Here is a 67,482-nt window from a genome sequence, read left to right on the forward strand (position 1 = left end):
CATTTTTCCTGTCACGGAGGCACCAGGCGGTTCCGGCAGAGTCACCCAGGGGCGGGGAGGGACTGTGCAGACCCCAGACGCTCATGGCCCAACACCCGGCAGCCCCGCGCCTCCACAACAACCCCAGGCACAGGGCCTCCAGGACATGGATGCGCTGCTGCCGGTCCGTCCCCTCAGATCAGCATCCTTAGTCATTCCCACGGGTGTCGACCAGGCCCAGCCCCGCTGAGGGGTGACAGGCGGTGGCACCAGAGCCCAGGGGCCACTGAGGCCAGCGGGGCCCCAGGGGGGACACCAGCCTCTGGGGGAGGTGCATGGAGGCGGGGCAGACAGCACAGGAGGTAGGGGGCCCTCAGGGAGGACCCCGGGCCTCTGGGTCCTCCAGCCTCCCTCCCTCTGCCCCTTCCCTGCGCCCCCAGGCTCCCCGCCTGGCCCACCGGTTTCTACCTGCTCAGCCTGTAGAGGCTGCAAAGTCAGGGACCGTCCCCAAGGCCCTGGCTTCTGACACCACTGCAAGCCCAGATGTCCCCGAGGCCACTCTGAGGCTCAGTGACCCTCCAGGACACAGATCCATGATGCTCCCAGGTTTTTTCTGGGGATGGGGCACTGGTGGGCACGGGCAGGGGCCAGGCCACAGACTCTGGGGAGCCAGCACACCTTGCCCTCCAGCCCAGACTGTGCCAGAACCCAGGGGGTGCCAGCCGGGGGAGCCTCTGAGCCTGAGTCCAGGGCTTTTCCTTTTCCTGGGGGTGCTGAGACTTGGGGGGGGCCCTGCAGGTGGGCCCATGGGAGCCTCTCTAAGCCCAGAGCAGCTGAGCCTGGAGCGCAGCCCCCACTGCTCCCTGATCACTTGGGGCCTCAGTTTCCCAGGCGTAAATGCGCATGTCGGGAGGTAGGCAGGCAGCCCCACGGAAGGGCTGTGTCTGTGTCCACACCAGCCGGGCCTCCATGGGGCTCTGAACGGCTCTCCAGAAATGATGGGTGGGCGGCAGAGAAGCGGGGGAGCAGAGAGCCCTTGACCGCTGCACGTGGCTCCCAGCCACTGAGCTCCAGGGCCAGGTGGGGGCTGGCCGGGCACCCTCTGCCCACCCACCCAGCCACCCTCAGTGGCCTCGTCACGTCAGCGTGTTCCGGGCCCTGCTCGGGCAGATGCAAAATCTCTCCTAAATCCTGTATTTAATTTTGTTCTCTGGGAAATTGTAGGAGGTTTTGGAGATAAAGCTGAGCTGATAAGCCAGGGATTTGGCCGTTCCTGCAGAAAAGTCTTGGACTGGGAGGCGGGAGGCAGGCCCAGGATGCCTGCGGCGCCGGGCCGGATTTGGAGCCCCCCTTGGAGCACCCACAGGGCCTCCAGCAGGACTGAAGAGAGTCCATGGCTGGGTCAGAAAGCTCCCCGTGTGACTGGCATGAAGGCACGGGGTGGGCATGACACACATGGGGGTCAGATTCCACGGAACGGCCCCTGGGCGCTGGGAGAAAGAGGTCCGAGTATAGCAAGAGCAGGAGAGGCTGAATTACCTTGCGGAGCGGGGGGGGGGGGGGGTTTTGCTTTGCCTTCCCTTGAACCCCCTTGTCAAAGTTGTGCCGCAGAGACCTATCCCCCGGGGGGTGTAGGGTCAGTCCCCAGCTTTGCGGCTGCTCTGCCCTAACATGGCCCCCTTAGCCCACCCCTCCCCACAGAACCGTCCTTCCATCTCCCACACGTGTCTCCCACAGCGTGGAGTGACATAGAATGATAACCTTCTTCATTTGGCAAGGCATACCTCTCTTAATGTAACCTCAGATCGCACTTGGTTTGTCAGCCTTAAAACTTAGTGGCTGAGGTCCGCCGGAGGAAGGCAGTTTTTGTTTGATTTGCTCATTATTGTTGGGTTTGTCTTTGTAACGGGAGTGGTGTTGAGCCAGAGGGTGGGCAGCAGCTCAAATCGGAGAGCGTGCCCTGTGTTGGGCATCTGACTGTGAGCTGCCCACCCAGGCCCTTTGTTCTCCCTTCGCCTCTGGAGCCCCTCCCTCACCTTTCCCGTGCATACACCTCAAACGGGTCCTCTCGCATTTCCTTAGCTGGGTCTGAGTTCCTTTCATTCGCCCAAAGGTCTGTGAATGCTGGGAGGTGCCCGTCTCTGGGCTACAGAAGGCAGAGGCAGGAGGGGGGCCTTGAGCCTGTTCAGACTGCAGGATGCAATCAGGGCAGACTTCCTGGAGGAGGGATGAGTTAGCAGGAAGGGGGTGGAGGGCACTCCGGGATGGGTGTGGATGTGGGGAGGGCGGGTGTGCCGAAGCCTGGGATGACACAGGTCCTGGCTGGGCCAGGTTCTGCTGCAGTAACAGAGGTCTTGGTGGCTTCCTACACCAAAGGTGTTTCAGGCCCCTGGTGGGATGCCCAGGGTCTGCCTCATGCCGTCCTCACTCAGGGACATGTCACAAGGTACCCAGTGCGGCAGATGGAGACCTGTGCCTGCCCACGAGTGGCTCGGGCCACTTCTGCTCCATGTCACCGACCAGAGTGGGGTGCACGGCTTCCCTTGGCTTTGGGGACCCCGGCGGGTCACAGCCTATTTCTGAACAGAGGACACAGCACCACTTGGGGTCTGGCCCCTGCTGTCCCTGTCCCTGTGTGGGGCTGGGGGCTGGGACCCGGGCAGAGGGAACAGGTGCCCTCCATCAGACCCTGGGCCCACCCCTGACCTCAGAGCCTGCAGGTGCCCCCACTGGGAAGTGATGCCAGGTGGGGGCCTGCTCTGGGGGGAGAGACACCTTGCTGGGAACCTGGCCTTTGGCCCCGGGGTCAGAGAGCATGAGAAATCTAGCAGCCCCAGGAAGGAAGCTTTCTAGAAAGAGACAGGATTTAAAATCTGCCTTGAAATTCCTGCCAGAAATGTTCTAACATTGCCCTTGAAGACAGAGGTCAAGCGACGTGCAGCAGCCGAGCCTGGACAGTGGCGGGTCCACTGCCCTCAGGGAGGGTCCGGCTCCAGCGGCCATCCTGGGAGAAGGTTCTGGAGCCTTCCGGTCCTCGGCGTACGTCCCTGCTGTATGGACCTGACTGAGTGACTGCTCCTTTCTGGGCTTTGGTCTCATCTGTAAATGGGGACCCAGTGACACGCAGGGTGAATGGCCAGCAGATGCTGGGGCGGGGCCGCTGGGGGCCTGGAATGGGGGCAGGCAGGCACAGGCAGGCACAGGCTTCTGGAAAATTCCACTGGCCAACATGCTCAAGGGACATTTGTCAGAGCCCAAGGGTGGGCATCCCGGATGTTGGCTGGCAGTGCGCCCTCCAGAGGACATAGCGGAGCAGATGGGACAGAGCCCAGGGACTGGGGACAACGGCTGCCCAGAGTCCCCTGGAGAGACACAGAGCTGGACACTCCCTCCTGCCCCAAGGCCTCCCTAAACGGAGCGAGTGCTGCGTCTGAGGCTGGTCCCCTTCCCCCAAGGAGCAAGGCTCACGTGCGCAGGATGGGCCGCAAGCTGCCTGTGTGTGAGTGGCGGGAGCATTGGCGAGGAGCCACCTGGCAGGGACAGCGCCTGCTTCGTGAGCCGCTTGGTGTCCCCCAGCCCTCCTGATCCTTCTGCCTTCCGCGGGCAGGCAGACAGCGTCCAGGCCCACTGGACCGTGGCTGCAGGCCCCCAGGACTCGTCTCTGCTGTAGCCAGGGCCTCTCCTCCCAACCCAGCCCCGTCTGGCTCCCTTGCCTGCTCTGTGCCTGCGTCCTTACACTGGGGAGGGTGAGCCCCCCCAGCGTCACGGACAACTATTCCGGTTTCAGGCTCTCCACCGCATCCTGACACATGACCGCTTGCACTCCTCCACGGATAGGGAGCTCACTCCCCGCGGGAAGCACAGCCTTGCAGCCCCTGCTGTAACTAGAGCCCCATGCGTCTCAGCCCTCGGTCTCATGGACGTGTCTCGGGCTTCGCTCATCTGTGTCCATGTCCCAGACCCCCGTGTCCTCAGAACTGAATCTTCCCCACAGCGCCACCGGCCTGACTGCTGGACACACTGCCTCCTTCCATTTTGCGCAATGACACATCTCACTGCTGTGCAGCCTGGTCCAAGCGACGCCTTTTACAAGCTTCCCTCATTTGCAATCCTTCCTGCATCCTAGGGCTAGACCCCAAGGGCTGGACCTGCCGAGCCAGGTGCGGGGACAGCTCGCCACGACACCTGCCAAACTGCTTCCAGAAAAGTGGAGCCATCGGGCCAGTTGCGGGTTCCCCGCATCCTCGCCCCCACTGGGTTTCTGACTTCTGCTATTTCCTCCGGCTTGATGGGGGAGGTTATGATTTTCAAGGGGTGTCCAGATCATCCAAACAATAACATACCCCAAAGGGCTGCAAACAGTGTTTTAGTAAAAGCCTGACGCCCATGTTCGCAGCAGCTATTCACAAGGCTCCAAGGTGGGAACAAGCCAAACATCTCCCAGCCCGGCCATGAAAAGGGGCGAGGCCAGGACGCAGGCGACAAGCTGGAGGAAGCCTGACAAGGGCTTTGTGCAGCGGAAGGGCCTGCAGCCAAAGGACAAGCATCGCAGGAGGATGCCACTTAGCCTGAAGCGTCCAGAACAGGCAAATCCAGAGAAAGAACGCAGGTGGGGGTTGCCAGGGGAGGCAGCGGGGAGGGAGCGCTGAAGGGGTGGGCCTCCTTTTGGGGTGACATAAAAGTTCTGGAACCCGACGATGGTGGGGCCTGCGCGACCTCGTGAAAGGAGAAATGCTGCCCATCTGAACGCCTTAAAAGCATCAGATGGAGAATCGCCTGCGTCGTGCCCAATCAAAAAGGAGCGACAACAGCAAGAAACGCGTCGGCAGCATCCTTACCCCTCTGGGTGTCTGGTGATTGCGATTTCCAGGTGGGGACAGGGCCAGGGGTGGCTCTCCCAGGGCTCTGGGGAAGGAGCCGAGGCCCCCTGCTGTGTGGGCAGGAGCCCCCCCCCACACACACACACAGCTCAGTCCTGGGTCTCTTTGTGAAGCTGCTTTAATAAACAACGGCCATGGAGCTCCCTTCATGGCTCAGTCAGTGGTGAACCAACCCGGCGGGCATCCATGAGGACGAGGGCTCGATCCCTGGCCTCGCTCCGTGGGTTAAGGACCCGGCGTCTCGGTGAGCTGAGGTGTAGGTCACAGACGCAGCTCGGAGGCCGGCAGCTGCAGCTCCAATTCGACCCCTAGCTTGGGAACCTCCATATGCCACGGGTGCGGCCCTAAAAATACAAGAGAGAAATAGGTAAGAGCCGGCCTGTGCCCGCTGACTCCACATCCACGTGCCTCACGCAGGTGGGTCTCCACGCTGTCTCGTCCATTCTGGAATTTCTTCTAAAACTCGTTTAGAACAGCAGGCCAGGTGGAGGAGCAGGAGCGAAACCCAGCAGGACCCTGGGGACTCCCGGGGAACAAAGCCGGTCTGTATCCCCCATTTCCTGTTTGTAGGGAATGGGCTTCAGCCTCCAGGACCAACCCCGGCTCCAAAGGGCAGGTTTAAACAGCTGCTCTGTGGGGAAGGGAGGGAACGCAGAGACCAGGGAGGAGCCGGCAGGAAACAAGGGTGCAGCCTGGGGCAAGGTCCTGGTTCCTCCTCCAAGGATCCGCGGGACCCAACTCTGAGCTTTGCAGCGGCAGCACCAAGGCCCGCGCCCAGGTGCAGGCGCTTTCAGACAGAGCACGGGGTTCCGGGAGCCCCGCCCCGCGACCTCTCCACCAACCAATCAGAAGGAAGGCACGCAGCCTGCAGCCCTCACCCCAAATTCTGCCGATAAATCCGTATCCCCCCAAACCATCGGGAAGATTGGGCCTTTTGAGCACGAGCTCCCCGGGTTTCGTTGCCTGGCCCTGCAATAAACCTCTTTGTGCTCTGAAAGCCAGTGTTTCAGCTTGTGTGGCCTCACTGTGTGCGGGGCGCCCCGACTTCTGCTCCACAACGGTAGGGCTTGAGCTCCCCTCATCTCACCAGCGGAACAAATTCACAACTAACGACTGAACAACCATAGATAAAAAAGACCGAAACCTACCCAAAAAATATTCTACATCCAAAGGCCAAGAGGAAACCACGACGAGACGGTGGGGGGCGGCGGGGGGGCGGCGCACGGGCCCTATAGTCAGATCCCATGCCCCGGGCAGGTGACCCACAACCTGGAGAACAGTTGCCGCAGGAGCCAGAGCTCTGAGCCCCACCGGCTACCCTCCCCTCCAAACCGGGGGTCTGGCGGCAGGAGGAGGAGCCCCAGGAGCGTGGGCGTGAGTGAGGGCCAGCGGGGTTCGAGCGCAGGACTGCGGGAACAGAGGCGCCGCTCTTGAAGGCACACACACAAGGTTTTACGTGTCCTGGAACCAGGGCAAAGCCTGGGCCAGACCTACCTGCGGGTCTTGGAGGGTCTCCTGGAGGGGCGGGAGCGGCGGTGGGTCGCTGCGCCTCAGGAAAACTGGTGGTGGGCGCAGGGGTAGCGACGTCTTGCCTGGGTCATTAGCACCCACACCTGCCAGAGCTGGGCGAGCCCCGCCCACCGGCAGACACGCCCCCAGCAGGACCCAGCCCCCCCCCCCACCAGGGGGGCACCAGAAGCAGGAAGCCCTCCGCCCAGCAGCCCGCGGAACCCAGGCCAGGAACCCAGGTCAGAACAGCCTGGGACCAACAGGACCACACCGAGGGCCACGTCTCCAAGGTGGAGCAACATGACCTTCCACATACATAAAAATAAAACCCATTTCCGAGTTCCTGTGTGGCGCAGTGGAAACGAATCCGACCAGGAACCATGAGGTTGTGGGTTCGATCCCTGGCCTCGCTCAGTGGTTTAAGGTTCCAGCGATGCCGTGAGCTGTGACGAAGGGCAGTGGTTATAGCTCCAATGAGATCTCTAGCCTGGGAACCTGCATATGCTGCAGGTGAGGCCTTGAAAAGACAAAAAGACCAAAAAAGAAAAAAAAAACCCTGTTTAGCTTGGACATATGTGCAGTAGTTCCACAGGGCGGGGCAGGAGTTCCCTCTGTGGTGCAGTGGGATCCGTGGCGTCTCTGTAGCGCTAGGACAGGGTTCGATCCTCGGCCTGGCACAGTGGGTTAAAAGATCCAGTGTTGCTACAGCAGCAGCTCAGATCTGATCCCTGGCCCAGGAACACCTTGTGTCTGGATCCCAGCCCCCTGCCACTCAGACAACCATCAGCCCCTCGTGGGTGGGCACCCAGGATCACCTGCTGCTGGCCCTCCCAGCCTCCTCTCCACACCCAGCCACAGACCCTGCCGGGAAGGATGTGTGTTGAGGACAGAGCGTGGGGACAAGGCTGGGGGTCAGGCCACTCAGAGGAGAGGCCCACCGAGCCACCTCCTCCCACCCTCAAACACCAGAGAGACAGACTGATGCTCCCTCAATACACAGTCGGGGAAACCAAGGCCCAGCCGCATGATGGCTCCCAGCCGTGCAGCCTCCCCAGTGACTGGGCCGGGTGCCTGCCGCTGCGGGGGGCGGGGAAGTGGGGGGTGGGCGCAGATGCCACATGCAGACACGCCTCCCGGAGGATGAGCTGGGTCCTACGTGTGCTGCCCTCCCTGGTGAGGTGTGGCCAAGGCGGCGCCCGCGGTCCTCAGTGCCCAGCCCCTTGCCGAGCCAGGCCGGGGAGTTGGGATTGAGTGCTCAGCCTGCCAGCCTCCCTCCAGCTGCCCGGCAGCCTGGCTCAGGGACATGGCACAGCGCCCGCCTCAGGTGGGGGCCAGGCCTCTGGCTGCAGGCTCCCGCACAGCCTGCCTGCCCACACTCACGTCCAGCGCCACCTCGTCCGATCCTGCAGCGCCAGAGCCTCTGCCGGGCCACATCCCTCCCTGGGCAAGACCTTGCCGGTCAGACCACCGTCATGCCCCTCAGTCTTGGAGGTGCCCGCCCCCATGTGGACTAGGGTGGCAGAGGAGACTTCCTCCAGGAAGCCCTCCTGAGCCCTCCCTGCCCTCAGCCTCCTCTCCTGCCCCCTGGCTTCCTGGCATCTGCTGTGGCCGTGGCCAAGGTTCAGGGCTGTCTGAGCCATGTCAAACCTTCCCGTTATGAAAATGTTTCTCTGGCCCCGGGACAGATGGGCGAGGTGGAATTCCAGGTGGGAGGGTGGTGAGGGTGCAGCGGGGGTCCAAGGAGGCCAAATGGCTGAGTCTCTGCCCTGGCATCTGAGTGACCTTGGGCCTGTCACAGCTACCTGGCCTCTTGGGGTGTGCTGCAGGCTGGGAAGCTAAGCAGAAGTGACAGGCTCCCGTCTCCTGCTCTGGCCACTTCTGGGCTGGGGACAGAGCAAGCAGGGGCCTTGGATCAGAGGCCGGCCCGGCCGGGCACACAGGAGGGCCCCTCTCACAAGGCTCACCCATTATTGGGCCCACAGGGGACCCACGGTCCACTGACCCGGGTACACTGACATGGCATGGGTCACAGCCATTCCAGAGTAACCCCACTCTCTATAAGCCCTGCGTGCGGGTGGAGCCAGGTCCCTGAGCCCTGTGGGTCAGGCTGGGGTCAGGCCCTTCATAAGCAGATGGGGGAGGGGCTGTCCAGTGTCCTGGGCATCTTCCTGCAGAGCCGAGGTTGGCCCCCGGGATGGCCTGAGCCAGGTGCGGCAGGACACCCGCGGGAAGCTTGTCCTCTTAATCGTCCTTGTCACAGGGACACTCCTGATGGAGCTGTACCTCGTTCCCCATGCCCCGCCAGAAGCGCCAGCTGTGGCAGGGGCGACCTTGGCCCTGCCTTCCCCGGGTTTGGGTCCCGTCCCTGGGGGTTCAGTCGAGGCAGAGCCCTCCATGGCCCCCAGCTGCTAGGCGCCCAGCCGACCCATTAGACTCTGAGTCCAGAAAAGGGGACACTGGGGTCAGAAGGTCCAGCCCTGGGGCACAGAGGGGTTGTGCCCTCCGTGGGGACCCTGTGCTTGTCCCTCCCTGCAAGGGGGCTCCTCCCAAACGCCTGAAGCATGTCCTCTGAGCTGCTCCCCTGCCGGGTCCCGGGTCCGCCCTGAGCCAGCGTGGGTGTGTCTTCTGCCCCTGCCTCCCTGTGTGCTGCCCGCCTGTGGCTGTGTCCAGAGTGGCTCCCCTAAAAGAGGCCCCTGGGCACCGTGCAGCACCCTTGCCGTTGTTACCCTGCCATCCTCTCCCCCCGTCTCAGTTTACCCTAAAGCATCAAGGCTGCAGGGCGCAGTCCTGGGAAGGGTTCACGAGAGGCCTGGCCCCAAAAGGAGGCGCTGGGGTGGGGGGTGTACCCCCAGGGCTACCCTGGGGGAAGGGAGGGTCCCTCCAAGGGTGCGCACGCGGAGCCTGGGAGGAGCGCTGGGGCCTCCACCTTGCTGGCTTAGTGCTGTAGGGAGAAGGGTGCTGGGCAGCCCTGGCAGCTCCCAAAACTCATTTTTCCCGATGCAAATACCACTTGGAAAATACATTTCATAAAGCCACACACCCGCCCCTGTGCACGGCTGCACCCACTGCCCTCACAAGCCTCGCTCCCCGGGTCCCCTGCAGTGGGCCTGGTTGGGGATTCAAGCCAGAGACCCCACAAGGGGGGGTTGGGGTGCTGCATGGGGCAGGGAGGGGCCGAGGAGGAGCTGGCCCTCCAGGACCGGGCACTGGGCCGACCATTCACCGGCCTCCACTCGAGCCCTGCCCACAGCAGCTCCACGCAGTGGCCGGTAACACCACTCCCCAAATAGGGACACTGAGGCCCCAGGGGCCTCCCGTCCAGCCTCATGGTAAAATTCAGGGCCAGATCCAACCCGGGAGTCCCGGGAGCCTTCAGCCCACGAGCACCACTCCCCTCTGGACAAAAGGCAGGAGGCCGAGGGGTCTGCCACTGGCCGGGGCCAGGGCCGGTTTGGCCAGAGCGCCCACCCCGAAGACCGTGGCCTGTCTCAGGCGAGTCAGACTTCCACTCTCACGCAAGAGCGCCACCTGCTGGCCCACCCGCCATGCCCCAGGGTCACGCCCTGCCAGGGAGTGCAGTCCTGGTCCCACGTGTTCTGGCTGCTTCCCCGGGTCAGACCCCAGGCAGCTCCGCCCTGCTGTGGCCACAGGGAAAGGACGGTGTGTGAGGGGCAGGTTCTAATAAAAGCTAGGCGGTGGCCCCTCCTGTGCCCCCACCCCGGCAGGCTCTGTGTGTCCCCTGCCACCTGGAAACCGAGCACAGAGAGGCTCAAGGTCGTTCAGGCTGTCAGCCCCAAGGACAGGCTCTGGGTTAGGGAGGTCTCGGGCTGCTGTCCCCAAAACTTACATTTATAAAGCACCTACTGTGTGCCGGCTGGTATGGATGCCGTCAGCCAAGTGAGGGGTGCTGGCTGAGGGTGACGCCTGTGGGAGGAGGGCAGGGGGCCCAGGCCCAGGCCGAGCCCAGGCTGGTGGGTCTGAGGCGGTCCAGGGGCTCCTGCAGCACAAGTAGGGGACAGAGCCATGGTGGGAGAGGCCCAGGGGCAGGGGCCATGGACTCTGCTGGGGGCACTATGTGGATGTCCCGCTGTGAAGACTGGGGGTGTCCCACAGGAGGAGCCAGGGCGGGGGGCGGGGGAGGTCATCTGGGCCAGATGGTAGGCTGGGCTGTGGCAAGAGAACCACTGGCACCCTGGCGCCTATGTGCGGCACAGCATTTTGTGGCCAATGGTGCCCTCTGCTGGTCATGTTGGGCACTGCCCAGGGGCTCAGGCTCCCGGCCCAGGCCCAGGGTACTTGGAGATGTGTCTCACCACCCCAACTCCCAGGCCCTGGGTGGCCTTGGAGACACTGTCTCCAGGACAAGACCTGCCTCCTACATGTGGGGAAGATTTGGGCATCTGATTCCAGGCACATCCACTGGAAGGTGAATCCAACTCCCCATCAGAGACTCCTGCGTGCCCAGGGGGCAAGCCCCACTGGGACAGCTAAGACGCAGGAGACAGGGCTGGCCTCCAAGTATGCCAGGCATGTGACAGATGTGGCCAGGACAGGTAGGGCTGGGGCCTGCCTGGTCCTTTAAGAGGGCCTTGCGGTGGGGGGGGGTTGCTGTCCCCATCACCTAGCAACAGGAGAGCTTGATGTGTACCTGTCTCCAGGAGACCGGGAGCCACGTCCTGCTTGGGGACAGAGTGGCCGGAGCTGCCCTGCTGACTGTGCTAAGCAGCCTTCCTCTCTCTCCCCCTCCTACCTGTGCCTGGGCGGCACCATGGCACAGACGGACATACTCACGACCAAGCAGCCCGCCCCGCAGACAGTGCTGGCGTGCCAGCTACCCCGCAAGCTGTACGATGTGGCCCAAAACACGGGCGCCCACACATCCTCTGGCCTGGCCACTGCTGGCTTCCGCACAGCTAAGTACCTGGCAGACGAGTGGTTCCAGAACTGCTACGCCCGCTACCATCAGGCCTTCGCCGACCGTGACCAGTCAGAGCAGCAGCGCCACGAGAGCCAGCAGCTGGTGGCTGAGACGGAGGCGCTGGCACAGCGCACACAGAAGGACTCCATGAAGAAGGTGGGTGAGCACCTGCAGGACACACACTGCTGGAAGTCAGAGCTACAGCGCCACGTGGAAGAGCTGGTCGCAGAGACCGACCTGCTGCTGGCCCAGAAGCAGCGGCTGGAGCGTGCCCTGGACGCCACAGCCCTGCCCTTCTCCATCGCCACAGACAACCTGCAGTGCCAGGAGCGCCGCCAGCACCCCGACCTCGTGCGCGACTGGGTGGAGATGGAGCTGCTGAAGGTTCGGTCCCTCTGGGTCCCGGGGACGGCCAGCCCAGCCGCCCCACCTCTCGCCAGGGAGTGTGGGAAGGCGTGTGCCCCACAACACAGCTGGCAGAGGCCTTGGTGCCCATGTACCACGTGGCTGCACACAGCACAGGGAGCCTGAGCCCTCAGCACACACGCAGGCAGAGGGCAGAAGCTGGCTCTGCGTGTAGGTCTGGGACAGCCGGGCAGGGGGCAGGGGCAGGGGCAGGGCTCATGCTGTCCAGAAGGGAGGTGCCCTCCCTGGCCCCAGAAACCGGGCCTGTCCTTCTCACAGCCCGGCCTTACAGTGGGTGCTGGGCAAAACCAGGCTCCCTCCAAGGCGGGCCCAGCCAGGCTAGTGGCACTGTGGCCTGGGCTGGGGCTGGACTGGGCCTGGAGTGGGCCTGGGCTGGGGCTAGACCTTGGCCTATGTCCCCTCACCTTGGTCGGGGGTCCAGGGCTCCTGCTGTGCCCCTGCCCCCACTACGGCTCACACTGGGGGCGGAGGCAGGGCCCAGGCCGTGGCAGCATCCACACCTGGATGCATGTTGGAACGTTTGCCCAAGGATGGGACAGTTGGGGGCCACTGGGGCAGGGCAGGGCCTGGCCAGTTCCATGATGCCCCGATGGTCCTTCACACATGCCCCAAACCACAAAGGGCCTGAGCTGAGCCCCAGGAGCGGCTGCCTGGCTTGGGACGTGTGTGGGGAAGGGCAGAGCCTCTCTGCCGGGTCCTGGGAGTGCCTGCACCCACGGGACAGTCCTTCAGTCACCCCTGGGTCCTAGCACCTGCTGACAGGCCCTTTGGTCACCCTGGCTTATGCAAACTAAGACTGAGCCTGAGGACCCTGAGTTCGCAGCAGTGGAGCCCAGCATGCCCCCCCGCCAACCCTACTGGGGTGTTGGAAACCAAGCCTCAGACCAGCGTGCAGGTGTGGACAGTGTAGAGGCCACGTCCATCCCACAAGGAGCCCTTGACCCTCCGAACCTGGCAGGACCTGTCCTTGGGGCAGCCCCCAAAGGGTCGGGGGCTCCCCATGCCAGGCCCCTTAGACTGGCAGGGAAAAGCCTGGCCTGTGAACTGGCTGCCAGCAGCGGGCACTCGTGAGATGAGGGGAGCCAGTCGGCCAGGCCAGGCACTGCGTACCCCCTGCAAACCCCCAGCTCAGGCTGGAGCCCAGCACCTCTCTGGCCCCAGGCTTTTCCTCTGCCCCCCACTCCACTCCACACTCCAGGAGCGACCCCTCTGCCCTCAGGCAGCCCCCCCCATCACCCAGCAGTGCACAGGCGACAATTGGGCCAGGACAGGGAGACAGGTCAGACCTGGTCACATGAGGGCTTCGAACCCAACAGAGGTGAAAATTCAAATTAAGGGGAGAAGGCAGTTCCTACTCAGAGAAAGTAACCGTTAAGGTGGTGGGAAGAAACAGGGGCCCTTGTGTCCTCAGGGTCAGTAATGTACGGCCTCCCTGAGCCCAAAGCCCCAAGGGCCACCCCAGGAGGACTCCTGGTCCCCAGTGGCCGGGTCCTCAGGGGCTGTTACCAGGTTGCCCAGGGGCCAAAAGTCAGGCTGGTGCCCTCAGGGTCCTGGGCAGGCTGAAGGGCAGCCCCCAGAGTCCAGGAGGTGCTGAGCGCCCAGCAAATGGGGACCACCTCAGGATGGCCCCCCCCACACTGCTCCCAGAAGCCCCTAGAAGAAAGAGCCACTGTACTGGCTGCAACAAGATGCACAAAAGCCCAGAACAAATCCAGTGAGAAAGGTGGGGTCATCCTTCATTTCCAAAAGTTCGGGGTCAGCAAGGTGACATTCACCTGAGGCCACCATCAGGGGTCAGGTGCTGGCCAATCCTCCAGTTCCACTGGGTGTCGCCCCAAATCTCAGCGCCTCCTGGGCGGCTAGGAGGCTGACCACGGGCCACAGCAGCCCGGCCGGCTCAAATCCTCAACAAGAATCCGCGTCTCCTCCAGGAGGCAGAGCTGATCCGGAACATTCAGGAGCTCCTGAAAAGGACCATCATGCAGGCCGTGAACCAGATTCGGTGGGTCTGGGCGGCCTCCAGGGCGCCCCCTACCTCTCAGTCCAGCTACCGGCAGTAAATGGGGGCGACCAGGCCCTGAGGTGCAGAGAGCTGGGGGCTCCGGCCCAGGCCCAGCCAGGAGGGCAGGGCTGGGGGTGGGGGCACCGGGCAGATGGGATGGCAGATACCTGCATGGCCGAGGGGCTGGGGGTCCAGAGACCATGCCAGCATCCCTGGGCCCGCTCTGGGCAGATGGGCTTCCCAGTCGCTCCGGGGGTGGGGGGTTTGCCTGGAGGCCAGGTTCCCCACCCCCACAGACACAGGCCCTGCCTGCCATCCCCAGGCTGAACCGGGAGCACAAGGAAACCTGCGAGATGGGCTGGTCTGACAAGGTGGAGGCCTACAACATCGACGAGGCCTGCTGCCGCTACCACAACCAGAGCACCGACGTCCAGTTCTACCCGCACTCTGCCAAGTTCGAGGAGAGGTGGGGCCCGCCGTGCCAACAGCCGCCCCCCCGGCCCCCTCCTGCGAGATCCCAGTCGCCTGGGCTCCCGTTCCCACTGCTCCTGGGAATGGGCAGCCGAGCGGGACCCCTGCCCAAGTGCCCAGCACCCACGGTTCACCACAGGGCCTGGGGTTTGAGGAGGCAGACGCGACCCAGAGTGGAGGGCGGCCTGAGGCGGGCGGGGTGCAGTTCCGCATGCGGCCGGCAGAGGGCACTCGACCACCACCCATCGCAGCGCGGCCCTGGGGGCGCAGGGCCCGGGGTAACGGCGGCACTGAGGCGCAGGAACCACACGAGGGCGCAAGAGGCAAGGGAGACACGGGGAGGAGAGGAGGTTGCAGGGGGCAGGGGTAGCGCCAGCAGGGGCGTGCGGGTCCGTGGAGTGGGGGGGGGGGGCGCTAGGACTGGGAGGGGTCGTTTGTGCTAGGGCATAGGCGACATGGGACGCGACGGGCGCGGGGAGGGCCTGGTGGGCACTGGAGCCGTTGGGAGGTGTCCCCGCTGATCGCGGTGCCGGCCCACCCCCTGCCCGTAGTGCCTCCACACCTGAGACCTGGGCCAAGTTCACTCAGGACAACCTGTACGGCGCCGAGCGCGAACGCCTGGCCTCCGTCAACCTGCGGGAGCTCATCGAATGCATCCTTCAGGACACGGCCGAGGACCTGCGGCTGCAGTGCGACGCCGTGAACTTGGCCTTTGGACGACGCTGCGAGGAGCTGGAGGATGCGCGCCACAAGCTGGAGTATCACCTGCGCAAGGTGGGGCCTCCGTGGCAGAGCGCAGCCCACTCTGGCCCCGCCCACACGCAGCCAGGCCACGCCCACCACGCAGCCAGACCACGCCCAGACCACTATCAGGCCACGCCCAGGACACCCTGCAGGGCTGGTCACCTGTAACCACAGAGAAAGACCAGGCCATGTCAGGGTAGCCCACCCCTGCCCCACTGGCCGCTATGCCCTGGTCACGAGTGGCCTGGCTCTGCCCCTCCTCGGCCCTGCCCATCCTGAGGGGCCCCTGAGGCAGACCCCCTACTCCTGCCTGGGCCCTCCTTAAGCTGATTGAGAAACCAAGTGAAGTTCGGGGGTGGTGGCATTGCCACCGGAGGGACTGACCAGGAGGGGCTGCATGGAGAAGGAGGGAAGGTGGCAGGAGTGGTGGGCTCAGCTGCTGGTGGGGCTCCGAGGGACTGGGCCTGGCCGGCAGGGCTCTGACCCTAGGCGCTCAGGGTGACCTTTCCTGCCTTTGTCTGTCCAGCTCCTTACCAGGCTTAAGGGACTGGTGACCACAGGGCCGGGGGCTCTCAGAGCTACTGCACAGTCAGCTTTGCTGTCCCGCCCCAGGCCTCTGGGTGCCTGGCGGTGTCGGGGGGGGGGGAGCGGGGGGGGGGTGTCCACATCTTTCCTGCCTCCATGCCGCTGCTGGAGCCAGCGGCTCGACGTGGCCCAGGGTTTGGGGAGGGTAGGGAGACCCATGCCGGCCATCCTGTGTGCAGACGCTTCGAGAGATCACAGACCAGGAGCACAATGTCTCAGTGCTCAAGCAGGCCGTCAAGGACAAGGAGGCGCCTCTGAAGGTGGCCCAGACCCGCCTGTACCAGCGTTCGCACCGGCCCAACGTGGAGCTGTGCCGGGACACCGCCCAGTTCAGGTGCCTGTCGCTGCCGGGGCTGTTCTGGGCTGGGCCTGGTGACCATCCACCATACGGGCACTGTCCACGCTCTCTGGGTCTTCCTCAGCCTCTGCACCCCCTGAACCCCCCCCCCCCAGCCATGCAAACAGGAAGAGGAAAGACACCAGCCCCACACAAGCACACCTCACACACACCGGGTTCCCACGTCCGCGCCCCTGCCCCAGCACAACGGGACCTGGACGCCCACTGGAGGACACTGGTTCCGAGTGCTAGGGACCACGGCCCCCCTCACCCCACGGACGAGCCTGGGGTCTGGGAGGCAGAGCTCCCCTGCCCACGGCCATCGGCCGCCCTGCCGGGGACAGTCCACTCATCACAGTGGACACTCGTCCCCAGCTAGAGGTGTAGTTGGGGCCATGCCCTCTGCTTGTCCCCATCTCCCTTGTAGCAGAAGCATCCTGCCTTGGGCCTCCCTCCTTCCCAGCCCCTCAAGCCCTTCAGGGAGCTGGGGCATCGCCTGGCTGCAGGGGTGCCCACCTACCTCCAGATGCCAGGACGCGAAGGAACAGAGGGTCTCACAGGGCCTGCCCGGCCCCTCCAGGCACAGCTGCTGAGTTTCCCTTTGGGCCTTCAGGGGCCCTTCTTTGGCCAAGCATCTCAGCCAGGACGCCCCCACCAGGTTCCCAGCCTTTGTTTTTTTATTTTATTATTTATTTCTTTTTTGTCTTTTCTAGGGCTGCGCCCACGGCATATGGAGGTTCCCAGGCTGGGGGTCGAATCGGAGCTACAGCTGCCAGCCTACACCAGAGCCACAGCAACGCCAGATCTGAGCCACGTCTGCCACCTACACCACAGCTCACGGCAACGCTGGGTCCTTAACCCACCGAGCGAGGCCAGGGATCGAACCCGCAACCTCTTGGTTCCTAGTCGGATTCGTTTCCAATGCGCCACGACAGGAACCCTGGCTCCCAGCCCTCGAATCTTGATGGGTCCCATCCTACCCAGCCCTCCCTATCTGTCTAGTCTGTCCTCGGCTCAACCCACCCCCGCCCCCACGCCTGCCCCCACAGGCTGGTGAGCGAGGTGGAGGAGCTCAACGTGTCGCTGGCAACGCTGAGGGAGAAGCTTCTGGAAGCCGAGCAGTCCCTGCGCAACCTGGAGGACACACGCATGAACCTAGAGAAAGACCTCGCGGTCAAGACCAACAGCCTTTTCATCAACCGCCAGAAGTGCATGACCCACCGCGCCTGCTACCCCACCGTCCTCCAGCTGGCCGGCTACCAGTGACCGGGCGGCCCCCCTCAAATAAAGAGCACGTTCCTTCCGCTTGGGGTGTGTTCCTGGGCAGGCGGGGGCGGCCTGTGGACCCCTTGCCCCGGGGGTCAGAGCCTCTGCAGCACGGCTCTGGGGAGGGGCCGTCAGCCAAGGATGCCGAGGCCCCACCTCCTTGCTCGCCACCGCCCACGGGGGGCCTGGTCCAGGCCCGGTTTCTTTGCCCCCCTGGGCCACCTGCTGGATGCTTTCGAGTGTCGAGTTTCGCCTTCCATCACCATGTGTCACAGCCTCTGGTCACGACGATGTCAACAGGAGCCCTGCTCCTTTTTGCTCACGTGCCATGGGTGGTGTCACCGAGGCCGGCTGGCACATCCCTCATCAGGGCAGCGGGAGGTGGCACGAGCCTGGAGCAGAGGTGTGAGAACAGGGTGCTGGCCCAGCTCTTCCCTGTGGCGTCCTGTTGTGTGGCAACTCCCAGGGGAACAGTAGGAGCTCTGCCTGCCATCCCTGCCTGGCACAGAATGGGCACTGGGGGACAGTCCCTGAGCTGAGGGGTAGAGGGTCGGCGCTGGTTGGGCCCTCCACCCCCAGCCACCTGGGTCACCTCTGTGGCCAGGCTCCTCATCCAGCCCCTCCTTTGCCAGAGTCGGCGGGGGGGGGGGGTGGGATGCCCTCCTGGTCCCATGCCACCCACATGCTATGTCCACAGCTCTGGGCAGATCTGCAGCCCCCAGGTGGGCCAGGCACGCTCATGGTGGCCACGATCCCCTCTCACTGTGCCCCCGCAGAAGAATCCGGGCCACCGTCCCCTCCCCAGCACAGCTCATCAGCGGGAGATAATAACTCAGCCGCATGCACGCCAGCCACTCAGACCCCCATTATGGCTGAGGCTGAGGCGGCCAGGCCTCGCAGTGTCCCCATCAGCGCTGAGGGCCTCCTAGTCCCAGCCCCCCCAGGTGGCCACTGATGGAAAGCTAAGTGGGGGTGCTGTGCAAAGGCCATTTTCTCCATAGCTAGGAGGGTGGCGCAGTTCCTGGGGGCCGCACCCGCCTGGCACTCACTGTGTGCCCTCGTCTCATGGCCACCTGGGAGGCTGGAAGTTTTGTCGCCTCGTAGAGATGTGACCAGGGCCTGGAGCTGATGGGCAGGTGGCTCCAGGCCCCACGGCAAATTCCTGAGGCTATGGTTGTGTCTCCCAAGAGGATTAGCCTCTCTGGGGGGGCCTGGAGGGGGACAGGTGGCCTCTCCCCCCATGCAGGAGTCAGGAGCGGGGAGGCACAGCGGAAGTGACACCAGGGTGGCCAAGGCCTGTGGCCTTCCCTCCCCCACAGGGATCCTCCCGAGCCCAATGGTGTCCCTTTTACAGGTGGGGCACCTGAGGCTCAGAGGCAGGGAGGGGCAGCAGAGCTCATCCCGGCCTATCTGGGAGTCCCGGGAGGCCCGGGGACAGCGGGATGGTCGGGGGTGGGGGGCGGAGAGGAGCCACTGCCCCTGGGCCCAGACTGGGTGGCCCCTACAGGGAGGCCTCCGTCTAGGCCACTCAGAGCCAGACCCGCATGTAGATATCAGCAGTGCTGCTGATGATGCCTGGTGGTGCCGAGCCCAGCTAGAGGGGGAGCTGTCACCTGGGGTGGGGGGTGTCTGGGAACCAGATGCAGCTGGCGGGGTCTCCCAACCATAGCCCTCACCAGCTCGGCTCCCCTTCAACCTGGCATGAGAAGCGCCCCCCCAGACGGGGCCCCTCAGTCTCCTCCTCCACCCACATCCCTGCCCCGTCTCTGGTCAGCCGTGAGGAGGACCAGCCTGGGGAGACTGGGGGACAAGCCAGACCCAGGGCTGTGCCCAGATGGGCCGAGACAGTGAGCCAGCCGCAGCCGCCCACAGCTCGCCTTCCAGCAAGGCAGGCACAATTCTCCAGGCCACGCCTGGCGCCTCCCTCTGCCAGGCAGCCTGGCTTGGTGGGGCAGGGAGTCACATGGTCCCAGGTTCAGGCTGAGGTGCCAGGCCTTGCCCCCGGCCCAGTATCCAGCTGTTCGGGCCCAGAGTAAGGATGAGGCTGGGGCCATGCTGTGGGCTCAGCTTCCGCTCGCAGCGGGTGCAGCCCCCACCTGCCACTGCCTGGGGGCCCTGTGAGTCACTCCTGCCAGGGTTGGCACTGCAGGGACACAGCGCTTATCCACTGGAAGGATGGGTCATGCCAAGAACCCCCAACAGGGAGTCACAGCAACAGGGTGTCACAGCAGGCCTCCAGACCCGCTGGGCACCGTGACCCTGGGACGTGCAGCGGGAGTGGGGGCAGATGCCACGGGCCTGGCCAGATGCTGCTCTCCTGGGCTCTGCTTGCCAGGCATGGCCCTCACCTCCCGTCCCAGCCAGAGATGGGCAGGCGTCGCCATCACCAGGTGGCCTCCGTGCAGGTGGGGGCGGGGGGGTCTGTCTCCTCTGACTTTGACCTCCAGCCTCCTCGCCTCCCTCACCCAGGCTGCACTCGGCCACAGCTCCAGCCTCCCCGACTCCCCGCTAAGGCCCTGCACCCCCGATGACGGATGGCAGCCAGCTCCCAGGCCCCCAGGCCTCCAGAGCCTCACCGTGGCCCAGGGGCTGGCCAGAGGGACCTGGAGCCCCCATGGTGGGGCTGCACAGACGTCGTGGCAGGTGGCGGGCAGGGGGCGGGCTGGGTGGCAGGCAGCAGGGCCGCGTGAGCCTCCTGCCCAGGAGCTCTGAAGCTGGCCCGAGGCCTGTTGGTCTTGGATGGCCCATTGGTTTTGGGAAGCCACGGGCGCCTGGGGCGGGCATGAAAGGGCTCTTTCACGGGCCGCTGGGGCAGTGACGCGGGAGACGGCCAGGCAGGCGGCAGCACCCGATCGTGACATGGTAACAGGGCAGGGGTGGGGTAGGGGTGGGCAGGGGTCTTCCTAGCACCCTGAGAGGGCCACGTGGCCAGGTCGCCTGGGACCCCAGACCTCCAAGGGGACAAGCCTGCCCGCGGGGTGGGCTCCCCAGGAGACACTCACTCCTGTCAAGTTCCCCCACCGGAGGAATTCAGAAGGGTCTTGTGGGGGCCCCCATGGCTAAGGGGGCCAGCGAGGGTCTGCTAGGTTCTGAGGGTGAGATGGTGGAGAGAAGGGCTCCCACCTGCCAGGGGAGCTCAGACAGGGAGTGGGCCTCAGAGCTACTACGCAAGACGGAGGACCTCACCCTGGGTTGTCGCCCCTGAGGGCTTCCTGGAAGAGGAAGCCTGGGTTTTATGGCCCTGGTACAAGGAAGAGCGAGGACCCTGCCCTCCACGCCTGCCTTTGCAGGACACCGACCCTGGCTGAGCCTCTTGGACACAGCCACGGGGAGACCAGGCAGGCAGGGCCCACTGGCCAGGAAACCTGAGCCCAGGCCGTGCCGGGCTCACCGACAACGGTGCTGAGACAGAGTGGAGTTGCACCTGTGGCGGATGGGCCAGGAGACCGGCAGGCCCTTGCCGGGGAGAGGCGGGGAGGGAGGAGGCCCCGGATGGGCGGGGGCCACATGGGGTCACCTGCCAAGTCACCCTCCCTCCCCCAGAAGGTCAGGATGCAGGTGCCACCCTCTGCCCAGCGACGCAGAGACTGTGCCTCCTGCAGGAGCCCGGGCCCAGCCTGGGGGTGGAGGGTGCTTCCCCTTCTGGAGGGCTCTGGCCGGGCCAGGTGGGTGGGGGCCTCAGAGGGCTGATTCGGAGCCCCCAGCTCCACACAGCACCCCCGCACCTGCCAGCTGCGGGGTGCCCAGCACGGGGCTTAGGGGACCAAGATTCCCTGACTGCAAGGAGTGATGGTGCCTGGTGCAGCCCAGAACTGAGGCCTGGGAGGGACGGGCACCAGGCAGGGGCCACCCCTGAGGAGCCTGGAGCCCTCCGGGGGTGGGGACTGCTGTGGTGTTGCTGGGGCTCGGGAGAGGCGGGTGTGAGAGGATCCCCGTGCCCGCCCTTCCTATTGGCAGTGGTCCCTCAAGTGCCGCAACAGGGAGGGTTCTGGGGCCACATCCGGGCACCAGTGAGGGTGTGCGGGGACCCACTCGGGATATCTGTCAGGGTGGCAGTGTGAGTGTCTGGGGTCCCACTGCCCAGCCCCACCCAGGCAGCTCCTGATCTGCCTGCTGTCTTCCCTGGAGAAGGGGGCACAGCGCTGGCCGTGGGGGGGGGGCGGGGCAGGGCTCTCCTTCCCAGGGGCCCCTCCTCCACCCCTGTCTTCCTCTCCCACCCTTGGGCTCCTGTTCTGTCCCCCGACCAGGTGATGGCGGCCCCTGCCCTCCTGCTCCTCCTGGTGCTGCCCGTGGGTGCCTGGCCCGGCCTGGGGCTGCCCCGCCGGCCCTGCATGCACTGCTGCCGCCCGGCCTGGCCCCCGGCGGCCCCCGGCCCGCACGTCCGCTCGATCGATGGGGACGAGTGGGGGCGGCTGCCCCGCGTGCGCCCAACCATCGACATCGCCATCCTCAAAGGTGGGTGTCCCTGGAGAGGTGGCCCTGCCCCGTCCCCCGTCCCCTGTCCCCAGAGGGACCTGCCCTGAGGGGCACGGGGAAGGGGGCGCAGGAGAGCAGGGCAAAGGCCCAGGCTGGCTCTGGGGCCGGGCCGGGGCACCCAAGTGCCTGCTCCCCACTCCCCGCGATGGGAAGCAAGGTGGCCTGGGGGAGGGGTCGTGAACAATGGGGGCCCGAGGCCCCTTTTGTCCTGCACCCGCAGCCCCGTCCCGAGGCTGCCCTCCCTGGCCCAGCACCCCAGGGAAGGTGGGCCGGGGGCAGGGTCTCTGAGGCCCCCCCACATGGTGTCCCCCTGCTGGAGGCTGAGCTCCAAGAGGGCCGAGCCTGCGGGCTGGACGGGGCTGCACTGACCTTGGACTCGGCCATCAATCTCCCAGCCCTCGAGTCCTTCAAAGCCCCGTTCAGACCCCTCCTCTAGCAGCTGCCAGACCCCCATCGTCCCCGCCGTCCCCGGGGACAATCACACAGGCCCCAGATGGCCAAGACCTCACTGTCCCCTGAGCGGGCGGTCAGCACCCACCTGACAGATGACACTGAGGCAGGGATAGGTGAGGTCGCTGGCAAGGCCATGTGGCCAGAGAGTCTGATCCTGAATCCCAAGCCTGACCAGTGGCTTCCCCTTGCCCCCCGCAGGTGAGAAGGGTGAGGCAGGGGTCAGAGGTCACTCTGGCAGGAGCGGGAAGGAGGGTCCGCCAGGCTCCAGGGGGCTCCAGGGACGCAAGGGCCAGAAGGGGCAGGCGGGGCCACCGGGCGCCCCATGCCAGCGCGTCTACGCGGCCTTCTCGGTGGGCCGGCGAGAGGGGCTGCACAGCGCCGACGCCCTGCAGGCGGTGCCCTTCGACACGGAGCTGGTGAACCTGGACAGCACCTTCGACCTGGCCTCTGGTCGCTTCCTCTGTGCCGTGCCCGGCGTGTACTTCCTGAGCCTCACCGTGCACACCTGGAATTACAAGGAAACCTACCTGCACATCATGTGCAACCGGCAGGCGGTGGCCGTGCTGTACGCGCAGCCCAACGAGCGCAGCGTGATGCAGACCCAGAGCCTGCTGCTGCCCCTGGCCGCGGGCGACGCCGTCTGGGTGCGCATGTTCCAGAGGGACCGCGACAACGCCATCTACGGGGAGCGCGGCGACCTCTACATCACCTTCAGCGGCCACCTGGTCAAGCCGGACGCCAAGCTCTAGTGGCCCCCATGCCCTGGCCAGCCCTCCGCGGCCCTCGCTCCTGAGCCCCACCCCAGGAGGGACACCTGCAGGGCCCGAGCGCCCACCGCGTGCAGACGCCGAGCGTCAGGGCTGTGGCAGGAACAAGAGGGACCCGGCCCTGCCCCGCGGGGGCGGACACAGGCCAAATGTCCACACCGAGAAATCTGAGAAGCGGGCCTGTGTCCTGGGAGTGTGGTGGGCGGGGGGCGGAGGGGGCCTGGGTGGGCATCTCCACACGCGATGGGTTTGCCCCGCACCCTGGTCGAGCTACGGTCCTGCTTATAAAGGCTGCACCAGGCACCACTGTCGTGGAAATTTTTACAAAGCACCTACTGGGTGTCGGGCTGCACGCTGGTGGAGTGGGGTCAGCTCCAGCACCCCTTAGACCGGACGCTGGCTGGAAGCGTGTCACAGGGCAGCAGAGGCCACGAGCTGGGTGGGGCGGGGCAGGTGGGGCTGCTGCCCCCTGGTTGGGTCTTGTCCTTGGCAACCATATGCCCAGCTCTGGTGGCCTGATTTTCTGGGGCCCCTGGCACCCCCCTGTCTGTCCGGAATAGACTAGAAGAGGGGGGCGTTCATGCCTCAATGTGTGCCTGAGCCGGCGAAGCCCCAGGCCCTCATGGTGTCACCTCTTACTTAGGCCGAAGTCGGGCTGGCGGTGATGGGGCATTGAGCAGCCTGGCCCTGTCCCTGTGCACAGGTGTGGGTGGAGCTTGGCCACGCCCACGCCACAGCAGGCCTCTGTCCACCCCGCGGTTGAAGCCACCAGGCTGCGCCACCCTTGGGTCCACTCGGAGTCTGTTCCTGTCCTGCCACGTGTCCTCTGGCCACTCGAGGCCTTCTGTCCAGCCCTGCGAACCCATCACCTGCCTCCCCCCGGGGCCCTGGCACCCCCTCTGTGGCTGCCCCCTTCCTCCTGAAGATTCTGGGGCAGTGTGGCTGCAGGGCCCTGGCAGGAACAGCATCTGGAATCGCCAGAGCCTCGCGGCTGCTGGACAAACAGGGGAGTCCTGGGTATACAGCACGCCTGCCTGGCTGGTCCTGTCCCCTCATCACACCTGTCCCACCCCTCCAGCCCCACTCCCTCCGAGCAGGAGGGCATCCTGTCCTGAGCTGTGTCCCTGACTGGCTGGGGCCCCACACCCACCTGGCCCAGGCAGACTTTCTCCAGACAGCGGTCAGCTGATGTGGCAGTGGGGGGTGGCAGGGGGATACTCAGCCATTTCACAAACAGGCACCTCCTGTGCGGTCCTGGGGAAGGGGTGCCCCTGTCTGCAAGGAGAGGGGCTTTCTGCCAGCAGCCCACCTCAAGGCCTGGGACCACAGCCTCCCGAGCAGTGGGCACACCCTTTGGGCCACCAGGGCTCCTGCCAACATGTGCCCACCCCGAACCTAGCCCTGGAGGGCTGTGGGTGTCCCTCCTGCCAGCCTGGGCCAGGAGGGCAGGGGCTCCTGGCAGGTAAGAGGCCCTTGCACCCCACGTGCTGCCTCAGCCCCTCCTGCCGACGAGGATGCCCACAAGGAAGCCAAGACCCAGGGGCACGGATGGGTCCCTGTGCTCAGGCCAGGGCAGGGCCATGACTCCAAACCCCCAGCACAGGCAGGGGCCTCTACCCCAAGATACAGAGCATCAGGGGCTCAGAGGGACTCGGCCCCCAGGGAGCCCCAAGGCCCAACTAAGCCCAGCCCTGGCATATGGCCAGGGCAGGGGGACTCAGGGCTTGTTCCAGTCAAGGGGTCTGGGCTGGACTGGGACATTCTGGGCTGGTGAGGCCCTGGCCCCACTGGAGGGGGGGGGCTGGAAGGGACCGAGGGAAGCCGGAGGGAGCTCTGGGACCCCTCCCCCATCCCCAGTCTGGGACCTGCTCCCCCCTCCACCCCATGCTGAGTTGGGCAGAGGAGCCTCAGTCTGCACTTTGACCCTCTGGCCTGTGCCCTTTTATGGCTGGAATAACCAGACACGCCCAGGGTGCTCAGCAACCGGCAGGGCGCCAGGATCCAACTCAGAGCCTAATGGGGGCCTCAGAGGCAGGGCGGGGTCCGCTGCAGAAATAAAGGCACCCGGGAGTTTCCATCGAATCCGACTAGGATCCACGAGGTTGAGGGTTTGATCCCCGGCCTCGCTCAGTGGGTTAAGGATCCGGCGTTGCCGTGAGTTGTGGTGTAGCTCGCAGATGCGGCTCGGATCCTGCATTGTGTGGCTGTGGTGTAGGCCAGCAGCTGTAGCTCTGATTAGACCTCAAGCCTGGGAACCTGCATATGCCACAGATGCTGTCCTAAAAAGCACAAAAAAAAAAAAAAAAGAAAAAGAAAGAAAAGGAATAAAGGCGCCCGAACGGAAGTGGGGCTTTGCGCAGGACTGGAAAGGCCTGGGCTCCCTCTGTCCTCCTGGCTCCGGGACTCCCCTCCCACCCTGACTGGGACGCAGACCCCCTGTGTGTTGCAGGCCAGCCTGCAGCCCCTGCCCAGCAGCTCCGGACAAAGCCCCTGCTCTTTCCAGCCCCCCGCGGCCTTCGCTCCCTCACCTGAGCTCTGCTTGGCCTGGGGGCCCAGAGGGTGCAGGGCCGAGGGCAGACCTGGTGGCTGCTCGCCTCCCTCTCGTCTCGCTCTGGACGTGGTGCCTGGACCGGGAGGCACTGGGGCAGCTTGGCTGAGGCTCCCAGGACAGGCCCTGCTCCCGGCCACGGCCCGAGGGGAGCAGCGTGGGTCAGGCCGGAGGGCATCTAATAAATGCTCCGGAGCCCTGAGGAGGCACCAGGCGAGAGCCTCGGGGCCCTGGGGGACCCACCAGGGGATACCGCAGAGGGCCTGGACTGGCACCAGTGCCTCCACCCCCCACCCCCACTCACCCCTCGCTGCCCCAGGTGTATTTTAAAACAGCGGCTGAGAACAGGGGGGCGACCCCAGCCCTGGGGAGCCACAGGGGATGCGGTCCTGTCAGGACAGCAGCCTTGGGCACCCACTGCCTCGGGGGGAACCAGGACGTGCCTGCCCTGGGGAAAGAAAGCAGGAAAGGACTAGAACATGGGGCCCGTTTACCTGTTTAGTGGAATTTCAACAATACGTCCATTTTGAAAACGTGGGTGAAATTCATTGACCCTAAAATCAATCATTTGAAAGTGAACCATTCAGCAACATTTAGTTCCTTCACAGCGTCGTGTAGCCACCTCTGCTATCGGGTTCCAGAACGTTCTCATCGCCTCACTCCCCACCCCTCCACCAGTCCTGCGGACCAGCGGCCCACTTCTATCTGTGGATCTGCTGCTTCTGCACACTTGGCATAACTGGAATCAGACGCTCTGTGGCCTCTCGTGTCCATCCATGTCGTGGGCCGTGCCAGGGTGAGCATCTGTGACCAAACCCCCTTTTCATCCCTTCTCTCCTCTCCTCTTTCCTGGCCACACCCACGGCCTGTGGCGGTCCAGGCCGGGGGATCGAATCAGAGCCACACGAAGACATCTCCGACCCCTAACCCACTGTGCCGGGCCAGGGAGCGAACCTGCATCTCCGTGGCGCCCAGAGTCGCTGCAGCTGGGTTCCTGACCCACTGCGCCACAGCAGCAACTCCAAAGCCTGTTCTCTAACTTTGCAAAATCGTGCTGACGGGAGTCTGGAGGGACACAGGAGCAGGCACCAGCTCAGTTCCGAATGGAAACCTGCTCCATGGGACATGAACACCGAGTTTGAAGCTAAGGTCTGATTTTTTTTTTTTTTTTTTTTTTGGCCGGGGGCCACAGCTGCGGCATTTGGAAGTTCCAGGCTAGGGGTTGAATCAGAGCTGCAGTCACCGGCCTACACCACAGCCACAGCCATGCCAGATCCGAGCTGCGTCTGCCACCTACACCACAGCTCACGGCAACGCCGGATCCTTAACCCATTGAGCGAGGCCAGGGATAAAAAGCCACATCCTCATGGATAATAGTTGGTTCTTAACCTGCTGAGCCACAACGGAAACTCCCCGAAGCTAAGGTCTGAATGCAGTGGCCAGCAGGCAGACCACAGGAACCCCCAGAGGCTGGTCACCCAGAGGACGAGAGCCCACGGTACCAGCTAGGCTGGGAAAAGGGGGCATTTGCATTGAAGGGTCCCCTGATGGGCTCAAGCAGATTTCAGTGCAGGAAAAAGCTGTCGGCAATACAACCATTAAACACACGTGCAGCGCACACACCGCACGGCAGCACTGCCCACAGCAGCAGGTAGAAAGCACCCGAGTTATCTGCCAAACAGATAAACGGAGTTGCAGTCACTCTGATACGGACTACGCCATGGAAAAACCCTGAGGACAGCACGCCACGTGGAGTAATAAGCCAGACACAAAAGGACAATCCAGCACCACGAATGTGCTTAACACCGCTGAGCGCCCACCTTAGACAGTTATGACGGCTCTTGGAGTTCCCTGGTGGCCTAATGGTTAAGGATCTGGCGTTGCCACTGCTGCGGTCCAGGGTCACTGCTGTGGCTCGGGTTCAATCCCTGGCCCAGGAACTGCCGCGTGCCACTAAAAAAAAACAAAAAGTAGATGAATTTCCCAAGCAGAAGAGTGACAGATTCGACTTTGTGAAAATAGGAAATACTGCTCCCTATCAGCCCTGAAGCCAAAATGCCTGGCACAGTGAAGTGCTCCTACCTTGGGCACAGCAAAGGCAGGGCATCCTTAGAAGGCAGCTGGAAGAAGAAATCCCGAGACGACAGGAGATCTGTCCGTGCGGGATGGCAGGAGACACCAGGTGGCTGTGGGCCCGGTGGCTGCTCCCGCACCACCGAGGGCGCCAGCTCACCGCCAGTGTGTGTGTCTCTCAGGGCACCCGTGGGCAGGCATGTGGGCCCCTGCAGTGTGGCTCCAGGGGACACACAGACAGACCCACTGTCCAGAGGGCTGGGGAGGCTGCAGCCAGGTGGCAGGAGGAGGAGAGAGGCCAGGCAGGGTCCCCTCCTTCTGTGCCAGCAGCCCCGGGCTCCCGCCTAGCCCCAGGAATCCCTCGGCACAGCCTCAGATGGGTGCCCGGCAAAGACCCTGTTTTCAGCACCAGTTTCCTGACACCCCAGCGGGCGTCCCAGCTCTCAGCCCCCGGTTCTCGTGCAGCTCTTCTGGGGTCTGCCCTTGCTTTATCCCCCTCCCACCCCAGGACACCCGCAACAGTGGCCTTTCCTGACCCCTCCTGGGGCCCCACCCAGGGCACCCCTCGTTGGCTCAGGCCCCACGTGGGCCAGCCTCAGTTTCCCTCCTCAGGAGGCTGCGACACCTGCTGCCCTTCCCCCCTGCACCCCACCCAGCCCGGCAGACCACCCCTCATCCCCACCCATCCCAGAGGTAGCTTCACCCTGCCCGGCAGGCCGGATTTCCTGAGCAAGGTCACTCTGGGAGCTGCTGGAGCCCAGAGGCCAATAAAACCCATCCATGCAGAGAGATAGCCAATAAAACAGGTCAGCCCCGAGGGTGAGTGCTCTGTGGGCCCCCCCCACTATTCAGGGCCTGCAGAATGTTGTTCCTCTGTGGCCCCCGCAGCTGTCGCCAGCCTGTGCTGGGTGCAGAGGGCAGTGGCCAGGCCAGGCTGCGCCCCGGGTCCACCGTCCCGCGCCCACGGCTCCCGGACACTCCTGACCCTGTTTCCCAGCAGGACCCTCACTTCCTCCCACTTTGTGTCCCACCCCCGCCCAGGGCTTTGGGGACCGTCTACACAGGTCCCCAGTTCCCACCCAGACCAGGGTCTACGGGCTGCCTGGAACCTCCGGAAACATCCACCAGCCCCTCTGCCTGCTGGGTGCACCTGGCCCCAGACGCACACACTCACACAGGCACACTCACACGTTCCCACGCACGTGCACCCAGGCTCACACACACACACACGCTCTCACACCCTCGCAGGCAGGCCTGGTCAGGGCGCTGCTGGCGCCTGCCATCCACACACGGGCGCTTTCGGCTGGCACCACCCGGGGAGGGAGCTCGCCATTTCAAATCAATTGGGAGAAATTGACCTGGGCAGATATTTCCGAGCCATCTGCTCACTCCCCAAAGTCACTCTGAGCAGATGCACTTTGCATCCGAACCCAGGAGTGGCCTGACTGTGTGGTGGGAGTGGCTGGTTGGATGGGCCTCAGCTTTTCCCAGGGCGCCCACTGCTCCCTGGGATGCTGATCCCCAGGGCCAGGAAGGGGTAGGCTTGGTCACCAGCCCCCGGGGACTCCGACACCAGGCTTGGTGGCCCCCACCCCCCAGACCGGAGCCCAGGAGTGGTGGAGACTCAGCCGGGGGCATCGGGGTTCCTACGTGCCCAGGAGGGGGGCACGGACCTCAAAGAGTCACCCACTCCCTGCACCCACTGACCAGGGAAGGACCAGACGCCCCTGTATCCTCCAGGGCCCAACCATGTCCCACCTCCTGGGCAGCCCCAGTGCCGCGGCTCCCTTCAGCCGGCTGTGCTCACTCCCCCGCACTGCCATCCTCGGTCCCGCCGCGCCTTTGCCTGCCCCCATGCCGGCGTGTGCGATCCACTCGCCCTGATTTTCACCGGCTTCGATCCGCTCCGGGGACAATATTTGCTCTGGGAGAGAGTCAGACATTTATTCTCTCGTTTATTCAGGGAGTGGCTGTCAAACACAAGCGCCCTCATTACGCGACCTCGTTTCCAGGCTCGGGCTCTGTCCAGGGTCGGGGCCGGGGACCAGGCAGGGGGAGCGGCCTTCCCCCTGCCTGCGCCCTGCCCCCTCATGGGGTCGGCACCCCGGAAGCCCGAGTGGGGGCAGCCCCGGAGGCAGGGCCCTCTCGGATGGGCGGGGGCCCTGCGGGCGAGCGACCCCCACTCCCTGGTCCTTCTCCTCCCGGCCTCACAGAGGAGCCCGGGCACCTGGGACCCCACAGGCCTCTCCCAGCGAGGCTGGCAGGAGCCTCGCCAGGGCCTGTCCAGGCCTGGGGCGGGGGCGGGAGGAGCTGGCGATGGGTGGGTGGGGGGCTGGATAGGCCGCATTTGCACACATCCCCGAGCCTCTCGCCAGCCAGCCCTCGGCTGGGGCTGTCTGGCCGCTTCTCCGTGGCGGCTCCAGGCCCCACTCCCCCGGGGCTGCGCACGGCCCCTCGAGGGCCGCGGCCTCACAGCCTGCTGGTCTGCATGAGCCCGTTGGCCTCGTGGCTGCGCAGGGCCACCGGCGCCTCCGGCGGCCGGCCGCTCTGGCCCGCTCGCGGCTTCGTGGCGTTGGCGTCCTCCACGCCGGAGCCCTTGCGGAGGCACAGAACCTTCCGGAAGCTCTGGCGGAAGTTGTCGGAGAGGAAGCCGTAGAGCAGCGGGTTGGCGCAGCTGTTGGCGTAGGACAGCACGACCACGAAGAAGTAGGCGCCAGCGGAGGCGGGCTCCTCCGGCAGCACGAAGGCCAGGTTGACGAGGTTGGCGATGAAGAAGGGCAGCCAGCAGCCCACGAACACCAGCACCACCACCACCACCATGCGGGTCACCTTGCGCTCCGAGCGGCGCCGCGTGGAGCCCACGCGCACGCCCGACGCCTTCAGCTTGACCACGATGAGCAGGTAGCAGAGGCAGATGACCAGCAGCGGCCCAAAGAAGCCCAGCACCGACGTGTAGATGATGAACACGGCGCCCCACAGCCCCACGGGCTCGGGCCAGCTGAGGTTGCAGGTGTTCCAGCCCTCCTGGACGTCGGCGAACACCACCAGCGGCAGCGACATGACCAGCGAGAAGGCCCAGACAGCGGCGCTGGCCAGCCTGGCCACCCGGGGCCGGCGCCAGCGGGCAGAGCGAAGGGGGTGCACCACGGCCAGGTAGCGGTCCACGCTCATGACCGTGAGGCAGAAGATGCTGGTGAACTGGTTGATGCCGTCCAGCGTCATGACCAGGCGGCACAGCACGGGGCCGAAGGGCCAGTAGGAGAGGGCGTTCTGCGTGGCCACGAAGGGCAGGCCCAGCATGAGCAGCACGTCGGCCACGGCCAGGTTGAGGATGTAGATATTGGTGACCGTCTTCATCTTGGCGTGGCGCAGCACCACGTAGATGACCAGCGCGTTGCCGCCCAGCCCCAGCGCGCACACCAGCAGGTAGAGCACGGGCACCGCCACCGCCCGGGCGCCTGGCGAGGGCACCGGCTCTGCCAGTGTCCCGTTCTCCCCGCCGCCGCCGCCACCGCCGCCACGGCTGGTGGCTGCCCAGGAGGTGTTCCAGCTGGTTGGCGGGGTGGCTGGGAACAGAGGCTCCATCACGGCTGTCGCGGGCAGGGCAGGGCAGGGCAGGGCAGGGCGAGCGGGCGCACCAGGCGCGGCCACTGCAAGAGAGTGAAGGACACGGAGCGACTGACCGGGAGGGCGTCTCCCCCGTGCCCGCCCCCTTGCCCGGAGGCGCAGGGTTACCCCGCGGCGGCAGGGAAACACATTACTCATGTTCAGCTGGGCCGGGAGTCACATTAAGCAAATTGTTTGGAAAACAAGCCCGGAGAGGAAGGAGCAGCGGGACAGCAGCCGTCCGAGCAACGGGCAGGTGGCCCCGGGAGCCCAGGTGATGTCTGCGGTAACCTCCGTGGCTCCCAGAGACCCGCCAGCCCCACACCCCCTCCCCCCGCGACGCCCCTCCTGGCTCAGCCCCAGCACCCTCCAGTCTCGCTAAGCCTTCTGGTCCTGGAGAGGGACACCGACGCCCCCAACTTGCACTTAAGGGACAAGGACAGTGGGAGTCCCCTCTCCGGGGGCCACGGGACGGGTGGGGAGGGACGGAGGCGTAATAAGGGGATCCAGACCTTGGCCAGGCACCATGCCAGCCAGAAAGAAGTACGGCGACACCTCCTGGGCCCACTCTTCTGTGGGACCCCAAGGCCAGACTCTGGGGGGCATCCTGGAACCCTCAGGAGGGGGCTGGGCCTTCCACATGGCTGAAAAGCCAGACTCAGGCTGCGGGAGCCCTGCCAGCGTCCACCTGGCTCTCAGGAACACAGGCCTGGTGAGTGGTGCCCATGCCAGCCCAGCAGAGTCCTGGCTGCGGCCGAGAGGAGCTAGTTTTCCTGCCCCCCCACAGTGCCTCCCCCAGCACAGGTGTCGTGGAACAAGGAGGTGACCGGGGATGTGGTTGATGAGGGCACGGGTTCTGGGCCCGGCAGGGGAGGACCCCAACACACCGTGAACACACTGCAGGCACAGACGAAGGACAGCCTGAGCCACAGCCGGTGGGGGGGTTTGCACGTGGGGGGCACTGGGCCAGGGGGTGCGAAAGGTCCATCTGGGGAAGGGGGGCGGAGGGAAAGACCCCAGGGCGAGGGGGTTTTGTAGAGGAGGAGCCCCGCAAAGACGGGGAAGCCGCGTCTACAGTGCAAGGTGATGGGCACACGTGTCTCCATGAGTGTTTCAGGTTTCTTTGTACTTTTCTATAGGTTGAAATATTCACAAGAGTGAAGATGCTGCGGAGGAAACCAAGGCCTCGATGGCTGAGAAGGAGAGGAGAGGAAGGACGGCGGGGCTGACACCCGGTGGGGCTGGGGGCCAGACAAGAGCCAGGGCCGGCTGGAAAAGGCCATGGCGACCGGCCAGGGCCCGCTGATCCCCAGCGCCCCAGTCACCTCAGCTCAGAGGGACCCCCAGCAGCTACCAGGCCTGAATGGGGGGGGACCCCAGAGTTGGGGGGGGCAACTGAAATCTGGTAGATGGGGGAGGGGCCAGGGTAAAGCACACGATGATGACAACAGCGAGGAAGGGTCTGCTCCCGCTGGGCGGCCTGCCTGGGCAGGGACTGATGCTGGGGAACAGGACCCAGAGAATCAGGGAGAAGGGGGGTTGGTGGACCCATTTCAGGTGAAGTAAAAGTCAGGGACTGAACGGGTGGGCTTGAGATAGGCTTGCAAATGTTTATGGTTCTCAGTAGGTACGGGCAAAGTACTATGAAAGGAATTTGGCTTCTAAGAAATAAAGCGAACAAGCGTCTCATTTTGAAAATTACAACTCCTGGGTGTGAAAAATCATTATTTGGACAAAAAAAAAAAAGAAAACACCCCACCTCCACAAAAGTCAGGATCAATTCCTGTCTGGATACGGCTGAAGAGAGAATCGGGGAATTGGAAGAGGGGCTGAGAGACTCCTTCGGAGCAGGTGCAGAGGTGGGGGCCCGCGGCACCCACAGACCTGACCCCAGAAGGGAACCCTTGTCTGGAGAAGGATCAGAAAAGAAACAAAAAACAAAACGACACCCCCCCCAAAAAAAAACCCCCAACAAAACCAGCATCAGAATTATCGTACAGAGCATGGGGGATGGGAAAACCCTAAAAGAGTGAGGGCGCTGAGGCCGGATGGGAACCTGGAGCGCAGTGGGTTAGGACAACAGGCCCTGTCAGATGGGCCCCTTCAGCTGCACCCTGGGCACTCAGGAAGCGGGGTGTTGGGGGGGCAGGGGCGAGGGGGGGCTGGCTCCCAGCAAGGAGGAGCACCTCCCCAGACCCCGGGATAGGAAGCCTGCAGCCTTGCTCTGATGGGCGGGGTCGGCCTGCTGATCTCTGTTCCCCCGGCTGGCACCGGGGCCCCCAGCTCACGTTTTAAAACAGAAATTAAATGCAAGATGACGTGTAAAGTTCCCTGGAGTTGCTAAGAAGGAACAAAGTCTAGAAGGACGGGGGTCTGGAGAAGCTGGGTGGGTTGTCAGCGTGGAGCTGGAGAGTCCTGGGGGCTCCGCCCTCCCCCCAAATACCCAAGGAGGGCTTTTCGGGGTGGGGTGCGGAAGGGGCATGGACGGGCCTGAGGGAGAGGTTGAATCAGACGAGCACCTTGTCTCCCGCAAGCTGCCGGGTGCCCCCGCCACCCAGACCCCAGAGGGGGCCAAGCAGACTGCCAGCCCCCGTCCCCCCCAAACACGCAACTCCTGAGCTCAACCTCAAAGCAGCAAAGAACAAAATCAGGTGGACACTGCCACGCTTGCCTCTTGGACCATAATTCTGCATGAGCCTTTGCCCAGAGGACACAGAAATCACACCCTCAGGGACACTTGCCTCTCAAGCCCTTTCCTCTGCAGGTAAAGGGGCGGGGGGGTCCTGGAGAATGACCACAGGCCAGTGCTGGGGCTTTCTGACCCAGAGCCCCCCACTGGGAATGGACCACTGCTGGGGTGCGGAGAACGGAACCCAGTCCCCCTCCTCCCCAGACACACACAGTCGAGCAGACTTGGGTAAGTCATTGCCACTTCTCTGAGCCCTGGTTCCTGCTAAGAGGCACCTCCTACAGTCACCAAGCAGAGAAATGGCTTGCAAGACGCTGCTGCAACACCCAACACCCAGTGGGCACTGAATAGCTGCTCCTACCCACCAGCCCCAAACAACCCAGCATCTCCTCCTGGGCTCTTCCAGGAGGGGCCTCAGTGTTCAGGCGCTCCCTGCCCCAGGGTGGCGGGGAGGACCAGCACTGTGCCACCCCTTCCAGCCTAGCCCTCTGTGAGGTCCGCAGGAGGGAGCCTGCCCCTCCACCCAGGGGCAGCTGTGGAAGCCACTATCCTGGTGCTCCTGAGACCCATGCCTCCCTGGGCAGGGGGCGCTGATGGCATGGCTAAAAGGACAGGCCCCAGCACCATCTGAGAGCCCCCATCCAGGCCTGCCGCCCGTCCTGGCTCATGACAAGGCGCTCCCAAACCTGCTCCATCTGTCCATAAGGCAGCCTCCGTCTGGGCGTGTCCCTTCCCTAGGAGGGGGAGACCAAGCTGGGTGTGGGGCTCAGTGCGGCAATGGGGAGACAGGCCAGCAGAGCCCCCTCCGCAGGGTCTCAGTGGGTCTGCCCACCCTGTAGGACGTGTCCGGGGCCACGCTCTGCCCAGCACACTTTCTCAGACCTCCAGTCTCTAGTTTCGTGGGAACCAATGGAGAGCTACTGTCACTGGTGCCATCAACTGTCTCTGCCTGGGAGCCTCCCTTCCCCCTCTCCCCCAGAGGAGTGGCCGCTGTCCCCGGGAACCTGTCCTCTTCAGAAGAGGCTCCATAGCAGGACTGCCTCAAACTTTGAGCAGCAGGGGCTCCCCATCCCCGCCCTCTTCCTGACCCCAGGCTGGTGGGAGGATGGGGCAGTGGGCCAGGCGGGTGGCCAGGTGAGTGCCCCGCTTGAGCCCTGGGTGGGGCAATGGCATGGAGGTGAACTCCCAGGCTGTGTGCTCCCTTCTGGGGAGGGGGCAGGTGGGCTCCAGAGCACAGGAGCCAAGCTGTGAGAAAGTGGGGCTCCATTCCCAGTTGTCAGGGCAGCACCCTCTCTCCTTCTCAGTCCAGGGTGAAGCACCCCGGATCCCCAGGACCAGGCACCCTGTGGCGGTAGGCAGGGCCCTGCAGGGGCCGCTCTGCTGGCAGTCTTCCCACAGCTCCCCTGCCACCTCTTCCCTCCCGCCCAAGGGCAGACCCACCCGCCCAGCGCGCCCACGAGACTCAGCGCCCTCGCGATCTGCTTTTTCCGCACCCACCCCAGCCATAGCCTCCCAGCGAACCCTCCGGACTGCGCCACCCAGCCCCGCCACCCCCCGGGCAAGCCTCGCAGCGGCGCCCATAGCGGGGAGGTCCACCCGGAGAGGTGCGGTGGGCCGAGCGGGTCGACCCCAGCTCCCTGAGGCTCTGCCCCGACTCTGGCGCTCCGGGTTCAGAGGGCGGAGGATGGCGAGGCTGGGGGAACATGGGAGTGGGAGGGAGTGGCGCGGGTGAGACTGGGAGGCAGGTGGAAAGGGAAGGGAGAGACCCAGGGCAGCGGCAGGCGAACTTCAAGGGTGCCCTGGGGGCATGCGGGGGACAGGGCGGCCGCAGGTGGGGGACGCGCGCGGCGGCACCCAAGGCCAAGGCGGCGCAGGGCTGCGTGCAGCGTGGTGAGACCCGCGGAGAGGATAACGGAGATGCGAGCGGGACCCAGGTGACAGCAGAGGGAAGGGGCGCGGGAGGGGAGGCAGGGAACAGGGACGCACGGCACTCACCGGGGCGGGGCAGTGCCCTCAGGCCCTGGGGAGCCGAGTGCCCTTGCGGCGCTAGCTGGAGACTCAGGGCTCCGATCTGGGGCTCCGGCGGGGGCGGGGAGGCGGGGCCGAGCAGGCTTCGGAGGGAGGGAGGGAGGGCGCGGGGCGGGGCGCAGGCGGGGCGGGCACTCGGCTCCCGCGGGCCCCACTCTGGGTCTGCCTGTGGCTGGTTTTTCCCTGGCGTCCGGGCACGGTCTCCCGCAGCCCTTGCCAGCATGACAGCAGCGCCCCTACTTCACTCTCTTGTGTCGGCTCTGGCAGCAGACCTGAGCTTGGGGGACCCTGCCCGGAGAAGGGGCTGGAGGGGACCCAAGTCTGAGGCCGGGTCTTCACAGGGGTGAGGGCTGGAGGCTGATGTCTCCAGTGAAGTGGGGTGGTGGGGAGGCATGGGAGGCAGGACGACGCGGAGGGGCAGCAGGTGGCCACGGCTGGCTGGGGGGTTCGCTCTGTGGGGTCTCAGCAAGCATCAGAGTCACCGGAACAGAGGTATCTAACACAGGTATAGGGCTCCCAGGCCCAGGGACCCGTCTCCACAGGTGGGCAGGCCTGAGAATCTGCATTTCTGCCAAGTTTCCAGGGGCTGCTGCTGCTTCAGGGGCTCCACCTGGACAGCTGCTGATTTGAACCCGTGGTGTTGAGTGCCCATGTGCCATCAGGCAGGGAGAGCTGGGTGAGTGGGTGGACATCCCTCGCCAGGACGCAGCCCAGGTGCCCCGCCCCTGCCCCCATCTGGGGGAGCGTGGCCACTGGCTGAACGAAATGAGGGGCCCCAAGTGATGGCTTGACCTCCCAGATGCCAGGACCCTCGCCTCGGGGGATGCGGGCGCCCACAGGCTGCATGTGGACAGGTCCCACTGACCCTGCACATGGACGTACGGGCAGGTCCCTCAGTGGGGCCGGGTGCCTGGCAGCTGCCAGCCTGGCCTGCAGACAGAGGCCGGCCGCACACAAGGAGGCCGCCGTCTCTCTCGATGTCCTGCCAGGAAGAGGGGCCACCGCCGGGCAGCCGGCGCTGAGGCCCAGATGTCCCAGGGGGCTGGTGCAGGAGGCCTTCTGGGCTCGGTGGACGGGACAAGGTGGCGAGCCAGGGCGAGGCTGTGTGTCCCACTGGGCTGGCCAGCTGGGACATGTGGCCCGTCACACACTCAGCAGATTCACATACCCCTCTGGGTGCCTTTGGGGGGACATGCAGTATTCCCAGTGTCCCCGGGGGCCACAGCTGCCCTGGGAGACACAGCTGCCGCTGCAGACAAAACTGGCAAGGCCACATTCTGTGAGCTCCGAAACTGGCAGGGAGAGGGTGACAGACCACAGACCAGTTAGCAGAGCCCCTCCAAGGAGGGGCCTGACCCCAGCATGAGGCCCCAGCGGAGGCGGCGCCTGAGGCAGAAGGAACGGCAGAGACCCAGGCTCTGTGGTGGGAATGAACTTGGTGTGACCTGACCCTGAGGCTGACTGGGGGAGGGCACGGTGGGGACACTGAGTTTGTATCCTGGGAGTGCATGCGGATCACGGTGGCCTGGATGGTCAGCTCTGTTCTCCACGTGCGGAGCTCAGGGTGTCTCTGGTCAGAGCCTGGGGAGGGCTAAGGCAGTGCCCTGGGTCAGGTCGCATCCCCGTGGTGCCCCCCCCAACCCTGTGAGTGGGGTCTGTGACCTCTGGCCCCTCATGGAGGTCATCTGGCCCCAGGCGGGGTCTGTCCCTGGAATGTTTTCCCCGGGGGAGCCTCGGCCGGGGAAGCTCCTTTGCCCCAGGAGGCTGATCCCCCAGGGGGTCCTGGCCACCAGGAGACAGCAGCCAGGATCAACGTCCCAGCTCCGTTATCCTGGGGAGCAGTTCCAGGAGGCAGCCTGCCCTGGTGGGCTGAATCCGCTCTGTACACACACCCTGTCTGGTATCCTGTGCCCTGTTTCCTGGGGTCAGCCCTGGATCTGCCCCTGGGGCACCCTCAGGGGGGAGGGGAGCAGTAAGCCAGCATGCGTGCCTGAGCCAGGTGGCTCTCACCCAGATGGATGGCCCATCTCCCACTCATCCCCTCAGGTCTCAGGCCCCTCCCAGCAGCTGGTCCCCTCCGTCCACCTGCTCGTACTCCCCTCAGTACAGCCTTGCCCCTGCTCGCAGCCTGATCTCTGGCCTGGATCAGGCTTCTGTGCTCAGAGCCTGAGGGTGGCCAGCCTGTGTCTGGGACACCCACGGCCTGGCCAGGCATGTGATGCTGGCTGCAATTTGGAGCGCCACCTGGCCCGTGCCCTGGGCCCCCAGGGCTGCAGGCACAGAGCAGCCTGGAGCCTCCTACCCACCTCAGCTGCGCCCGCCCACCCCTCACACCTGGATCCCTCGGAACCTCCCAGAGGAGAGCCAGGTGCTGGGGGGCCGGGATGCTGGGCCCCCCACGTGGGCCTTTTGCCTCTCTCCCTTCTGGAGAGACCTGGGCCCCATCCAGCCCACACGCAGCAGCTTCTCCAGGCAGATCCTCTGAGAACCCCGTGTGGCCTCCAAACTGTTCCCTGTCCACCCAGCTGCTGGGCCCCTCGCCCCCCCCTTCTCCGCTGTCCTCAGGGTTCATGCTTAGGGGTGGGCTCTGCTGGCCCAGCTCCTGCCAGTCAGACCCAGAGGCCCCATCACGCTCCTCGATCCCACCGTCCTGGGTGCAGGGTCGCATGTGGAGGTTGGTGCCCCGCGTACAGCAAGGATGTGACCCTCTGGGCGGGCAGGTGCTTGATCAGTTACAGCCCAGCATCAGGCTGGGATGCCCCCGATACCTTAACACCTGGGGGGGCTTGCCGAGACTGCCTTCCCCTCCCCTTTGCCCCTGGCTCCTGGCAGATGTCCCCCAACCTCTGAGCCCCAGTCCTGAATGCCAGGAGGATTAACTGGGGTGAAGCCTGGGGATGTTCTACAGAGGTCACGCCAGCACCAGCAAGGAGGGCGAGGATTAGCGGCAGCCGGGAGCCATGGCAACGGGTCAGTGCCCAAGGGGGGCCTCCCCAAGGGTGACCCCCGGACCCTCCCATGGGGACCCACCCTGGATGTAGCCTTGGCCTGCGATCCCCTTTCCAGAGGCTGAGGCCAGGGGCTGTGGGACACAACGTCCCCCCCCCCGATCACTCTGCCTCACCCGGGCTCAGGCGCCAGGACTGCAGCTCCATGATTATTGCAAAGCAACAGTGGCTGACTCCAGTTCACCCGGAGTCACCCCGCGCCGGGGCGGGCCCCAGGGCTGTGAGGCACCCTCTGTCCTCTGGCCGAGCTGGCCCTCCCCCTGCTCCACGGATGGCCCATGCCGCCTCCTGCATCCCCCGGCCTCCCTTTCCCACCTACCAGCTCCGATGCCCTCTCCTCCAGGAAGCCCCCTGGCTGCCTCACCCTGGTTGTTTGTTCCTCGGCCACAAGCAATGCCCACCACATCCCCTTGGCAACATCCGCCCTGGTTGCAGAAGGTGTGAACGTTGGTGAGCGAGTGACTACCACCCACCAGCCTGCAGATACCACTATGGTCTAGGGAAGGCACGAGGCCTCGGGGCGGGGGCACAGAGCCCCTGGGAGCCTGGGGGCGGCTGGGCTGAACCCTCTGGCTGTGGTCTCAGGCTTCAGTGGCTGCCCATCCCTCAGGATGGGAGGTGGGGTGTGGCGGGGTGTCACCCCAGGGCTTAGAGGCCTCATGCCGTGCTGGGCACCGTGGAGGCGCAGGGAACGTGGGGACCAGGGACCCAGTCCCTGGTAAAGGGGAGGCAGGAGGAGGAATGGGGGTGGACTGCATGCCAGGAGACTGGGCATCCACACTAGTGAGAAAACCCGCACCCCAGGATAGCGGGCACCCCCGGCTCTACCCCGTCCAAGGCTCTTGGCTCACCTACGGGCTGCAGCCCCCAGTGAGGCCGTAGGCCCGCCCTCAGCACTCTGGCTGGCCCAGTTGAGCGAAGGACAGAAACTTGGCAGGGGACTGGCCCTACCCAGGCCTAGCAAAGGGGGTGGCTCCCCCAGGGCAGTAAGTCCAGCGGGTCAAGGTGGCTGAGCACCATGGCTGGTCCCCCTGGAGGGCACCTGCTGCCAGATGAGGAGAAGCTGCCCTGTGGCCAAGGTGCTGCAGTCCCGGCTCTGCATCTGAGGGCGAGAGCAAGGCTGGGCTTGGAGCCCCATGGCTGGACACGCACCTCCAACATAGGGGCTCTGGCAAGGAGAGGCCACCTTGCTAAAGACCCCCCCCCCTGCAAATGAGATGGTCCTCCCTGCCTCCCCACCTCCCAGGGGCTGTGGGCAGGGGCAGGGAAAGCAGCCCAGACCGGTCCACACAGGCTGCCTGCCAATCTCCAGGGCCACCCTGCCCCTGACGCAAAGGGTCCCACTGTGGGCGCTGACTCAGGGGCGGGTGTCAAGGGAGAGAGGAAGGAGGTGCCAGCCTCCAAAACGAGCCGCGTGAAGTGGGGGCTGCTGGTCCCCAAGTACACACAGTGCCGCTGATCAGCGGGGACCCCGAGCGCCGGCCCTGAACCCGGTGCTGTTTTGGGGGCTGGGGCTTTGTGAGCAAATGAGCAAGCACTGAGCTCCTGGTCACAGGGAACACAGGTCGTCACTTTTCCTGAGGTCACCAGAGAAGTTCGCAGATGGGCATTCAACCCTGCCCACTGCCACGGCGTCCCCCGCTGCCTGGCCGAGGGGGTGGATGGCGGTGCCAGGGGTGACCTGAGGTGTGGAGCTCAGGGAGGCGAGGGCAGTGCTGGGACGCCAGAGGGATGACACCCCTGGGGCGGGGGATCTGTGCCCCAGGGGCCCAGAGCAGTGAGGTGGCCAGGCACAGCCCCAGTGCCCCCGCCTCTGTTGGAACCAGGACGTGAGCAGAACACAGGATGAAGGCAGTGGTGGCCTCGTAACAACACAGGACCCTAGGGGGCCTTCCCAGAAAAGACCCCTCCATGTGCTTTTTTTTTTTTTCCCTGCCTTTTCTAGGGCCCATCCTGCAGCATATGGAGGTTCCCAGGCTAGGGGTCGAATCAGAGCCGTAGCCACCGGCCTGCGCCACAGCCATAGCCACGCCAGATCCGAGGCGCATCTGTGACCTACACCTCAGCTCACAGCAACGCTGGATCCTAAACCCATGGAGCGAGGCCAGGGATTGAACATGCATCCTCATGGATGCCAGTCAGGTTCGTTAACCACTGAGCCATGATGGGAACTCCACAAGTGTCCTATCTTAATATATCTCTTTCTTGCCCATCACTTTGTCTCTGAATTCCCTCTGCACAGAGGCATGAAGAACCTGAACCTCAGCGAGTCCAGACACCCGGGAGGAGAAGGACCCTGGGAAGGAGGACCCCAGGAAGGAGGAGGAGCCCGGGAAGAAGGAGCACCACCAGAACCAGTCCTGGGGCCGGTCCATGCCAGCTCTGAGAACAATGCAAGCTTGCTTCCACCCCAATCCTTGTTCCACTCTCCAAACTAAAAAACCACCTCCTAACCCCTTCCAAAGGGGGCGCAGGCTTTAAGGCATTAGCCTGCTGAGACCCCCCATTGCCTGGCAAAGCGATAAATCTATCTTTTCTCCTTTACCCAAAACCAAAACCAACCAACAAAAAATCAGAAAACTATCTGTGAGCTGATCACGTGCCCCACAGCCCCTCCCTCACCCCGCCTTTAAAAACCTTTCCCTGAAAGCCTTGGGGGTGGGGGGCTCAGGTCTTTGAGCGCCAGCCGCCTGGACTCCTGGGCTGGCGCCTGCCGTAAACACTGCCCTCTCCTTCCTCACCACCCGGGGTCAGATGAGCGGCTTTGCTGTGGGCGGCCGGGCAGACCCAGGATTGGTCTGATGACATCCTGAGAACACACGCAGGCAGGGACCCTCTCCTGTCCTTGCTCTCGGTGGCGCAGGGCCGGGGGTGGGGGCACCACTGCCCCTCCTTCTGCCCACCCTCCAAGGGGCAGAGCCAGGAGTAGAACCAGAAGCGCTGCGGGCACTTTGGGCGGCGTTTCTGCAGATCAGGTGACAACAGAACGCAGGCGTGCGGACTCCCCTCGAAGTGGGGCTTGGGCAGCAGGGGGGGCTCCCTGCAGACGGAACCGTCTCAGCCACATCAACACCGACACCACCCAACACAGAGACGAACGGAAAACTCACGTTGAACAATTTAAATTTGAAATCTTTCCTCACTTAGAATATCAGACAACCAAACAAAAACACGAGGACAGGCGTTCCCTTCGTGGCGCAGTGGAGACGAATCTAAAGTAACCACGAGGATACAGGTTCGATCCCTGGCCTCGCTCAGTGGGCTAAGGATCCAGCATTGCCGTGAGCCGTGGTGCAGGTCGCAGACGTGGCTCGGATCCCATGTTGCTGTGGCTGTGGTGCAGGCTGGCGGCTACAGCTCCGATTCCACCCCTAGCCTGGGAACCTCCATATGCAGCAGGTGTGGCCCTAAAAAGACACCAAACAAAAAAAAACCCCCAGGACAAATTGGCAGAGGCTGCAAAAGGAAACCCTTTCCTGTGGTCCCGGATTTGTGCACACCAGCTCTGTGTTCCCGTCCCGAACCTGCCCCACAGACCCTGCAGCCAGTTCAGCTCCTCCAGAGGACACAGTAGGGACGGACCAGGACGGCACGGAAGTGGCCCCCGTAGCCACTGCCCGGGGCCACACAGGCCCTCAGCATACAGAGGGGTGTTTAGTGAGAGCGAGCCTGCAAACCTGCCCCAGCAGACGGGCCAAGGCTGCAGCCCCAGAGCAGGCTGGACCCCACCCTGTCCACGCGTCCCCTGCATCTGCCCTGAAACCCAGCTGACAGACCCCATCCAGGGTGGGCCTGCGCCAGGGGACGCCCGCCCCTGCTCTCAACACCCAGTGACTCTCTGTAAGGTCGTGGCCTTGCCCGGAGCCTGGGTTTGGCTGGAAGGAGATGCCAGGCCGGGAGTGACCACCTCTCCAGGGCAAGACAGCAGCCTCGGACCCTGGAGCTAAGGGGAGGCAGGTCTAGCACATATGATAACCAGAGTGGGCAGAGCTGAAGCGACCCCCCCCCCAGTGCCCCCCACGCCCCGTCCTACCTGCCTGTGCTACTGGCCCGGAGGTGCTGCAATCGAGTGTGACTGAATTCCGATGGCTACGATGCACTCCACCAGCGGATGCCACGGTGACGTGGGGATTGGGGCAGTCATGGGCTGCGGGTTCTGGGTCCAATAAACAGGCGGGATGGACACGCAGCCTGGCCCTTAGGAGGGGTCTCAGGGAAGCTGGGGTCTGGGTGGCTGGAGGGCCAGACAGAGCCGTGGGGACCGGCTCCCATCAACACCTCCATAGCCAGCCCGCCCATGGCCTGGCCACAGCCTGAAACGCAGGAGCAGCCTCTGTGTCTTTGTTCACGGCCACACCCGCAGCCTATGGAAGTTCCCCGCCAGTGATTACATCCAAGCGGCAGCTGTGGAAACCCTGGATCCTTTTTTTGTTTTTTTGTGGGTTTTTTTTTTTTTTTTTTGGCTTTTTAGGGCCGCACCTGAGGCATATGGAGGTTCCCAGGTTCCCAGCAAATCGGAGCTACAGCTGCCACAGCCACGCCGGATCCTTCACCCACTAAGCGAGGCCAGGGATCAAACCTGCAGCCTCATGGTTCCTAATCGGATTCGTTAACCACTGTGCCACAATGAGAACTCCTGGCTTTTCTCTCTTAATACGCTTTTGTGGTTCCTCGGTGTCTTTTTGTGGCTCTGGAGCTCATTTCTTTTTGGTGCTGAATCGTAATCCACTGTGTGGATGATCTGGCTTATTCATCCACCCGCCTGCTGGAGGACCTCCTGGTTGGGCTAAGCCCCCTGCCCTTTTAGAGACAAAATGGGTAGCATTTAAATTCCCTGGAAGTTCCCATTGTGGCTCAGTGGTAAGGACCCAACTAATATCTATGAGGATGAGGGTTCAATCCCGGGCCTTGCTCAGTGGGTTAAAGATCTGGCGTCACCATGAACTGTGGTGTAGGTCGCAGATGCAGCTCGGATCCTGAATTGCTGTGGTGCAGGCCGGCAGCTGCAGCTGATTTGATGCTGGCCTGGGAAATTCTATAAGCTGCAGGTGTGGCCCTAAAAACTAAAAAAATACATTCCCGGAGTTCCCCTTGTGGTACAGTGAAAATGAATCTGGCTAGGAACCATGAGGTTGCCAGTTCGATCCCTGGCCTTGCTCAGTAGGTTAAGGATCTGGCGTGGCCATGAGCTGTGGTATAGACTGCAGATGTGGCTGGGATCCCACATGGCTATGGCTGTGGTGTAGGCCAGCGGCTACAGCTCCGATTCGACCCCTAGCCTGGGAACTTCTATATGCCGCAGGTGCAGCCTTAAAAAGCAAAACAAAACAAAGCAAACAAACAAACAAAAATCCCAAACGGTGCCCACCCGAGCCCAGGTGGTCTGCCCCCATCTCCTGGCACAGGCCTGGCAGGGGGCTGTTTAGTAGCGTCCCTGTGGCAAACTGCTGTCTGGAAGCTGTCCTGGGCCCATCCTACCCTGGCACCTGGCCTGGTATGGAACCGGGCAGACACCAAGGTCCTAGCTAGTGTCAGATGGTTCTCCCCAAAGAATGCTGGTCCCCGAACCCAAGAAAGATGTCCGTCAGCTGCCTTAAAAAAAGAGCAAAAAACAAGGAGTACCCATTGTAGCTCAGAGGAAACAAGTCTGACTAGCATTCATGAGGAGGTGGGTTCGATCCCTGGCCTCGCTCAATGGGCTAAGGATCCAGCGTTGCCGTGAGCTCTGGTGTAGGTCACAGACGTGGCTCGGATCCTGCGTTGCTGTCCCTGTGGTGGAGGCCAGCAGCTATAGCTCTGACTCAACCCCTGGCCTGGGAACCTACATTGGCCACAGGTGCAGCCCTAAAAAATACAAAGGAAAATTAAAAACCCACACAATCAATGCACGTTATATTTATAGTCGCACAGACACCATCACAGCCTAATTGTACGCCATGTCCCTCCCAACCCCCACGTCAGCCGTCTTGGCAGCAGAGCCCTGCCACCTCCTCCTGGAAGCCCCACTCCTTGGAGCTCTGGGGTCATGGTGGGGGTCTCTCCAAAATTCACATCCACCCAGAACCCCAGAATGTGACCTTATTTGAAATATGGTCTCTGCAGATGGAATTAAGCGACAGGTCTTGAGAGGACGTCATTCTGGACAATGAGGGTGTCCTTACAAAAGACAGAAGGAGAGACACAAAGGAGAAGCCACGTGAAGACGGAGGCAGAGATGGGAGTGACGTGGCTGAAGTCCAGGGCCACCCGGAGCCCCTGGAGCCGGAAGAGGCAGGAACGACCCTCCTTGGAACCTCAGAGGGGAGCGTGGCCCTGGCCTTGGACTTGTGGCCCCAGACGGGGAGAACGGACTCCTGTTGCTCTAAGTCACCACGTTTGGGGTCACCTGTCCTGGTGGCCCCAGGTCACTGGACAAGCTCCACTCTTGCAGGTTCTCTGTCCCCTTCTCCCTCATGACCCCCCACCTGGGGCGCCCCTGGTCCCAGGGTAACCCCTGTACCTCCCTGGCCTCTGGTCCCCCGCAGAGACCCTAGCTCCCCCCGGGGGGAGGAAGGGCTGCGACCTCAGATCAGGGAGAGGGGCGCCTTCCCCACTCCCCCCACCCGAGCCCTGCAGGACATCACCTTTGTGCTGCCGCGTGCCGGTGGGTGCCTGGGTCTGTGCCTTCCGAGTTCGCTGGAGTCAATTTCCCACTGGGAGGCGCAGCATCCACCGACTTTCACCTCAATTAAAAAACCCATTTCGCTCACCGGGTGTTCGAATTGCAGTGATTCACCAGCTTACTTCGTTCCATTTCCACTTGAGGGTCTAACGGCATTTGGAGGCAGAAACCTCCGTTAGAGAAAAAACCATTAATAGGTCGGCACGAAAATGAACAGCCTAGCGCCGCCGTCTTAGTGGGATCGCGGGGGGAGGGGACGGGTGCCCCGCCCACCTCATCACAGCATCCAGCCCCCTCCTCAAACACCTCCTGCCGCCCAGTCTAAGCCGGGGGAGGGGGTCTCGCTCAGCCTCTGCTGCTTTCCGAGAACACCTGCCCCGCATCATCAGAACTTGTGGGGTTTTTTTTCAGGAGAAAAGTCCTCCCGTGCGCTGCCCCAACTCACAGGTGCCGTCAGCAAACCCCACCATCCCCGCCACCATCCCCGCCAGGCCTCCCAGTGTGTCCCCCAACACCGGATCCCGCAGCCTGAGTGGGGGTACGGCGGGGCCCTGGCTCTGCCCCCACCAGCGGTGGATCCAGGCCACTGGTCACCTTGGAGGCCTGCTTCCTTGTCTGTGGAAGGGAACAGGAAGGACAATGAAAATGAACCCTACGGGGACGACGTGGGTGAGACGCAGGCATAAGATGCCCGACCCAGCAAGGCCCCCTGATGGGGACCCCCTCCCAGGACCATGCGACCCCCGGCCTCAGTAGGAAATGTTCAATGGGCGGAGGCCCTCCCTGTGCTTCCACGTGGATCCGGGGAGCATCAAATGGACCCTGTGAAAATTGGCTGAAAAGACCAATTAAGGCATTAGGCGAGGACAAATTAGGGGCTCTCAACACAGCCGTGAGGAAATGGGGTGGGGGAGGGACCTGGTCGGAGCTGAAGTGGCGCAGAGAAGGGGGAGGGAAGGGGGTTGGACAGAGGGGTCGAGGACCCCCGCATCCCCTCCCTCGCAGCCCTCAACTGTTCCCAGGTCCGCCGCAGTGCCTTCTCCGCCACTGCTCCCCCAGAGGGGACCTTCCTGGGACCTCCAGGTCTCCTGCTGTGTCCCCTCCCTCTGTGCTGGACCCCGCCCCGCTCTCCCCTTCCTCCCAACCCCTCCCCCCTTCCTGGACTCCACCCACCCACCGACCGACCCACGGCGGGGGCAGGGGAAGGGGCAGGAAGGGGAGCGGCGGGCAGGGCGGCCAGGACGCCGGGCCCACCTCTCCTCCCGCAGCAGTTCCTGGGAAGAGGCAGTCCCGACTCGACAGTCCTAAGCCAGGACGGCGTCCCTGCGCCACGGGGTCCCCAGGCAGAGGCTGCCCCTCCCCGGCCGGGCTCGGACCCAGGAAACGCGGCTCAGTGGGTCGAGGTCGGGCGCCGGTTTGGCGCATCGGCCGGACTCTGGCGCCATCTGGTGGGCGCCTCCGTCCCTGCGGGCGGGGCGGGCTCCGTGGGGGCGTGGCCTGAGCTGCCGCGGAGGGGGGCGGGGAGGGAGGGGCGGCCGCGACGTTTCCCGAGGCTGGGGGGCAGGGGGCGCGGTGACCAGAGCCGGAATTCCCGAAGTCCTTTCCTCCGCCCCACACCCTGCCCGTGCCCAATAGTCCCCACCTTCGGGTCCCCCAAGGCCCCTGCCCCCCAGCACCTCCCCCGACCATGCCCTAGTGTCATCCAGGCCCGGACTGGTTCCTCGCAGGTCAGCTGTGTGGCCTCAGCTGGTCATTCAACCTCTCTGAGCCTCAACATCTTCAACAACACGGGGGTCATAATTGCTGTCCTTCTTGTCCGCGTCACCAGAAGTTTCCAGGAGAGCCCTGCCCCAGCCTGTGCTGGGTCCCTGGCCCTGGGTTGCTTACCCCCTCCCCGTGCTTCCCTGCCAGACAGCCTGCACGCGGAGCCCTTCCCTCGGGGATCAGTGCCCCAGGCTTCAGGGTGCTGTGGCCGACACGGACAGAACAGGATAGGGAGCAGGGACTCCTCCAGAAGTTCACACTTCTGCCCAGTCCTGAGGCACCTGCCTGGGGGGCTGTGCCCCCGGGTCCATGACCAGGCTGCGGCCCCTCATGCAGGTGCTGGCCATTTCTGTTTGCGGCAGGCTGGTGCCCAGTCACCCGGCACAGCTGCCCCAAGGCCCAAGGGTGCCCCTGGGACTCACTCCTAAGCCCCCACCCTTCTCAGGCTTCCTGCTGGCACGGAGGCCCTTGTCTAATTTGAGGATCGCAACCCGAGGCGGCCCTTGCTCAGTCCCCTCCTCTACCCCAGCCCCCTAAAGTTGCCGACAAAGAGATCCTGTGCCTTCGGTGAACCACAGCACAGCGCCACCCGGTGGCTCCCGATCAGCTTCTGTGCATCACCCAGAACAAAGCTGGCACCCGCCACTGGGGGGCGCGAGCAGCTCGCGAACACTGCAGACACAAAGCCATGGGGGCCATCCTGCCGAGGCTGAGACAGGACTGGGGGTGTCCTTGCTGAGTCTCTGCCCTGATTGATGGCGAGGATTTCCCACGTTGGACCAAGAACTCGGGGTTTCAGGCCAAGACCCGGGGCTGGCCAACCGCCCTGGCTGGCCGTAGGGCCCAGAGGAGCTGGGCTGTGGTCTCCCCTCTGGCAGGGGCAGTGGTGAAGCACGTGGGGTGCAGGGCCCCCCTGCCGCCCCCAGCCCTGGCCACCCTCTGCTGGCTTTGCTGTTCAGGCAAGGGGCCAGCCCGGCCGCCCCACACCCTCCAGCAGCTGGCTGGCAACCCTCCCAGCGGCTGGTGGACTCGGCTCAGCCCGGCCGGCCACACCTGCCACAGCAGCTGGTTCAAAATCCCCAAATCCCAAAACCGGTCCCACTTGGCCAGGCCAGGGAGTCCTTGGCCCCGCTGGTTGGCCTGTCCTTTGCTGAACTGGCTGTCAGGGACCTCGGCCAGGCGGGACGGCAGACAGCCCCAACGTCCCCGAGATGCCCGGGGCTCCTGGCAGGCCAGGCCGTGCAGACCCTGGGCCTTGCAGGAGTAGACGTGTCCCCCCCGGAGTGGACCTTGAGGGGTCTGCAGACTTAGGTGTCTGCAGAAAGAGTAACGGAGACTTCGCAGCAAGAGCCTGAGCACGGCCACTGCCTCCCACCAGAAGGAGGGGGCCGGAGGGGGCCTGGCCCATGGGACCTCAGGGCCCGCGTGGCCAGCAGAGGAGGGGCCATCCCAGTGGAGCCCCTTGGCCAGCGTGTGAAGTCTGGGGTGCCACCAGGCCTGGGTGAGGCTGCTGCTCCCTGCTCCGGGCGCGGTGCTGTCCTGACCCCCAAACCTCAGGGGTGGGAAGTGAGACAGGCACCCCAGGGAGTGACTCGTGGTCACTGCTTCACAGCATCGGCACCCCTGACGCCCAGGGCACTGACGAGCCCTGGCTGTGTGGGGGGGTGAGGGGGAGCCCCCTCGGCCCCCAGCCCCGGCCCCCACCATGTCCCTCAGCCAGGCTGCACAGTCTCCATCTTGCCCCCAGGATGCTAGCTGGTGGCCGTTAGCTTTGGGAAGGGGTGGGGGCAGCTCCTGGGGGTGCTCTGTGCTGGCCAGAGGGTCAGTGGGAGGGGTTGTCCTGCATCTGGCTGGGGGGGGGCTGTGGGGGACGGCCGCTGGGCAGAGGTTCAGGCCCAGACCAGAGGAGGCCAAGGGACAGTTTCCAGTGAGCGGCAGGACCCCTGGGCTTGGGGCGGGGGGGACAGCCCTGTCCCTGTGGCCTCCTACCCAGGAGTGGGGGGGATGGGCAGGCTCAGCCCTGGGCTCTCCCCGCCCCTCCTGTCGGCCCTGGGCACCGTCAGCCTCTGTAACCGATCCCCAGGCGGGGGCAGCCTGGGCTCGGCTCTCCTGGCTCTCGAGCCTCCGGCCCAGCTGTTGCTGTGGAGGCCATGCCTGTCCAGGGGATGAACAGCTGCAGGCCCGGAAGCCCCCCAGCCTCCCCAGAGCAGGTGTGCCCCCCGGAGCCCAGCCTCGCCTGCCAAGGCTGGTCCCAGTGGTACGGGGGGCCTCACCCTCATTTGCTTGGCCTTGCGGGGGGCTCTGGGCCGAGATTGGCATTGAGGGTGCTCAGCCCTGTGGCAGCAGAAGCGAGGCTCCCTGTGGCCAGCCTGCGGGCTGTGGCCGGTGCCAAGAATGGGCCCTGGTGGTCATGCCCACCAGCATGGCAGGGCCGCCGTGTGAACCCACAGGGTTGCTTGGTCCGACGAGGTCCCCAGGGAGGAGGGCAGGTCAGCTTCCCCAAGGACCACAGGTGGTCCTCACCCCTGGCCCCCCCAGCGGGCAGCCCCCACCCCTGCCCAAGTCGTGTTGCTCCCTCCCCTCAGGAGCCCTGTCCCCACGGTGTCCTTGCTGACCTGTGAGCCTGTCCCCACTGTCCACCCCAATCCCAGGAGAGGGGCCCCAAGCCACGGAGGCCACTTGTCAACTTCGTCCACAGCTCCCCCGCCAGGGTGCCTCAGGCACGTGCCTGCCCTGCTCGTCGGCGTGGCTGCCTCGTTCCTGGGCCGTCCTCGGCCACAGCGGGAGCCTGAGGCTTCCAACTGGGGGCCAGCCTGGGCCCTGCCCCCGCCCCCCGCCCCCCGCCCGGCATCAGCTCCGGGCCCTGCCCCCGCCCAGCACCCCGCCTCTGCCCAGCGCTGTCTCTGCCCTTGGAACCCACCCCCCACGCACTGTCCCAGGGTGCAGGACGTGGGAGGCCAAGGCAGGAGGCCCCACCTTACGAGGAGAGGCTGGGGCCCCAAGAGGGGTCTGCCCCGCGGATGGGCGCGAGCCACGCCGGGCCACCCCGTCATGCACTTACTGCCTGTCCTGGGTTGGACAGGGGCCCCCAAGTTCACGTCTACCGCGACCCTCAGCCACGGTCCTCTTTGCAGGTCTGATCAGGTCACGATGAGGTCCGGCTGGGCAGAGTAAGCACCAATGTCGTGGCTGGGGTCCTTGGAGAGGGCAGACGAAAAGGCCAAGTGACAACCAGGTGGAGGCTGGAGGAACGTGGCCTCAAGCCAAGGGACACCTGGGGCCGGAGAGGCAGGAAGGAGCCTCCCCTGGAGCCTCAGGGTGGGGCCTGCCCATACCCCGACTTCCACCTCTGGGCTGCTGCCTGAGAGGGCACCTTGCTGCTGTTTTATCCCCCCCTCTGGGGACAGCGGCCCTGGGACCCCGGCTAGCACAGTCCTCAGCATTGGATGCTACAGGGGCCTGCAAGGTGGGAACTTGCTCATGGCTTCCCGGCCGGGCTGCTCTTTGGGGCCCAGTGCGCAGGGCACCCAGCAGCCCTCCTGCCTCTGCCAGCAGCCACCCCCACTCCCAGGGCACGGTCCGCGCTGTGGCTCCCAACGCCGGGGCCGGGCCCACAGCCCTTGTTCATGGGCAGCATCCCTGGGCTTGTGCACTGGGTTTAAAACTTCATCGTCAACTAAACCGCTCATGGGAGCGGGGGGCAGAGACCTGGCTCAGGGGCGCCTGTCGTAGAAGGTGGTCCTCGGCACGGCTCCGAGGTTAGATGCTCACCTGTGCGGCCTCCATCCCGACCGGTGGGGCTGCCACCTGCGCCGGAGGGGACTTGCTCCCATGCAGCCCGCCTCCCCAGAGGCCTCTGTGGCACGTAGGTAAGTGTTGGTCTCCGCCAAACCCCAGGGCGGTGGCCCTTGGGGACATGGGGGGGGACAGCATGAGGTGCACACAGGGGACCTGAGGACGATGGACAGGCCAGGGACCCAGGGAGATGGCTCTCTGGGCGGCCTGGCCCCAGGTGCCAAGCCCTGGTCTTGTTCTCTCACCCTCACCCCACAGTGGGAGAGGCTCTGGCTGCCCTGATATCACCTCCACGGGACGGACCCTCCCCAAGACGGACCCCAGGGCACAGAACAGGAGCCTCCCCTGCCCGGGAGGGGGCACACAGTGGGCTCAGGTGTACCAGGCCTTCCAGGGTCCAGGAGGACCGTGTCAGCCCTGAGACGGAGACAGGACGAGGGCTTGGGAGCTCTGGGCAGGAGGGAGAAGCCTTGCTCCTCCTGTTGTGGGGGCTGCCTGAAGGCTGCAGACGGGCTGGACCCCGCAGACCAGAGCTACCAGATTCCCCTCGGCTGCCTGGATGGATGTGCTGCAAAGGCCAGGAAGCCAATCTTTAAACAATTTTTTTTTTTTTTTTTAGGTGCACAAGTGCAGCATCTGGAGGTTCCCAGGCTAGGGGTCAAATTGGACCTGCAGCCTCCAGCCTATGCCACAGCCACAGCAACGCGGGATCCTTTAGCCGCTGGGCGAGGCCAAGGATCGAACCCACATCCTCATGGATACTGGTTGGATGCGTTACCACTGAGCCACCACGGGAACTCCCAGGAAGCCATTTCTGCAGGCGTGCCTGGTGAGGGGCTTGGTTAGTGACGTCTGCCCTGGCACCGCACTGGGCAGCGGGGCTATGCATGCCAGTGTTTGCCACCTGGCCGGGAGGGAGCGGGAGGAACCGGGCAATCTCAAAGATCCATCCCAGCAGCCCCCAGCCTAGGGTTGCTCAGGGCCCTGGGACAGCTCCAGGCCACTCCTGGGAGCAGCCTCTTCCAGGCCGGCTTCCGACATCCAGACTGGGGTGGGCTGTCCAGGGCCTCGGGTCTCCAGGCGACTCCCTGGGCTGCCCGACCAGATGGAGAGGGAGTGGGCACCCCAGCTGCCCTGGGCCGGACCTCTCCTGACCCCCCAGGAAAGGAGGCCTGGGCCCGACATGACGAGTCAGGCAGACACAGTCCCTGTGCCCCTCCCAAGCCCCCACATCTCCAGCGTCAGTTCCCTTGGCCTCTGCTTCTCGGCACCCCATCCATCAGCGCCCCGCCAGGCACAGCACCCCCCCAAGCCGGCCCCGCGGCGAGGCGGCTAGTGGGCTTGACGCAGGCAGTGTATCAGGCTCACTCCCCTGGCACCTCCAGAAACAGCTGATGGCTTTATTTCGATGAAGCGGCTCTCGGCCTGGTCTGGATAACCCATCTCCGGCAACCCTTCCCTTCTGACAGAGACCGCAGCAGTGGATGCTTATTTCATCGCTTCTCCCCACGCAGGAGTTTAATAATTTAGCAGCAGGTCCGAGGCCTATCTGTGTAGATCGCTCTTCTTTTCCAGAGCCCCATATGCAGGTGCCGGCTGGCCAAGTATCACGTTTGCTCTCGAAAGGGGTGGTTTTGCTATTAAGGTCTTTATTTCGGCAAGGCTCTTCTTCCAGCCCTCATCCTGGGCTCAGCTTCCCAGGCCGGTGGCGGCTCCACAGAGCGTGAGCGGCAGCCCCGGCAGATCAGCCCCAAAACGCCTGCCTGGGCCTCAGCCCTGACGCTTGGCTGGTCGCTCTGGACCCCTCCCTTGGGTATTCAGCGCCCCAGAGGGCAGACCCCAGGGCCGCAGCCACCTCTCAGGGACTCTTGGCTCTGGCCTGGGCCAGCATCCACCAGGGAGACTCCAAAGAAGAACAAGCACTCATGAAGCACCTACTGTGTGCCACTGGCCTGACTCGCCCTATCTCTAAACTTGGCGTGGGCAGCCTTTCCCTCGCGGAGAGGGTGAGGCTCTGAGAGGCAGTGGTTATTCGCACACTCTTGGGGTGTTGCTGGGCACCGGGCCCCGTCAGAAGGGACAAACTCATGCTCGGGTCTCTGTACCACAGCCCAACACATGTACACCTATCAGCCCATTCCCCAGGTGGGAAAGTAGAGGCCCGGAGGGGCTGAGCACGAGTCCATTGGGCCAGGGCTGGAGGGTGGGGGTGGGCACCGATGCACGCTGGCTGCCCTGCTCCGTGGCTGGGCCGCTGTGTGCAGGAGGGTTCGGGGTCGCTTGCGGAAGGCCTGTCAACTGAGGAGGGCGGGCCTGGCCTGTGCAGCCTCGGTGGGACAGAGGGATTGAGGGGACCATCTCCCTTGGGGGTCCCCCACCTGCAAGCCCCTCTCCCTATGTGACCAACTTGGCTAATAGCCATCAAGATCCGCTCCTAAACTCAGAGCGGCCAGCTCTGTGCTCCCGGGAGAACAGGGGGCTCCTTAACCAAAACGACCTGCTCCCCGACTGCCACAGACAGACCTGGGACCAGACCTGGCCTTCCTCCCACCCGAGTCCTGAGGCTGGCAGGGTGGCTGGCTGGCCTGGTAGGATCCAGTTCTTCCTGGCGGGCCCACCCTGGATGCACGGGCCAGGTAAGGGGCCTAAGCCGCCGGGGTGACCCACGTGCTGCCATGGGGATGCCCCCCCTCGGCCCCATTGAGACAGCAGCTGCTGCCACCTGACTTGGCGCCAGTGGCACTGCTGCAGCATGAGGGTCCCAGGGAGGAGGCTGGGGGCAGTGCGGCCACACCAGGACCCTGTGAGAGCACCTCGTGCGCCTGCCCCCCCATATCCAGCTGGAACGCAGATCCGGGGAGCCCAGTGCAAACTGAAACGTGCACAGATGCTGAGGAACCTCAGGGGCGGCGGGGGAGCGGCACCAGCACAGGGCCCTCTGCTGGCAGGGTCCCCAGGTGGCGCCAGCCAGGCTTCGGCCTCAGAGGCAGGTGCGGCAGTCCCCCAGCCCATGGATGCAGGCCCTCAGGCTGCAGGGCTCTGGGACCCGAGTCCCCCCAGCCCGCCTCCCCCCAGCCCAGGCCCCACTGCAGCCCGGCTTGTCCTCAGCTCCTCCCACACGTGTGAGCGCAGCTGTGGCCCGGGGCGAGGCGGGGGTGGAAACTGTCGGCTTTGCACAGACCCCGGGGAGCGCGCGTCTGGAACAGCTGCGTGGGGGCTGGGCTGCTCTCGCACTCCTGGGGGGCTGGGCTGGGGGGCACCGTTTCTGAAGAGGGGGGCAGGGCAGGGGCTGCCCTCAGAGGACCTGCTGCTGGGGACCTGATTTCAGGGACCCACCCCCACCCATGGAGGAGACCTGGTCCCCTGTTCTGAGTTGGCATCCCCGGCTGGGGGCAGCCTGCGTGGGGCTCCCGCAGGTGAGAAGCCGGAGCCGCAGGCCACCCTTGCTCCTGGGCACGGACCATCCCCCGCCTCGGAATGGCTCTGACTGTCCCTGGAGTAGCACCCAGCCCCCCAACCTTCCCTTGCCAGGAAAAAACCCTAGGAATTCTTGTCACTGAGTTACTTCTGAGACCCCCAGGTTCGCGGGCATAGACTGAGGGAGGAACGGTGGGACCTGAGGGACATCTGTGGGGTCCCCTCTCTCAGCCGCCCTTGCAGAAGTTCCGGAAGCAATGAGGCTGTGGCTGAAGTCACCAGGAGACACAGGATGAGTCCCCAGGGTCAGATGGCCTTGGGTCAGGTACAGGAGTCAGTGACTGTGAGGGGCTGGCGGCAGAGCTCACCACTGCTCAGAGACCCCCAAAAGCCCTGGCGGAGTGGAGGCACCATCACAGAGCCCCTTACAGCTGTGGCACCCCTGCCCCCACCTAGCATTGCTGCCCTAAGAGGCAGGCACCTTGTCCCCAGACTCCAAGAAGAAGGGGGCTGCTTGGTGGCCCCATGGTGGAGTGGGCCGGCCGTGTCCGCCAGTCCAGAGAGGGACAGCGATGCTCCTCAGGGCTGCACAGGGGTGTGGGCACAGGCAGCTGGGGCTAGACATGGACCACTGAAGCCTTGATCCCCAAGAGAAGGGAAGCAAGTGGAGCTCACTTATCACAGGTCCTGAGCTCGTCCTAGTGTCCCTCCCCTGACCCAGGATTCATCCAATACACTGATGGCCTCTGAAGCAAATCATGGAAACATCAGTCTCTCTGACTTAAGCGAAAAGCGCAAGTTTCTGAATCACGAAGTTAGAGGTACAGCTTCAGGCATGGCTGGATCCAGGTGCTCAGCTCTCCTTCCTGTTCCCCTGCTCAGCTCAGCTTCTCTTTGCCTTCACTCGCCCTAGGAAGACAGCCTTCTCCATGTATTGAGCTCCTGGGTATGAGAGGCCCTCTATCCTTTGTCCAGCTCAAGGGCAGCTCAGGTTGGCCCCGTGGCCACACGTTACACCCATGGTGGGCAGGGGGCTCTGTAATCAAGCCCTTTGCCCGTCCACAGAGTCTGGATGGCCAGGGGAAGAGGAGCCCCTGTCCTTGTCTGGCCTGGGGACTGGGCATCTCTGTGCCCAGCAGAGACACCTGGCCATTTGGGTGACCACCCTGGGTGTTTAGCAGGACCCCAGGACAAGCTCCCTACAGCCCTAGCAGCTGCAACAAAAAACAACTCAGCTCTGAACCCCTGTGCCCAGAGCTCCCAACGGTCCCAGGCAGCCCTCCCCTGTCTGGTGGCCACCCCCAGCAGGCTTTTGGGGGGCCCCTCCCCCCAGGACATGTCCATGGGCCACCCCAGGCCCCTGGGAGCAGCAAGACCACATCTGGGGCAGCTTTACCATCTCTTTTCTTGCCACCTCCAGGAAGCCGCCTCCTGCCCTGCCGAAGCCTTGAGGAGGTACGGTCTGGGGGCCGAGGGGCAGCCAGGAGTGGACGGCGGCACACAGTCGGTGTTCAGCTCCAGGCCACCCCAGACACCTGGGAAGGGGCCTGGCTCGGAGTCTGGACAAGCCCACCTCCGGCCAGCAGCCCGCCTCTCCCCAACAGGGCTGCTGCCGGCATCTCTGCGGCCCAGGGTGGGTGGGGCTCACCCGCCCGGCTCCGTGCTGCCCAGCCGGGCAGCCGCCCCACACAACAGGGCTCTGAGTCTGGGGTGGGCCGGGAGGTACTGCCCGCCGGCCGCCGGCCGCAGGCTCACAAGGGCCCCATTGTGCGACTGCGGCTGTGGGCAGCAGGTGGCTGCCCGGTCCCACACGGGGAGGCCCCTGTCGCCAGCAGCGCGAGCGGAGGAGGGCACCGTGGGCACCAGCGGGGTGGGGGGCACGGGCGAGCCTGGCTGGGCCAGGGCACAGCACACACAGGGCCGGCCTGCAGCATGAAGGCGCCCATTCTCCCAGCCCTGGCCCTGCCCGCTCAGCCTGGACCACATGTGGTGCGGCGGTCCCCACCCCGCACAGGCCCCGGGCCAGTGCCCGGCCGCCCCCAGGACGTGGATGCCAGCGGTTGCCGAGGCTGGGAACTCAGGACCAATTCTGAGCAGAGCAATCCAGGCGGCTTCTTGGAGGTGGCAAGAAAAGAGAGGGGAAGGAAGTGGACAGCGGGAGGGCCCAGCCTGAGAGGGAGGCCCCCAGGGGTCAGGGCAGCCCCCTCAGAGAGAGCTGAGCACAGTCACGCCCCTCCTGGTCACCCATGACTTCTCTGAGCCCCCGCACACGATGCCAGGCTGCTGGGCCGAGTCCAGCGCTTGGGGAAGCCAGTCCTGGAAGGCAGGGCACCCAGAACCACCCTGGAGGTGGCAGAGAGGGTGACGTGACCAACCTGCAGACAGGCCAGGCACGGAGAAGCATCACGCTGGGGCTGGTCACCCCCCTCTCAGAGCCAACACACCAGCCGGAAGACCTCCCCTCTGTAGCCTCCCTGGGAGCCCCCTCCCCACCTCACTGGGCTGCCTTCCGGCTGTGGGCAGGGGGACTACGAGGAGGGCGCGGCCTGCCAACCGCCCGCCCTTGGCCCCCGACCCCTCCCAGCCCTGCCCCCTGGGGCCCGTCATGCAGGCAGCGAGCCGGTGCCTGGCCGCCCTGCTCCGGACACCGCAGGCCGCTCCAGCAAAGGCGGGAGGCTGGGGCTTGGCTCCCACCCGGCCCCCCGCCCCGCACCGCTGGGAACACATGTGGGGGCAGCCAGCCGCCTCCCTCGCCGCAGCGCCGTTAGGAAAGGCCAGCCGGAGCCAGGCGGGGAGGCTCACGCACTTGGGTCGCGCAGGCCTCTGGCGACTGGACACTGGACAGTTCAGCACAGCCCCAGCTGGCCCGCAGCTCTGGTTCCGGCCACCCCCCGCAACCCGCCCCAGTGGCCAGAAGGGGCTGCCCGGGGCCCAGAAGAGCCGGCCGGCGGTGCTCCCCCGTGCCACCAGGGGCCTCGCAGCTGCTGTTGGCGCAGTGGTTTCTCAGAGCAGGAAGGTCAAGCGAAGGCGGTTGTCGGGGACAGGACCCGACAGAAATGAGAGCCGGGAATAGCTGGCCCCGGCGGCAGGATCGGAGTCCGAATCACACGGGCCCTGGGCCTGGCTTCCCCGCTGACCAGCGCCTCCGGGCAGTCTGGCCCCCGCCCTGGACACAGAGTCCGAGGGAGACATTGGAAGGGCCACTGGGACTCGTGGGCTCCACGCAGCGGCCTGGGCAGCTGAGCGAACCCGCAAGGCCCCGGTTCCCCCATAGGAAACCAACGCCCAGAGCCCACAGACGGCTCAGGGCTGGCGCAGGCAGGGTCCGCGTGGGACAGCCCGCCCCGGACCCGCTCGGCTTGGGCCTCCTTCCGAGGAGAAACTGTCCCTTCAGAGGCTCCTCTGCTCGCCTCCTGCCTCTGCCCAGATCCCCAGAGCCCCCGCCCCAATGCCCCCATCCACCTCCTCCAGCCCCTTGGCTCTGAAATTCAGACCCTCCCGCCACCTCCCCGCCGGTGGCCCCCTGCCTGACTCTTCCGGCCCCTGGCTGGCTGGCAGAGGAGGCCCCAGGGCTGGCCGTCCGGAAGGGGCTCCGCACACAGTGCCAGGCTGCTGGGCCGAGTCCAGCGCTCAGGGAAGCCAGGGTGTCAGGGAGAGGCGTTCCAGGCGATTGAGAGCCCTCAGCCGGGTGTGGGACGGTGTGGTCACCCCAGGGCCCGTGGCAAGAGCACGTTTGCGCCGCCCAAGGCAGAGCCGGGCAGACACACAGCCTGGCCAGGGCCACGGGGCTCACCTCCTGTCGCTGCCCAGCCAGGCCCTGCCCGTGCCCCTCCCCCTGCGCCAGCTCAGGGCTGCCTCCTCTAGGAAGCCTGCCCAGGGCCGCCCTCTCCTCCCTGCAGCACATAGTGGGTAGTAAAAGCGCCAGAGAAAGAGAACCAGCCTATATCCACACCCCCATTTGTCCCCCAATTTGGCTGCCCATGCCTGGGAACCACAGCCCCGCCCCCGCCCCAAACCTTTGAAAATCCCCATCACCAAGGCCCAGTCCTTGGAGGACTCAGGCCAGGGTGTGCCCATGGCCCCCGGGGTCCTGTGCCTGGCCCAGTGCTGGCTGGCAGAGCAAGCCCCCAGCACAGCCTGCTGGGCTCCTGCCTCTGCGGGGTACAGCCCCCCCCCGAGCCCACACCGTGAGCAGGCCTGGCCCACTGTTCCTGGCTCCGCCTTTCCCGGTGGCGCCAGCAGGCTGGCCAGGGGTGTTAGGGGGGGCAGGGGGCTCTCGGCCCATGGTTGCTGGATGTGGCACAAATCAATTCTCCCCCAATTTCTTCCTGGGCCAATCTGGAGCTGGATCAGACGAGGAATTCCACAGCCGGCGGAGCGGAGCCAGGCTTAATGCTGAACAAACTGGCCCCCCTGCCCCCCAGCCCAAACCGCAGCCAGAGCCCAGTTGCTGGCTCCTCCCTGCTGCTCCGGGCAGGGGGCAGCCTGGCATCCCCAGAGGCCCCCGGGTGCCCCTCCCTGCCAGACTGCATCTCGGTTTGCCCCCTGCCCCCCGCCCCCCTACGAGGGCCAAGGGAGGCCAGAGCTGGACCCCAGGTGGGGCCCTCGCTATCCCCTGAGGACGGGCCCGGCCCCCTCTTCCTGCTGCCCAGCCCATCAGCTCCGGGTGGACCGTGCATCTGTCCAGACACTGTAAGTGTCCCCAAAGCGTGGGCTTCGTGGCTGCAGAGTGATACCACGTGGCCTGTCCCCCCTTCTTCTCAAGTTTTAAAATACTCTCTGGGGTTTGGCTTTCCAGCAAGTGGGCCGGGCGGACGTCCCTGGTTGGGGGGGGGTTGCCTCGGAAAACCATCGGCTGGGGGTGGGCAGAATGCAATGGCTGGCCTGGGGTCTGACCCAGGGGCCCGAGGAGCTGGCTCAGGTGTTTGGGCTTCACGGGGCCACTGAGGGATGGCGCTGGAGGCTCTGTGCCAGGGAGTGGTCCCCAGATGTGGCCCACTCAGCCTCGTGCCACCCGGGCCCTGGCAGTGAGTCACCGCGGACACACAGGAAGGACCTGGTGGACAGGGTAGCTCAGAGCCCCGCAGTTCTCCCACAGCTCATGGTTCTCCTGCCTCCTGCATCAACCCCTCATGCTCCTCTGTCAGCCTCTCCCTTCTCCCTCCCTGCCTGGGGCACTGGCCACAGGGTGCGAGGCCCCGGGGCCTTTGCACTTGCTTTTCCTGAAATGTCTCGGCCCCAGAGCCTTGTACACAGTCTCTGGCTTGTCCATCAGAACCAGGCAGAGAGGCCACATCCTGTGTCTTAATCCACCCAGGCTGGACCCCTTGCCCCAGACTGGGCATCTTAAACAGCAAACCTGGTGTCTCACCATCCCGGAGGCTGGAAGTCCCACATAGAGGTGCTGGCAGATTCCCTGTCTGGTGAGAACCTGCTCCCTGGTTCACAGACAGCTGACCTTGTGCTGTGTGGTCCTCGAAGGAGGGGCAGGGAGTCCTTGGGGTTGTGTTCAGAAGGGCCCTAGTGGGGTTCCCTTTGTGGCTTAGTGGTTAACAAACCCAACTCGTGTCCATGAGGACGTGGGTTTGATGCCTGGCCTCGCTCGGTGGGTCAGGGATCCAGCGTTGCTGTGAGGGGTGGTGTAGGTTGCAGTTGAAGCTCGGATCCTGCGTGACTGTTTCTGCGGCGCAGGCCGGCAGCTACAGCCCCGATTCGACCCCTAGCCTGGAAACCTCAATATGCTGCAGGTGTGGCCCTAAAAAAAAAAAAAAAAAAAAAAAAAAAAGAGCACTCGTCCCATTTAAGAGGCTCACAGCCTACTCACCACCTGGGCTGCACCTCCAGACCTTGGGGTCAGGATTCAACACCAGTTTTGGGGGACACAAATATGTGGTCTAAGTGTCCCCTGAGAAGCCCTTCCTGACCAGCCCCCGTGCCCACACCATGCTGTCCTCCCTCAGCACTGACGCCCTGTGACCCCGCGTGTGTGGCTCTCCCGGTCATCCGTCTCCACCCTCTAAGATTGCCTGGGTCTGAGCTCCACTCTCCACCGTTGCCCCGCAGCCCAGCCCACCTGGCCTCGGGCGCGTTCAGCACGTAATGCCGCAGGAATCGTGAACGGGCGGCCATCCGTCCCCACTAAACTGAAAATAGCGACCCAGCCATTTGGCTACACGATCCGCCTACACCTGGCATGTGATTCTCTTCCCCGAATTAACCAGCTGTTTCCGAGTCACGCGTAACCAGGCTGGTCTAATTCATTTTTGCAGGTTGATTTGAGCTGATGGATTGGAACAGAGACTTCGGCCAGGGAGCTTGCACGCGGGGAACTGAGAGGGTCAGGATCTGGGAGGAAAGTCGGCTTTATAGTGACTGGTGTGGGGTCCCCCCACCCAACCCGCCCCCATAAGTTCGTAGAGAACCCGCCAGATCCCTACCTCACGCCACAAGGAGTGAGGACAAGACAGCTAACACCCAGTAATGGGCTGGCTGGGACTCATGTGAGCCTGACACCAAGGCCAGAACTCAGTGAGGAGAGCCACCCGGGTTCTTCGTGGACGCATTAAACACCTTGGGAGCGATACTGCACCCTGCACAGGACAAGGCTGAAAACGGGGTCCTCGGAGGCGGCCCTGGTGGGACATGAGAGGGTGAGGGTCTCTTATCCTTGGGCACACGGGCTCAGGAAGCCCCTCTGGCCGCACGTGGCAGCTGCTGGCGGTCACACAGGCTCAGGACCCCGCAGAGCACGCGTGACCTCACCGTGGCCAGGGGGCCGTGTGCGGCAGAGCCTGGCCCGTGTCCAGCCAAGGCCTGTGAGCTTCACGCCACGTCCAGCTCAGGGACCATCTAGGCACGAGGCGCCCACACGAGGCCGAGCGACTTCGTGGGAAGGGATCGGAAGCTTTGGGTAGGAAGACAGCAGCCACACACAGTGAAGAGTAGGGGAGGCACTTCAGGGCTGCCAACCTGGGTGGGGTGACAGGTCCTGTCTGATTATGGGCAGGGCCCCCTCTGGCGCTCTGACGGCGGGGCAGTGAGCTCGCCTCCAGGCCTTCAGTTCCCACGACTTACAGAGAGAAGGGGGGATGGAGACAGAGGTGGGGGATGGGTCCTCAGGGGAAGGTGGGGTGGGGTCCCCAGGACTGAGGAGGCTGCCTGGCCGAGCTCAGGCAAGAGGCTCTGGCTGTCACAGGCTGTGGCCGTCGGGAGCCTGGTCCTCAGGCCCCCTGGCTCATGTGCAGCCCGCACACCCCCTCGCAGCCCAGGGTGTCGGGTGGAAACACCCTCTGGGCTTGGCAGGGGCTGCTGACTCGGCTGGGGCTTCCGGGCCGCTGGTCTAAGCGGGGCTCTGCGCCCCCGCGGGAAGCCCACTTCCCTAATTACACACTGGGGCCGCGGTGGGCCAGCCCGGCGACAGGCAGTCCCCGATGGATGTCTCAGCCTCTGGGCCCCAGGGGATCCTGGACCTGGCACGCTCCCGGCAGCCCGGGTGCCCGGCTCGTCCTCGGCCCTAGGGAGTGGGGCCAGCGGAGCCCCATGGTCCCGCCCAGCCTCCCGCGGCCAGGCTGGGCCTCCTCTCCTGAGAACCGCTTCCTTCCAGCCCAGAGTCAGGCTCCGTCTGGGGTCGAGGTCCAGGGTAGCCACCAGCTGTGTGCCTTTAGCCAGGTCGCTTCACCTCTCTGAGCCCCATCGCTGCCTGTGAGTCAAGAATTATCACGCTGGCATTTCCTGGGGACTGAGGGCGAGTCAGACCCCCTTCCCAGGGCTCAGCCTCCTGAGAAGGCGAGAGACCGCCGAGCCCACGTGCAGAGGCTCTGCTCCCGGCTGGCCGTCGCTGAGGTTGGCACGAGTCTACTTCCCACGTCTTTGAAGGAAGCCGGCTATGTTTCTCCCGGGGCTTCTGCTGTTGCCTGGGCTGGGTCTGCACACAGAGCCCCCACAGTGTCGGGAGGGCTCTGGAGCTAGATGCTTGCCCAGGGAACACCCACCACCACCCTGCAGCCCAGAGCAACCTGGGGCTACAGCGGGGTCCCACTGAGAGCGTCCAGGCAGGGTCACAGAGGCTGGTGACCATGACAGTGGCTCCCGAAAGATGGCTGGGCACGGGGTACAGTGGGCGCCCAGGGCTCATTTCCAAGGGATTAGTGCCCACTCTCCCAGGTACCCTGAACCCCAACACGGGGCCGTGGTATGACACATGTCACTACTGCAGCTGTCCTGGCAGCTCCCAGGACCTCCTACGGCCGCTGGCTGTGCGTGGAGGACATGGGACCCAGGGGGGTGGAGGGGCACTTGGGGTCTCCCCGCCCGCCGCCGAGACGGAGGACGCCCTGGGCCCAGCCCCCCTCTCGAAGCAGAAACCTCCCGCGGGGGCTGGGGGCCGGGGCTGCACCGGGACGCTCCCGGCACCACCGGCCAGGTGCCTCGGTCCCTTTTGGTCACGGTCGAGGGCTGTAACCAGCAATTACGGAAGAAAACCACAAACGACGGTGCGTAATTGTCCTGAATCCCCGGAGCAGCGAGCGCTCCCACCCCCTGGGGACAAGAGGGCGTCTCCAGGCAGATCCCGTCTCAGCCCCTCGCGGGCCCCCCAAGATGGGCCACAGCAGCCCCTCCCGAGGCGGCCTCCGGTCAGCGCCCCCCTCCTCTCGGCGCCTCCAGGATTCCAGGCTCTCCCGCAGGAAGCTGCATTCCCACAGACGGCCGGGCTTCCTCGGGAGTAGCTTGGCTGGAGCCTGAGGTTGGCTCAGGAGGGGAGCGAGCCCTCCTAATTATAAGTGTGCAGCAATCCCCAGCCGTCGGAAACGGGAGGATGACATGCTCGGGGCTGGCAGTGCTGCAGACAGCGATCTGAAATGAATTACAGCCGCTGGGTGATCCACCAGGGGTCCCCTCTGCGGGGGCGGCTGCTGGACACAGAGCCCCCCCACGCTGCCAGGACCGCCTCCCTCGGCTTTGAGGTTCCTGGGGTGGGGGGACACCCTGGAGGAGCCCTGGGTCCAAGCCCATCTGACCACCGGCTTGCTGGGGGCCACCTCTCACATCTTCCCTGACCTCATGGATGGACCCACGGGCAGGAGAGGAAGAAAGCGAAGCTCCCCAGCCCCCTTCCACTCTGGAACCCTGTGCAAAGCAGCCCCGTGTGGGGCAGTGGGGAGCCCAGATCAGCCTGTGAGCCCCCGGTGATGCGGCCCCGAGGGAGGCCATCACGCACTGCAGTCAGACCCCAGCACCGGAGCTTGTTTGCAGGCGGTGAGGAGAGGGCACGACCACCAGCGAGGAGGCTTTTGGCTCCAACCCAGGCAGGACCCCGCCGGTTACGTGCCACCTCCTGGGGCCTTGTCCAGAGGGTGCCTGGGCTGGCCGGCTGCAGCAGGAATGGAGGGAAATCACTGCTGGGCCTGGCTGTGTCCCCTCTGGGGTCCCTGGGCAGGGCAGAGAACAGGACTACTAGACAATTCCTGAGCTTCCAGGCGTATAGCTGGTGCTTAATAAATGCAGGTGTCCTCCCGGGAGGAGATGCAGGTGAATGTGGGCGCCCTGCACGGCCTCCACTGCACGCAGTAGGTGCTGAGCTAAGATCTGCCTCCTGGGAACTGCCATGCACCCAGCAGCTGGCCCACCCTTCCTGCATCCCAGCCAGGCCTTAAGAGGTTAATTCCCCCTCAGGCTGCCCCTCCCCCTACCAGCTCTTTGGGCTCATCCCCTCCCCCCTGTGCCCACTCTTCCAGCTCCAAACAGGGCTCCATTGTCCACCACGGCCCACGCCAGGAGGTGGGGGGGACGTCAGGCCACTGCCCCGAGTGCACGTGGGCTTGGCAGGACCACAGGAGCAGCCGCTGCCGGGCTCGCTTGAACCCCCAGAGCTGGTGGCCGGCTTGAGGGCCTCCAGGGTGGGGCTCTGGACGACCCAAGAGCTCCTGGCCTTTGCTGGCTCTGTCCACAGCAGCAGCACAGGCCGACCTAGAGCGCTGACCCCACCCCTTGCCCTTTTGTGGAATTAAGCCTCAGTTTCCCCGCTGAGCATCCCAGGGAGGTAGGGCGCATGAGGAGGTGATGTGGGCGGCAACCGTCCTCTCCTCTTCCTGTCCATCCGGAAGCTGGGGTCTTGTCAGGGGTCCGGGGCCCCCGACCCTTTGATGCTGCCTGCGGCCAGCCCTTCCCCCACAGTTCCAGACTGGCTCCATTGGCTACCCCCAAGTTCACCTCCAAGGCCGGCAGCCTCAGGCCACTGCTGCTGGCTTTGGGAGCCTGGCGGAGACGCCAAGTCAGGGTCAGAGAGTGTCGGTCGCTGCACCCCAGGCGACAGCCACAGCCTCTGTTCAGATGCCCTGGTGATGCCCCACACCACAAGGCCAGCCCTGCACTGGGCCCAGCACCCACCACTGCACGGGGCTCCCAGGGCCCTGGCAGCCTGGCCAGCAGCTCCCCCTCTTCAGCCAAGCCCACTCCTCCAGGCTGGCCCTGTGCCCTCAGGCCCCAGCACAGTCTGGACTGATGGACACAGGGAGCCCACGGGAGTCTCTCCCGCCGGGAACCCCCTGCCCTTCCACGGCCACCTCCTCAAGCCCTTCCTCTCCCACCCGAACCACCCTCGGCCAGCCCCCCATCCTCTCCCTGCTCTGAATCAGCCTAGACCAGCAGACAGCCTCCCTTCCTGAGTTTTCCCCCGTCCAAAGGAGGGTGAGTAATTACGCTGCTAGAAACTGGAAACACTTCTCGGCTGCAGTGACAGGAGCCAGCAGGTCCAGGCTCCCACCCGGAGCCCACAGCTGCGGGCTGGGCTGCCTGCCTGGTGGCGGCGGGAAGGCCGAGGCCCTGGGGAGGAGGGTGGACTCCGAGGCCTGTCTGGGGCTCCCTCCCATGCATCAGTCATCCAAGGTCAGACACACAGAGGGATGGACAGATAGATGGACAGATGGAAAAACAGATGATTGGATGGATTTAGAGATGGGCGGATGCGTGGATGGATGGGTGGACGAATGAACAGAATGAACAGGATCCAGGGAGTTCCCGTCATGGCTCAGGAGGTTAAGAACCCAAATAGTATCAATGACGATGCAGGTTTGATCCCTGCCCTCGCTCAGTGGGTTAAGGATCCGGCATTGCTGTGAGCTGTGGTGTGGGTCGCAGACATGGCTCAGATCTGGCATTGCTGTGGCTCTGGTGTAGGCCAGCAGCTGCAGCTCCCATTCGACCCCTAGCCTGGGAACCTCCATAGGCCTCGGGTGTGGCCCTAAAAAGCGGGGTCGGGGGGGCGCTTAACAGGATCTGGGAGGCAGTGGGCTGGGGGGGGAAACAGATTTAACTCCTTTCTCAGGGGCTCACGGGGGCAGGACCACCAGTGGGCTGGGGGGGAAACAGATTTAACTCCTTTCTCAGGGGCTCACGGGGGCAGGACCTCACCCAAGGGCCTCACACAAACCCCAACCCCTGCCCCGGCACCTTCGAATCTGGCAGATGGCTGGGTGGATTTGAATCCCCATCACCTATCAACTCGAGGTGTCTTGGGCTGGAGGGTGCCCCCGAATTGATGTCCACCTGAACCTGTGAGGGTGACTATATATATATACACACATATATATTTGTCTTTTTAGGGCCGCACTCTTGGCCCATGGAGGTTCCCAGGCTAGGGGTTGAATCGGAGCTGTAGCCGCCAACCTACGCCACAGCCACAGCCACGTCAGATCCAAGCTGTGTCTGCGACACCACAGCTCACAGCAACACTGGATCCTTAACCCACTGAGCGAGGCCCGGGGTCGAACCTGCGTCCTCATGGATACGAGTCAGATTCATTTTCTACGGAGCCACGACAGGAACTCCCCAGATATGACCGTATCTGAAAAGGTCTTTGCAGGTGCGATGAGGCTAAGGGTCTCTAGACAAGGCACCCTGGTGACCCAGGCTGGCCCCAAACCCAGAGCTGAGTCTTTATAAGTCACCAAAGAGACATACAGAGAAAGAGCACAGCCTGGAGGGATGTGGCCACTGGCCAAGGACACTGAGGACTGCCAGCCACCACCCCAGGGAGCCACCATCCTCCACCTGGGTAGGCTGTCAACCCCTGCCCCCTAAACCGGGCACCTGTGGTCAACTGCCTTGGGCATCCCCCCGGACCCCCTGAGCCCCAGGCCCACAGTGTGAAGCTCTCCTCCCTGCCCCAGCTTGGCCCCCAGCCTCTGGGGAGGTGGGCCTGAAGTGACACTGTGGGCCCCTCCCCACCCTCTCTGCCCATGGGGTTTCAGCAGCATCATGCCCCAGGCCTGGGCTTCCCCAGCACCCCCCATGCCTCGGCCCTTCTCCACCCAGCCCCCCATCGAGGGTCTCTCAGCTCCCTCTGCTATAAACGCCTGGGAGGGAGGTCTCTTTCCTGGGGGCCCCCAAACGAGGGCCCCTCTTATCAATATCAGCCCCCTGCCATGGTGCCCCGAGCTCCCACCCACGGCCCAGAGCTGCAGCTTCTGACCCCTCTCCACCTAAGGGGCCACAAACAGCCCTGCTGAGGCTGTGGACATGGACGAGTGCTCATGCACAGCCGGCTGGGTCCCCCTGCTCCGCACGTCTGGTGTCAAGGTCGTGGGAGGGCCACCTCCCAGAAGCCCCCCATCAGCCAGGCCCAGGGTCCAGGGTCACGGGAGCTGGGCTGAGCAGCAGGGGGTTGTCTCTGGGGCAGCAAATGTGAGGGCCCCACTTCACTGCAGAACCCCGGGGCTGGGGCTCAGTGTTGGGGGCAGGGCTCCTGCCTCGGACCCCCGGCCGGCCTGCGGGGTGCCCTCTGAGCTCCACAGGCCTGCCCAGCCTCCCCACTCTCTGAGGTCATTTTCCACTCAGCCCACGCCTGCTGGAAAAAGAGACCAGGACATCTCGTTGCCAAGCCAGGGGGGCCGGTGGGGGGGGGGCAGGGGGGAGCAGCGGGAACACGACCAGGCGGCAATTTAAACCAGGAGGCGCAGCCTGCCGGCTGCCCGGGGAGAGGCTGTCGGGGCCAGGCGGGGCGCCCCAGAGGAGAGGCCTCAGACAGCACTGATGCGGGGCGACCCCGCGCCCTCACCCCCAGCCCCACCCCAGCTCAGAGAT

At 64.5% G+C, this 67,482-nt stretch overlaps 3 protein-coding genes and 1 long non-coding RNA gene across 6 annotated transcripts; 3 read left to right on the plus strand and 1 right to left on the minus strand.

The window, feature by feature from the left end:
- The first annotated feature begins 11,004 nt into the window (after window positions 1-11,004).
- On the plus strand, window positions 11,005-17,156 carry TEKT4 (tektin 4). 2 transcript variants are annotated; one of them, XM_021086872.2, is made up of 6 exons: window positions 11,005-11,670; window positions 13,644-13,714; window positions 14,037-14,180; window positions 14,737-14,959; window positions 15,694-15,848; window positions 16,901-17,156. In XM_021086872.2, the coding sequence occupies exons 1-6, from the start codon at window positions 11,137-11,139 to the stop codon at window positions 17,115-17,117; spliced, it is 1,344 nt and encodes a 447-aa protein (XP_020942531.1). In that variant the 5' UTR covers window positions 11,005-11,136; the 3' UTR covers window positions 17,118-17,156. The 2 variants fall into 2 exon arrangements, with proteins under 2 accessions (XP_020942531.1, XP_084874203.1); XM_085018077.1 differs by lacking the exon at window positions 13,644-13,714 and having other exon boundaries at window positions 11,548-11,670.
- A 4,211-nt stretch (window positions 17,157-21,367) lies between these two features.
- Window positions 21,368-22,795, plus strand: C1QTNF8 (C1q and TNF related 8). The gene is made up of 2 exons (XM_021088417.1): window positions 21,368-21,572; window positions 22,245-22,795. The coding sequence occupies exons 1-2, from the start codon at window positions 21,368-21,370 to the stop codon at window positions 22,793-22,795; spliced, it is 756 nt and encodes a 251-aa protein (XP_020944076.1).
- Window positions 22,796-29,364: 6,569 nt separating this feature from the next.
- On the minus strand, window positions 29,365-43,117 carry SSTR5 (somatostatin receptor 5). Of its 2 annotated transcripts, none has more exons than NM_001434928.1 (2): window positions 42,799-43,117; window positions 29,365-31,084 (listed from the first exon to the last, which is right to left on the minus strand). In NM_001434928.1, exon 2 carries the CDS (start codon window positions 31,017-31,019, stop codon window positions 29,904-29,906), a length of 1,116 nt encoding a protein of 371 aa, NP_001421857.1. In that variant the 5' UTR covers window positions 31,020-31,084; window positions 42,799-43,117; the 3' UTR covers window positions 29,365-29,903. The 2 variants fall into 2 exon arrangements, with proteins under 2 accessions (NP_001421857.1, XP_084871955.1); XM_085015829.1 differs by lacking the exon at window positions 42,799-43,117 and adding an exon at window positions 35,725-36,066.
- On the plus strand, window positions 35,440-45,513 carry LOC146404610 (uncharacterized). Its single transcript, XR_014841078.1, has 3 exons — window positions 35,440-35,663; window positions 41,008-42,884; window positions 44,868-45,513. It is a non-coding gene; the product is annotated as an uncharacterized LOC146404610 (long non-coding RNA).
- The last annotated feature ends 21,969 nt before the right edge of the window (window positions 45,514-67,482 follow it).

The sequence above is a fragment of the Sus scrofa genome, chromosome 3 (genome assembly GCF_054392235.1).
Source record: "Sus scrofa isolate SSC_HxYL_T2T_F1_AM1 chromosome 3, Sscrofa_HxYL_maternal_Yorkshire_Landrace_v2.0, whole genome shotgun sequence".
NCBI classification, from domain to species: Eukaryota; Metazoa; Chordata; class Mammalia; order Artiodactyla; family Suidae; genus Sus; species Sus scrofa.

What these genes read in the sequence shown, in the direction of transcription:
- SSTR5 (XM_085015829.1), bottom strand. Translation starts at nt 35,980, where the DNA reads ATGCTGGCAAGGGCTGCGGGAGACCGTGCCCGGACGCCAGGGAAAAAC. An exon ending in GAGGGCACTGCCCCGCCCCG is followed by an intron (nt 31,085 to 35,724) that starts GTGAGTGCCGTG and finishes ACTCTCTTGCAG; the next exon opens with TGGCCGCGCCTGGTGCGCCC.
- C1QTNF8 (XM_021088417.1), top strand. Translation starts at nt 21,368, where the DNA reads ATGGCGGCCCCTGCCCTCCTGCTCCTCCTGGTGCTGCCCGTGGGTGCC. An exon ending in CGACATCGCCATCCTCAAAG is followed by an intron (nt 21,573 to 22,244) that starts GTGGGTGTCCCT and finishes TGCCCCCCGCAG; the next exon opens with GTGAGAAGGGTGAGGCAGGG.
- TEKT4 (XM_021086872.2), top strand. Translation starts at nt 11,137, where the DNA reads ATGGCACAGACGGACATACTCACGACCAAGCAGCCCGCCCCGCAGACA. An exon ending in TGGAGATGGAGCTGCTGAAG is followed by an intron (nt 11,671 to 13,643) that starts GTTCGGTCCCTC and finishes CGTCTCCTCCAG; the next exon opens with GAGGCAGAGCTGATCCGGAA. An exon ending in CGGGACACCGCCCAGTTCAG is followed by an intron (nt 15,849 to 16,900) that starts GTGCCTGTCGCT and finishes CTGCCCCCACAG; the next exon opens with GCTGGTGAGCGAGGTGGAGG.